This window comes from Mytilus californianus, unplaced genomic scaffold (assembly GCF_021869535.1).
Source record: "Mytilus californianus isolate M0D057914Y unplaced genomic scaffold, xbMytCali1.0.p SCAF_7, whole genome shotgun sequence".
Taxonomy (NCBI): Eukaryota; Metazoa; Mollusca; class Bivalvia; order Mytilida; family Mytilidae; genus Mytilus; species Mytilus californianus.
Window position 1 is genome coordinate 74,327,340 of NW_026262723.1, and position 61,431 is coordinate 74,388,770.

Here is a 61,431-nt window from a genome sequence, read left to right on the forward strand (position 1 = left end):
AAGGTAACAATTCTACTGCACCAGATGTGGATTTCAGCAAGTGATGTCTCTCGAACCCCCCGCAAAAAATATTTAAATCCAAAACCAAATATATTTACTACGTTGACGAGCTAATGTTACAGCAAATGAACGAAGTATAACCCGAATCCTTACACGGGATCAAAGCTATGCTTCAGGGAGATGCATTCTTTTTTATTTCAAATTAATTCCTAATTCTTTAACAGAAAATTTCTATAATATAATACCTGTAGCATTATTATAGTACTGAAGTACTGTGCTATTGACCTGGTGATAAAATGCTGAATCTGTATACTTTAATAAAGTATTGCAGTTTTTGTTAAAAATGTATCTTTTTGTCGGTTAGACAACAATAAAATGACAGTAAATTCAGTAAAATTGTCAAATAAACACAATCGTGAATATTTGACTCACAAAATCTTGAAAATGATAAATTGCACACCGCTGATCCAAAAAAATATTCATACAAGAAGTGTGTTAGGCACTCCATATGCATGTAAATTAAAACCCATTTGAAAGTCAAATACAAAACTTCCTAAGATCCGTAAAATATTATATAAGATAAGTTACATCTTCTAGACGATAAATTTAAGTTATTACTTCAGATTATTCATTAACATTAAATAGAGATTTTTTTGTCCAACTTGTTCACGTTATATTACAACGTGATTTATTAAATGCCAAACTTTGCAATGTGGTTTTGGTAATACGCAATCAATATGCAATTCCAAATAAAAACACAATTTGGTACAAATAGTACACAGCCATTATTAAACTGTTTGTCACTGAATTGTCAAAATTGATAATACTCTAACAAAAATCTTTTTACAGACTGAAGACATCACAGTATTACTAAACACTGAAACAACAATGATAATCACTTTAACTACCGGAAGTAATGTGCAGAGTGAGTGGAAAATAAAAAATGATAGTGTATTAAGCAAAATTTGTACAGGATCCGTTAGAGAAATCAACATAAGTACAATATTTGATGTTCCAAAAGTGTACAACATTACCGTCATGGTATGGAACTCCTTAAGTGGCCCTAAGCATATAACAGTATTTGTTGAGGTACTGCGTCCTGTCGAAGGATTTGACATTGTAACAAACGTCCAAAATGATACATCGTTTGGTACAGATCATGGTCCAGTTATGTATCAGATAACCCTAGATAGCTTGGACAGGTTGCCGATGGGAAAACTTAATTTTGAGCTATTCTATAATGATATTATTGTATTAACAATGGGCTTGGATAATGAAACCGATCTTGTAAGTACAGGTGTAAAGCTGTCTTATCAGTCTATGACAGAAAATGACTACATTGTGGAAGCTAAAATTTCATCTACGATAGACAGACAGTCCTTTTTATTCAATCTAACAATTTGGAATAATATAACGTTCCCGTCAATTAAAACAATTGCTGGAATCAATATGGAAATATTTATCACAAACTACAAATTGAACACGCAGAGGTATGAATATATGATAGATTACGGTAACGGCGATGTGAAACAAAATGATCCCGATATTTTGATAACCGGAAGACAATCATTCTGGTCCTACAATTACACTACCGATGGAACATACAACATCACGATATTTGTCACAAATCCACTTTATAGTTATTCATTTGTTAAAACTATTGACATTCAAAATCCAGTTCCAGAACTTAATATTGAGCCAAGCCTGACAACATATCCAAACTATTTCCCTTTACTAGAAGGTGGAGCAGTTTTTACCATCAAGATGACTAACAACGATCCTCCACCAACCAGTATGACGTGTACCTTTGCTTTTGAATCAGGTAGAGCGGTAGTAAATCGTAATGCCTCCATCAGTTTTACTATTCCCCTAACAACTTTACACACATATACAACGGGTGGTGATAAAGATGTCAACGTTACTTGTTCTAACTCTGTTAGCTCAAAATTGTTGACAACACGTGTGTTTATGCTCTCTAAATTAGAAGGTTTTAAAGTTACAGGTCACAACAAATTATATTTTGATAAATCAACTTCGATGGAACAAACTATTGCTTTCACATACACTGTTGGCGAACTAATCACCGCATCTGCAGCAATAATAACCGACACTGTAATTCCACTAAACACTTCATTAGATGACCCTACTAAATTAGGTTCTGTGGTAGTATCAGCCGAGACATTGAAATCATATCCGTATGGGACGTATAAAATAGCCATTGAACTAAGCAGCAAATCAGGCGAAACACAGCAAAGGGATGTTGCATTGTTCTATGAAGAGCATATTGCTGGATTTCAGGTAAGAATTAACTATTGACAATTGGTGTTTAAAAGCTAAAATATAAAACTTAGAGAGAAAGGTAAAGATATCTTCCATGAACATATAATTTGGTAGAAAATTTCAAGAATATTGCAATGGATGAATAAGAGGGTAAAGACAATAATGACAATTACATTATTAAAACAAAATTGAAAAAAAAAACATATATTTGTGGTAAAACTGAAACGATAGCGTTGATTTTGTGACATGGCGGTAAAAGCTACTTGATAAACAAATATCTGAAATTGCAATATCCATAAAAAACAAATAAATAATACTCCGGGAAAAAAGGATAATAAAACACTCCACAAAAAAATAAAAATGAGAAATAAGGAACATCCCTCCTTCAAAAAGTAGGGTGAAATAATAAGGTGCTACGGCTTCAATGGTAAGCAGTTCCTACGAACATGATTAGTGGTAACCACCGAGCTTTCTAAACATGACATTTGTACAATAGTCCATGTAATAAAATTCAAATGATTTTTAAGTCCAATTAAATATAAACTACTATTTTTAAGGTCTTCCAAAACGATTCTTTACACTTAGTACAGCATAATGTCGAATTTGATGTTGCGTTTTCATCCGGAAGTAGCCCAGAAATTGAACTATTATTTCTAGACACAAATTCAATGGTTGAGTCTTGGAAAGGAATTGTTAGACATATGACATTTGACTACAGTTTCATAGATCCTTATATGTACAACGTTACCTCAATATCACGGAATCCGTTAAATAATACAGTACAAACTAATCTCAAGGTAGAAGTAGTCCGTTCTGTGACAGGATACTCAGTGAAAATGCAGCCTAGTCTTATTGATTCGTATTCGACCATGACCTTCATTGTAAAATTGGATGACACAAATCGTCGTCCAATGGGAACTGTTCGTCTCTACGTTGACTTTGGAGATGGAAACTCAACTGATATGACAGTGAATGACAAATTTCCTCAAATGCTTGATGATGAGGGGTATCAATTCAACCATTTTTACTCAAATCAAGGTTACAAAAATGTAGCAATGAGATTCCAAGCGGAATTGACTAAACAGGAGATAAATATAACGGCTAGGATTTGGGACAATATAAACAATGTTATTCTCACCTCTGATTGGGCTGCTGAGGTTGATGAAGTTGTACCATTCAATTTTGAAAACGCCTTACGAAGTGGTTTTGAGTATAATATTACATTTGGAGATGGTACTCAGATACATAATGTTCCTAATGTTTTGTATGAAGATTATAATGAACCCACAAAATATCATAGTTTCAGTTCACCTGGGGTTTATAAAATCGTTTTTCAAGCCTCCAACCTAGAGTACCGAAGAATTATTCGATACAATATTACAATACAGTATCCTATTCCTCTACTTCAAATCAATCCTTTGCCGCCTTATATGATTCCTATACCAAACGGTGTGATATCTTTAAGGGTTGGCATGGTGTCAAACAATCCGTCGCCAACCGATGTGACATGTAACTTCAAATATGAAGATTCACATCCGGGTGTAAACGAAACAGTTCATTTTGAATATGGAACTACAATAATGAAAAAGTATGTGTATACAACAGGAGGTGTGAAAAATGTTAACATTACATGCGTCAACTATGTTACTACGAAATCATTATTTACAACAATCGATGCCGAACCTGTCACAATTTCAGATTACAAATTTGCGTATCCTGGTATAGTACCAATGAATATGACTCCGGACGCAGGTCAAATACCAGCTATAGCTGATTTTACTGTTCATCTTTTCCGATGCGTGCGATTCTCTCCCAATGTTACGTTCACTTGGAATTTCGATGACGGAACGCCAGTTGATGTTACAGATGGAAAATATCATAATCATTCATATGCCAAAAGAGGTCATTATAATATAACTGTTACGATAAAAGATAGTAATATAGATCTGATAAGAATATTACCCATAAAAATTGGAGCTGTTGATTTTTATTTACAAAAGTATATCGGAGATGTATCGAACACCGTATTTCAGTACATACTTAAATGGGTAGGAATGTATGGCACATACGATTTAGCTGTCAGCTCAAAAGAAACAATACACCATACCCAGCTTGATAGCAGTAATGTATTTGAACATAACCATACGTATGACTATTATATAAAACAATACCGACCAAATATTATTGCAAAGAACAACAATTTTACAGAAATTTTATATTATGATGATTTTGTCAAAGTTGACTTTAAATTGAATATTTTGATTATTAACGTGACAGAAAGAACAATTTTACCACCTGGAAACGTAGTTGTGAGGGTTGGTCTAGTAGACGCTAGAAATACACCTTTACCGTTCGTCATATGTCGGTATGACATGGGTGACTATATAGATTACAACATTTATGAAAAAACACAGAATATATCATTTGAAAATCCTCTGATATTTCATTATCAATATAAAGTATTAGGAAACCTCACTGCAAGAATAGATTGCCAAAATAACTACGACAAATATTCGAAAACAATTGTTGTTGAATCGTATAATGATTGTTACACTGTTAATGGAATTTTTGACAGACAATATGCGAATAAAAGTAACCCATTGAAGGTATATACATCGGTTGATTTTGACTTAGCTAGTCGTATGGCCGTATATTGCGTAAACCAGAAAGTCAACTTTGATTGGAAAATATACACCCTTGGAGAAAATAATACTAAACATCTGTTTGATTATACGCCTGTAGCGGAACCTAAAGGATCGTTCCGTTTCGCCAAGGGGTCTATTCCCGAAAATACATATGTGGTAGGGTTAAATGTTTCACTTCTTGGGAAAACCTGGATTTATGAACTCACATATATACAGTTTGTTAAACCTCCCCCGTATGCCTACATAGAAGGAGGAAATGAGAGATACGCCAAGATCAGGGGGAAAACTATCACACTAGATGCTCTGATGTCGTCATATGACGTGGGCATCGGATATGGAGGAAATAAAAACCTCGAGTTTGATTGGTCTTGCAAACTGTAAGTATAGACTGTTTAAAAATTTGACCAGCTGTAGTATAACTATTTGTATTACAAGTAAGCAGATTTTTTTGAATGAGAGAGTGAGTATGTATTAGTTTACATAAGATGATATTTCAAATATAAAAAGACCAATAATTATCTTCCTTAATTTTGAAAATTTCCATCGTAAAGTTTCATTTCCTTTCTATCTCAAAGTTGAGTTGAATAACCGACCTTATTTTTTAAGTGAAAGGACTTCGTCTGTTAAGTAAAACGTGACGTTTAAAAAAGGAGTGTCTAACTTTATTTACAGTTTTTGCAGATAGATGTTGTAACAATCTTCATAGAGTTTTAAGTTGGCAGATCTAGTTTGTGTCAACGACCTTAAAGATTTTTTCTCGTACTGAACGAGCACGAAACATTTGCCACTGGACTTTAAGCAACCAACAATCAATCAAAGCGTTAGAGATTGTCTATTAGGAAAGCGTAAACGCGCCCTCATTCTTGAGTTTTGTCCTTTGTCTGGAACCATGTTTGACATATTCTGATACTATTTCAAAATGATGAATGAACGGTCATGTTTTTCTTCTAGCTTCTAGCATTTTAGACAACACGTATTGTAGAAAATTTTAAGATTACGTTTTTGAGGGTGACTTGTTTGGTATAATATTCAAGGTGCATTTGTTATGTTTCATTCATCCTGCTGTTAATGGCGAGATCGTGTGACACTTGTTCATAGTTTTAAAAAAAATATTGTTAGAAAAAGTTATTGCAAGAAATATTGTATAAGTAAAAGTGATGATTAAAAAGCTATTCTAGTAAATAGAAAGACTGTACAAAATGACGTATTTATGACGACAAATATTGTCCTGATTAATTGTTTCAAGAAATGTGTTGTCCAAAGAGAAATTAACAACATAGCCTTTTTCTGTGTCACTTTCTTAAATGTCCGGATGCATGGAAAGTATGAGATGGATATCTGAATGTGAATAAATTAAATAGGTTATGAGCGATTTCAAACATAACTTGAACACACAATTCAGTTTAAGAAAATGTAATGAATGTTGTTTACTGTGAATCTTTTACCAAACGAATTTAGTTTAATTTATGTGTCATATATTGTTACCTATATTATTTTTTTTTAAAACAAAGATTTCTGATTTTTGAAACTGAAGTAACATATTGGAAGACAAAGGGAGTATTGATTAAAATATATCTACCGCCATAAATTAAACAGCCTTATATAGGATTATATACAATGAAAGAAAATTTATGTTTTTTGTCCATTTTTGATAACCGAACAAAATATTGCTTTTCGGGCTTAATATTTTACTAAATTGCCATGTTAGACCAAATAAGCTTTGCACAATAAGAGATGAGCTTTAATTCTAATGCCAAAACGCAAACCAAATATTGTCTTGTTAATTAGGACTTTTATTTTGGTTAAAAATGTGTTATCACAAAACATGTTTAACCGCTGCATTTGTTTGCACCTGTCCTAAGTCAGGAACCTGATGTTCAGTGGTTGTCCTTTGTTGATGTGGTTCATAAGTGTTTCTCGTTTCTCGTTTTTTATATAGATTAGACAGTTGGTTTTCCTGTTTGAATGGTTTTACACTAGTCAGTTTTGGGGACCTTTATAGCTTGCTGTTCAGTGTGAACCAAGGCTCCGTGTTGAAGGCCGTATTTTAACCTATTATGGTTTACTATTACAAATTGTGACTTGGATTGAGAGTTGTCTCATTGGCACTCATACCACATCTTCTTATATCTATTAACCCCACCGCATTTTTGCGCTTGTCCCTAGTCAGGAGTATCTGGCCTTTGTTAGTCTTGTATGTTTTTTTTTTAGTTTTTTTTATTTAATTTTGACGCATTTATATGTTTCGGAGTTTGGTGTGACGTCCATTTTCGCTGAACTAGTACACAATTTTATTTAGGGGCCAGCTGAAACCCGCCTCCGAGTGCGGAATTTTCTCGCTGTGTTGAAGACCCATTGATGGTATTGGGCGGGTTGTCTCTTTGACACATTCCCCGTTTCCATTCTCAATTTAATTTTATATATGACAATCATGACAAAAGGAGAATCATATAGATGTATGGTTTTCGTTTTATTCAATCAAATGTATGTACTTAAAGTCAAGTTTGGACAAAGATTTTATCGTTGCATCAGAACAACTTAAGAAAATATACAATCCAATGAACATTATTATATGAAAATATCACAATTTCGAACCTTTGACCTTTATAGATGCATTCTTTATATCATTTTTAGGATAAGTGCTAGAACTATAGAAGAGTTGTCAGACAACTACAAGAGGGGAACCAGTGTGAATGGTGATTGTTTAAATTTTCTTGTAAAGGAATCAGAAGGCGTTATGGTGTTGAACCTACTGAATGATGATACCCAAGGCTATGCAATAACTGTAGGAGTAACTGTTACAAATTCATTACACCAATCATCAAATAATTTCACACAGTTAATTATAGGGACATCGACAACAGCTCCTGATATATCGCTCATGTAAGTACACAGCTGGTCGTGGGGACATCGACAACAGCTCCTGATATATCGCTCATGTAAGTACACAGCTGGTTGTGGGGACATCGACAACAGCTCCGGATATATCGCTCATGTAAGTACAACGTTGGTTATATAATGATTTCAACAACAGCTCCTGTCAAATCTCTTATGTAATTACACGGTTAGTCAAGTGGACATCAACAGCAACTCCTGATATATTGCTCATGTAAGTATACAGTTGATTATGGGGATATCGACAACAGCTCCTGATATATCGCTCAAGTAAGTAAACAGCTGTTTGTGGGGACATCGACAACAGCTCCTGATATATCGCTCATGTAAGTACACAGCTGGTTGTGGGGACATCGACAACAGCTCCTGATATATCGCTCATGTAAGTATACAGCTGGTTGTAGGGACATCGACAACAGCTTCTGATATATCTCTCATGTAAGTACACAGCTGGTTGTAGGGACATCGACCAAAGCTCCTGACATATCGCTCATGTAAGTACACAGCTGGTTGTAGGGATATCGACAACAGCTCCTGATATATCGCTCATGTAAGTACACAGCTGGTCGTGGGGACATCGACAACAGCTCCTGATATATTGCTCATGTAAGTTCACAGCTGGTTGTGGGGACATCGACAACAGCTCCGAAAAAAATCACTCATTTAAGTAAAACGTTGGTTATATGGTGAATTCGACAACAGCTCCTGAAAAATCTCTTGTGTAATTACACGGTTAGTCAAGTGGACATCAACAGCTACTCCTGATATATCGCTCATGTAAGTATACAGTTGATTATGGGGACATCAACAAAAGCTTCTGACATACCGCTTATGTAATTGTACGGCTGGTGATTAGAAAATCTACAAGAACTCCTAATATATTGCTCATATAGGTAAACATAGTTATGCGGATATCGACAACAGCTTCCGGCAAATCGTTCACGTAATTACACAACTGGTTATGTGCAAGTATTATCCATATTAAAATAAGAAGATGTGGTATGATTGCCAATGAGAAAAAAGTGAAATTTTTATAAGCAATTATAGGTAACCGTACGGTCTTGAATAATGAAAAAAAAACCATACCGTATAGCTAGCTATAAAAAAAACTCCGACATGACAAAATGTGAAATAATTCAGAGAAAACCAACGGCTCAGTATTTAACAAAACAATCAACGGAAAACAAATACAGACATCGATTAAGGATAACAACTGAATAACAGGCTCTTGACATAGGACATGCATAAAAAGAATGACATTGTGAAGGGGTTGAAGATATTTGTGAGCGCTCAATCTTCCCTCTAACCTGGAGTAGTGGTATAACAGCACAAGAAAATAATCAATAGAAAATTTAAGTTCTTTAAATTACACGTTATTTCTCGAATTATCAAGCATTAGAAGAGCATTTCATTCGATTGGACCTCTGATAGCACTTACGTACATCCCATCCTCAAGATAGTTTTATTTTTTTTTATTTTGAAATGAAACAAAACTAAATAAACCCTTTTAACGTTTGTAATTCAATTGACGTTTTTGTTTTATTTAGATGCGATTTGAACTGTGATAAGAAGTATGCTACAATGTCAAAGTCCATCATGGTAGCTGTGTGTCTTGAGTGTGAAAATAATTTGACCAATCTGGAGTACCATTGGTCACTCAGTTGGTATGATACATCAATTCAACAGTATGTAACAGAAAAGGACTTTGAATCGATGACTGACACAGGTATCTTTAACTTCTTAAAATATACTGTAAAGACATATATAAAAGAGGACATGAAAAAGACTTAACACTTCACTTATTTAGTTTTCGATGCGCTAAGAGTCGAGAAAACGTTGAAAAAATATGGTGTCAAACTATATAATATGATATTAACTTTGTCATTCGCAATGGAGTAGATATTCCCAAAGGCACACTGATTTATCCCTTGTTCAATAAAGACATAGTGCAAGTCGTTTCTCCGACCTTATATGATTTGGACGTTACATTTTTGTTCAACAATATTTGTCTATATTGAAATGATTGCTTGTTGTTTTTAAACGTCCAGTGGCAAATAGTGCATGCATAACCGGGACAAAAACAAATTAAGACGTAACTTAATCGAATGCCCAATTGATTAATGGATTGATGTTTCATGTCCAGTGATAAATATTTCATGGATATTCACATATTCAGGACAATAATATGGTTATACATGTATACAAAAAGTCATATATTTAACACATGGTGTTGTTTGAACTCATTCAACATTTTTAATGAAGTTCTTTAATGTATTGTATTAGACTATTAATAAAGTTCAACTGCCATAGTACATAATCAACTGATTAGTTACATAGTAGTAATGTATAGTTTGACTTTTCTGTAATGTTCTGAGCTCTTATATGTATAACTTATACACATAAAATTGAAAATGGAAATGGGGAATATGTCAAAGAGACAACAACCCGACCAAAGAGCAGACAACAGCCGAAGGCCACCAATGGGTCTTCAATGCAGCGAGATGATCCCGCACCCGGAGGTGGTCCTCAGCTGGCCCCTAAATAAAATTGTGTATTAGTTCAGTGAGAATGGACGTCACACTAAACTCCAAAACATATATATGAACTAATATTAAAAAACATACAAGACTAACAAAGGCCAGAGGCTCCTGACTTGGGACAGGCGCAAAAATGCGGCGGGGTTAAACATGTTTTGTGAGATCTCAACCCTCCCCCTATACCTCTAGCCAATGTAGAAAAAAGAATCATATAGCAATACGCACAGTAAAACTCAGTTTAAAAGAAATCCGAGTCCGATGTCAAAATAGGTAACAAAAGAAACTAAGCAAAATGACAATGATACATAAATAAACAAAGGACTACTAGCAGTTACTGACATGCCGGCTCCAAACCTCAATTAAACTGATTGAAAGATTATGTCTTCATCATATGAAAATCAAGTACAATCCCTCCCTTTAGGGGTTTAGTATGTTGGAAATGAAATGTCTTACCCTTGTAAAATAAACTATCATCCTTTAGACTAGTAAAATACATTTTGACTACAATTGAAATTTTCAACTGAACCAATTGTAAAAGTCTGGACCATAAATTATAAACGAGTGTTCAAGTGAGTCATACTTTGTCTTTCAATCAATTTACAGATATAGCAATATGTGCATTAATTAAGCAATGGAAACCCTAACGATTGCGGTCAATTAAGACATATGCACCCTATTTTCACACTGTTCAGTAGCTGTAATTTGCTGTACACAATAAATACTCATTCATCTGAGCAATACTGGACTAACTGCAAACAGAATGTTTTTAAACGTAGCTGAATTTACCGAAAGGAAAATATTTGAAAAATAACTATGTGTCTTTACAGTACTCATATTTTTTTTTAAACTGCAGACATGTATAACGGAATGCTCTAATTGAATGTGCTTGTAAAAGACAAGTGAATTAGAAAGATTCATGTTTCAGTATATATACGATTACCTGTATGGTTATGTATGGCCCATACATCGAGTGATTTGGTAATCATGCAGAAATCAATCTAAACATACAAAACTAAAATTCCGCTTTATAAATGTGCAACTTCCTTTTCTTATATAGTTACAATGACGATATTAATCAGTGCTTATTTAGTACCTCTTTGATCATTATTGTATTGTATCATGTCTTTTTAAAAAGGTACTAACAGGAAAACTTTAGTTATCTTAGAAAATCAGGTGAAAAAGAATACCAAATATTTGTTGGTGGTAAAAGTGAACCGCATCGGAGAAAAAGAAGAAAATGGAGGAAGACTAATATTTTTCACTAACATGCCTCCCTACGGCGGATCCTGTAAAGCTTCAAATAGTTCAGGTGTGTATGAATAAGCTATATTTGATTAATGAATAAAATTGAGAATGGAAATGGGGAATGTGTCAAAGAGACAACAACCCGACCACAGAACAGACAACAGCAGAAGGCCACCAACAGGTCTTCAATGCAGCGAGAAATTCCCGCACCCGGAGGCGTCCTTCAGCTGGCCCCTAAACAAATATATATACTAGTTCAGTGATAATGAACGCCATACTAAACTCCAAATTGTACACAAGAAACTAAAATTAAATATAATACAAGACTAACAAAGGCTAGAGGCTCCTGACTTGGGAACATTAATTAATGTTTATAACTGATATTAGAACAATGTTGCTACATATTTTGTATAAACTTACAAAAAAATATAAAGTCGGGATATGTAGAAAATGGTGCTATAAATCAGTAAAAATTAAAGAGAGAAATTAATTTCAGTTTTGGATTTGAGACATTAATTAGATAAAGCAAGAAAATACTCGAAAGACAGGACAAAAAGCGATATTGGCTTGTTTTCGTAGCAAGTTAAAATAAATTTCATATTTTCCGACAATGATGTACATATTTTGTTTTAATCATGAAAGAGGTAGGGCCTATTTCCCCTGAAATTGTTTCACACCAGGACATCGAAAAAAGCAGGATAACAGGAGACAATATTTGTATATTGTACAGATTAAACAAAAACATATTCGTATACTTGTTATTTGTGAAATAGTTGGGTGATATGCTGGATACATAATAATAAATGAAACAAGTTCTCATGTAGTGTAAGGGTTTGTAAAGACTTCATTTGAAGCTTAAAAAATAAAAACATATTCGAATTCATTTGAACATGTTTTGATATTGTTTATAAATTCTTCTTTCATGAAAAGATTAAATTAGAGTTTAATCAATGTGTTTACCTTTAATTATTGGTCTTAATTTCTACATCAGGATTAGCCTGCGAACGAAGACGAACAATTTTGGGCAATGTTTGACCTTTGATCTAATTTAGTAACATTTGACCTATTGTCGGTTGAGCAGGATATTAACACAGGTTTTCGTTACAATGAGTGTCTTTGAAAGTTTGCTGTGATATATGTTATGTCTACATAAATTCCAGTCCTAAACGGTTCTTACAATATCTTAGGTATTGTATTTTTTTTTTGTAATGCTATTATCAGAGAATAAAGAAGAAGTGATTATCCACATAATTTAGCATATTATAATATATTGTTGTTTTTTTCAGCTACTGGAAGAGCTGCAGAAATTTTGAACACACCTGAAGACATGATTCCCACCGGCACAGCTTCGTCTACTTTGTTTGCTATTCTCTGTAAGGATTGGAAGGATGAAGGTTTGGAAACAGACCAAGATGAACAAAGGGACGCTGAACAAGAGAATCCTCTTCTCTATGAATATTTCTTGTATCTGAACCACACTGATTACCGTGGAAAACGTGTAACAGAAAAAATACCCATATACAGAGGAGGTAATAAGATAATTTCACTATGAGTACGCTTCAAAGTTTTTGACGCTCATTGAATTTTTATGTGTCTATATGTATGCTAGGTTTGATATGCAATTATTTATACAGTCTGTTGCGATCTCAAACAAACTTTTGAATGAGTTTCATGCATCAAGGGAAATTCTAAATGCGATAAAATTACATCTGCTTATAAATTATTTGTCAGAACTATGGTATTGTAACATTTCAAATATGATTTAAAAGCTGGAAACAATGCCTATAAAGCATGACAATTATGAAAGCGTGCGAAATGTTATTGTTTGATAAGACGACATTGACATTCTCTTGTTTACTATATATTCCAAAGGAACAATGAAACAATGATATGAAAGTTTATATGATTATATGCTTTCTTTTCGTCACGAAATTGTTTCTTTAATAGGAGAAAGTACGGCATCAGAATTACGTCTACCTGTAGGAGACCAACAGGACGATTATGTTATTCAAGTAGTTGTAACTGTATTCGACCGATTCGGAGATTATTCCAAAATGTATTTGAAAGTAACGGTGAGATGAAACTAATTAGCTGTGTTAACATTCAATATGAGAAAACAAAAGCTAGAATCATGAAATTCGAAATGATAAGACTATTCTACACTACCACTAAATGTTCTCAATATATTCCAAAAACTAGGAAAAAATATTATTCTAAACACAGTAACTTTAGTATTTACAATATCAAACAATATTAGTTTAAATTAAAGATATGTGCTACAAGTAATATCTAAGTATTGTCAAAACCCCAGAATCAGTATTGCATCTCTTTGTCAATAAATATTTTGTTTACGGGTGGTTTTTAGGGAACATGGACATTGGTATTGCCTAGATATTTTGATTCAATAACACCGAGTTATATGTGTTCTCGCATAATACATATACGTGACATCAATAACACCGAGTTATATGTGTTCTCGCATAATACATGTACGTGACATATTTGAGTTTCGTTCATTGTTGCAGTCAGGCCGTCGGTTCTCTCTTTTAAATTGTTTTTCATTTTTTTCACATCATGGTCGTATATATCTTACTACATGTAAGGGTTATACGAATTGTTAAAGGCTGTGAGGACACGTGTAATTATTCAGATCTTTGTCCTCTACAATTGATGAGATCAACCCCAGTTTTTGGTGGGGTTCGTTTTGCTCAGTCTTTAGTTTTCCATGTTGTGTTTTGTGTACTATTGTTTGTCTGTCGGTCTTTTTTTTTTTTAGCCATGGCGTTGTCAGTTTATTTTCGACTTATGAGTTTGAATGTTCCTCTGGTATCTTTCGCCTCTCTTTTGTCTCATTAGCAATCAAACCACATCTCCTTACAAATGCTTGGAAATATATTTTACAAAAATAAGAATAGAAAATACAAATAAATGTTCATTTCTTTTATAAAGTGTTTACCAAATGATGAATACACACCGACCAATGAAGGAGATACAAATAAAACAAGTAAGATGCTTAAGAATTTTGATGATAACTACGATATGACTGATGCTGGTGGCAATGATATAGCAGTGTTTCGCCTAATGAAATCTACGGCTGGGTTTTATAACAATTTGACATTTGTAAGTTTAAAATAGACATTATTTTGATCACAGTTTCTGAAGTCGAAAAAATGTCAGAAAAATAAAGATTGTTAATTGTACATTGCTCTTAACTGATTAAGAATGTTCTTCCGTTGCTATTCAAAAGATAAATTAGTTTTTCTTTCGAGTTTAAACTTTTGAATTTTACATCTTTACATGTACAATAAATGTACATGGAGTCCACACATTTTCCTTTCTGACCTCCTAAAAGAAAAATTAAGTGTATCTATTTGTCAAAAAGCATAATCTAAATGTTCATTAACATTGAGCAAAATGTAAATTGATTGATCAGTTTAGACACAAACTACTAATTCATGTTTATCGTTACTTTTATTTTATCAAAAAGGAAAACTCAACGACAAAGGCTGATACTTCATCATTGGAGAAACTTGTCTCATATGACGATGAGTTACAGGGGGAAGTTCAAAATACATTGCAACAGGTAAAATGTTGTTCCACAGTATTCTATAATCTCAATAAAATGGTAACATTTTGATTCTACTATTCTATTCAATTATTTACTAAAGATAGTTTAAGAAGATGGAATAAATAGAGGCCAGTTTCTCCGGCTCCTCAAATTCAAAAATCAAAATGTATTATAAATCTTTCAAATAACATCCTTCAACTAATGACAAGACATTGGTCTGTCTGAAATCATTTGTGTTTGTTGTTTTTCTATATATTTGGTAAAGGGCTACAAACATCTTGTATTTCAAGCAAGTCGTAGAAAAGCTAAAATGACCTCATTTTGAGATATTTTTTTGCTATTAGATATAATATAGCAAGGCTTAATTCATACAAGTCTTTTACTGTAAACATCTTTTCTTTTACCAGGAGCCATGTACATTGAACAGGATGTTTTAACATGAATAGTTGATGAATTCTGCTGATTCTAAAAATACGTTTTATTCTCAGTCGGTTGCTTTTTAGCTCTAAAACATGACAATTAGTATTAATATGTATTTAATCCATTCAAAATATGAAAAGCTTATTGGGTACGAGGAAAAACAATAGAAGGTGCAGGTATTGATCATAACCACAGGTTAATCGATTGGTAAATTGGAGTGCAATTAAAACAATATGAAAAGCATATTGGGAACATTTTGTACGAGAAATATAAAAAAAAGTGCAAGTATTCATCATGACCACAGGATAATCGAAGGCTAAATTGGAGTGTAACTAGAACAATATGAAAAACATATGGGGTGCGAGAAAAAAAAGGAAGGTACAGGTATTGGTCATAAACGCAGGCTTATCGATAGGTAAATTGGAGTGCAACTTAAAACAATATGAAAGGATATTAGGTACGAGAAATATAAAAAGGGTGCAAGTAATCATCATGACAACAGACTAATCTATTGGTAAATTGGAGTGCAACTAAAACAATATGAAAAGCATATTGGGTACGAGAAAAAAAAGAAGGTGCAGGTATTGATAAAAACCTTTTGTTTTATGATAGGTAGATTGGAATGCAACTTAAGACAATATATGAAAGCATGTTGGGTACGAAATAAAAATAAAAGAAGATACAGGTATTAATGATAACCGCCGGCTTATCGATGGGTAAATTGGAGTGCAACTAAAACAGGGAGTGGTCATTCTCAGCAACCAGTATTGCAAAAATTCGAAATATCACAACGAAATTATTTTTAATTTTAATGTTGTATATAATTTATTCTATTTTTATTTAAGCGAAGTCTAGATCTTATTACTAAAGTATCAGATAAAGTACCAGAAAATTCGTCGCTGATAATTTTGCCTGCAGATACCATATTGATTGCAAAAACCATACAATCTTGTATATCTAACATAGATGTCATGACAGAAAACTCATCAGTAAGTGCTCTTCTCTTTGGTGTGTTTTTTGTGTGCTGATGACAATTATTATTCCTATTTCTAACATTTTAAGAAGTTTAAACACTTAACCCAAGCATTTTATTACACATGTGTAAATTTGTTTGAATTTGCATGCTTGTATTCAAAAATAATATTTTTTTCTAAAGAGGTGACCGACAGCAACATATTTGGTTCACTTAATTAGGATACAATGCAGCAATTATTGAAAGAGGAGATGGTAGTTAAATGTGTAATGGGAGGGGTCTAATCTTATTTTTTATCTGATTTTAAAACAATATGAAACTAGCCTGTGTTGCTCACATAGGTCTACGTGCATCTTTAACAATGGACACGCTACAAATTGTGGACTAGAATAGAATTCATGAAAAGAAGATCTTTTTTGTTGATCTTGAATTGCTGATATTTTTTTTCTGTTTACAGTTTCTCTCTATTTTCTGAGTTTTTGCACAACAAATAAGGTCAATCACTGCAATAAGGAGTGACGATTTCCGCTATGGTTGACCATTTTGTAGAACATGTTTAATCCCGCCACATTCTGTATGTATGTGCCTGTCCCAAGTCAGGAGCCTGTAATTCAGTGGTTGTCGTTTGTTGATGTGTTACATATTTGTTTTTCGTTCATTTTTTTTTGTACATAAATTAGGCCGTTAGTTTTCTCGTTTGAATTGTTTTACATTTGTCATTTCGGGGCCTTTTATAGCTGACTATGCGGTATGGGCTTTGCTCATTGTTGAAGGCCGTATGGTGACCTATAGTTGTTAATTTCTGTGTCATTTGGTCTCTTGTGAAGAGTTATCTCATTGGCAATCATACCACATCTTCTTTTTTATATTGCTAATCACTTTGCTATTCAAAGTGTCTATCTGTCTATAAAAATTTTCAAGATAAGAGGCAGTATACAAAAAATGGGTTAAATCGTCGTTAAAGAGAAATAACTCCAACAAGGAGTGAACTGACTATTTCGACCAGTAAACTTATTTGTAGATCTTGTCTTACTGGTCATTTTGGCTTATTGAAGTTTCTATCTGTCTTTCATAGTTTTTCAGATATTAGGCATTTAAACTCCAATATGGGGTCGTCAGACGATTTCAACAATGAAACTTATATGTAGATCTTGTCTTGTTGATCAGTTTTGCTTCAGATCTATCTCTCTATTATACTTTTTTCATATATTAGACAAAAAAAGCAAAAACAAAAATTTTTAAATCTTGACAATACCACTAATAAGAAGTCGTCTGACGATTTCGTAATTTTGACAAATTTGTAGATCTTATCTTGCTGATAATTTTTTCCATTTGAATTATCTCTATATCTCTGAAAATTTTCATGAAAATAGGCAAAAATGAAAATAAACTCCTAGTTTTGATGTAAAGTGACAATAGGTAGATCTCAACATTCTGAACATTTTTGCCCCTGTAAGATTTTTTCTATTTATAGCGGTTTTCAAATCGATAGCATTTTACCCCTATGTTCTATTTTTGGCTTTTTGGCCATGTCAGCCATGTTGGTTGGCAGGCGGGGTTATCGGACACATTTTTTTAAATTAGATACCCTAAGATTGTGGTCAAGTGTGGTTAAATTTGGCCCAGTAGTTTCAGATTAGAAGATTTTTGTAACAGTTAACGGCAGACGATGGACGCCAAGTGATGATAAAAGCTCACCAGGCCTTATGGGCCAGATGAGATAAAAAAAAGAGATTTCTAAACCAAGGAAAACCCATCAAATCATCTGTAACTTTGTCAAACGTATGTAAAAAGATTACAAATTTTATAATAGAAATGCAAATAATGTTATCACTTAAACCAACGTTCATTTTCAATTTGTTAATCAAAGTCAAGCTATGACTATCTGTACTGATGGTATCATTTATTTCCAGTTCAGATAAGATCAATGCATTCAACGTTGTCATCAAAAGTTGAATTATTTAGTGAAAGTATATTATCTACAATATGAATTTCAGAACCATAAATTGATTTATAGTCCCGATGGTTTCATCAAATCATAAACCTGTTCCTTTTTTAACATTCATAAATTATCCATTGAATGATTAAGAAATGATAAAGAAACTAAGGTTCCAACTCACTCTGGCAAAGTTTATATTAGGTTCTTTTATTATCCGTTTTGGTCATATAGCTTATCATAGTGTTCATGTATTTATACATCCTTGGCTCTTAAATGTTAGGGTTTGAGCATTTTTGCGAAGGTTAATTAAAAAATGAGCATCAAATTTATAAAGTGTTATTTGCATTTTATGAATGTATTTCTTAAAAAAAAAACAAAGTTGGACTCATTACGGGAATATGTCTTTAAGTTAAAGGTTACTTGTTTAAGGCTGTAGAAGTCAAGTAATTGTATATCGTTGCAGGAGGACGGAGACTTAGATTGAATGTTTACTCTTACTCACCTCTTCCCCCTTTTGTTTGTTGGTTTTCGCATGCTGCAGTAACTCTAAAGCAATGTGTAGTTTTGCTGATAGAATATGTGCTGGTAATTTGGAAAGAACTTTTGTTGATCATTGTTTCATTTTAAATGTTGAATCGCCAAACATTTGAATAAAAATACAAATGAGACAATTATGGCCTCAAACACAAAACGAGATTCTTCAATAGTATGTCATATTGTTTGAAAAGTATGTTTAATGAACATTTTCTATCTAGGCAGAAGTTTCTACAGTTGCATATAATTTGATACAAAATATACAGAAAGTGTCTAACAAAATTCCACTACCGATGACAGAGAGAGAAAACATCCAGGAAGCAACAGCGGGTAATTATGAGGCGTTTGAATTGTAATTGTTGAATAAAAAATTTTACTCTATAACTGCAGTCCTCCATCTGTGACATATATATTTGGTATGCAATTTTAATAGCATTGACACATTTCATTTCTATTGAGATTGTTGTGCCCTGTCCCTTTCCTATTGTGAACTTTAATAGTAATATATTTTCTGTCTATCAGTACAAACGATAAATGAACGAGCATGTCCTCATTAATGCAATTTCAGTAAGAGTGGTAATCTTGTAAATATAGCATACAGTGATAGAACTGTATTTTTCTTTAGATGTTCTTGGGATATTATCTGAAAATGTTGAATTCCTGTCGACTGCTAGCCAAGAAAATTTGAATAAGACCCTGACGAAAGAGTTAGTTGAAGAGGAATTAATAGAATACTACAGATATCATCCTGAGGGAATAGAAGGTTTCCCTACAATTACAGATGTACTGATTAATTTAATGCATGAAAAGAAGAGAAAAATACGCGAAAGACAAACAAATATGGCTAATAGTGTAAGTTAACATATTTTGGGTAACAATTGCATTGAATCAAAGTAAATGGCTTCGTCTTTTTCTTGATTTTTTATCCATGTATGGTAAATTGGTACCACATACTGCAACTATCAAAAGTTGCAATTTGATGGTGAATTTAAATTTTCTGAAATGGATGAAAGTATTATAAATCCACTATTTGTATGTCGTAGTATGTCTTAAACATACACATATTAAAATTTGAATTGCATTTAAAAAATATTATTTGAATTGCATTTAAAAAATATTATTTGAATTGCATTTAAAAAATATTATTTGAATTGCATTTAAAACATCTGTTTCTGACATGAACATATTTGCGCATTGTGGCACCATCGAACACAACAAAAAAGTTTACGCTTTACTATGATTCATTGACAAATCAAATAAACTATGCCATAGATATAAAGATTTAGTTTGGAAGTTTGGTTGTACCTGTAGAAAACTTATTTTTAACGGGATAGCACATCTTATTTTTTACGGAGATGTTGTTTACCGAGCCCGGAAATTTAGATACGATCCGGATAAACTCGATCCTTTGAAATAAACTTATTCTAAAAGGTTACCAATTCAACACTATAATTAGATCTTTGAATATTGTTTTTATTGGTATTAATATTGATTTTGTTTTCAGTAAATTAAAATCAGAATCAAACTAATTATTATTTTTATATATGTATGCACATTCATGGCTCTACAATCTGTCGATACCTGTATCTTGGCATTACACAAGGTCATGTTTTTCTCTGACTGTTAGTGACGTCTTCTACTAAAACCATTGGATGTTGGATGTGTTCTGATTGATATTCTAGTCTTATTTTTTTATTAGTTGTTATTGGCTTTGAACTACCTGTCATTAACTGCGAGTACTCTCAGGTCTGTACTTAGAGTCTTTTTGTTGTGGGGATGTATAAGTACCCTGCCATGTCCATTCTTCGTTTTTGTTAGATGTATTTCTGTTTTGTATCGATCTGATGAGTTAAGCCTTTTCAACTGATTTTTGTAGTTTGTTCTTATTTTGTACTGTTACACCACTGTCCCAGGTTAGGGGGAGTGTTGGCGCACCTTCAAAATAGTTTAATCCCGCCACATTCTGTATGTGCCTGTCCCAAGTCAGGGGCCTGTAATTCAGTGGTTGTCGTTTGTTGCTGTATATCATATTTGTTTTTCGTTCATTATTATGTACATAAATAAAGCCGTTAGTTTTCTCGTTTGAATTGTTTTACAATTGTCATTTCGGGGCCTTTTATAGCTGACTATACGGTATGGGTTTTACTCATTGTTGAAGGCCGTACGATGACCTATAGTTGTTAATTTCTGTGTCATTTGGTTTCTTGTGGAGAGTTGTCTCCTTGGCAATCATACGGTTACCACATCTTCTTATTTTTATATTGATTGAAGACGTTATCGAATTGTACGTTTAACACTTAAACGACTGTAGAAGGTTAAATAAAAAAATCCAGACTGGATAATAACGTATTTTAGAACAAGGGATTATTATCTTTATCTTCGAAACAACCTTATGACTTTAACCGAGCGTTGAATTCGTGGCCCAAGTTTTTGCATTTAATAATAAAGGGATCTCAATTTAACCTATACATGTAGATGTAATGTTGTTATTCAGTATCGATTATAATACTTTCGAATTTTGTGATTCGCTTCCGCTTGCCATTTTATTTATTAGATAACGGAATACAATAATAATAAACAGATAAAATCACAAAAACTAACGGATTTTTTCGTTTTAAAATTATTATACGGAACTACAAAAATATGATAATTGCAAAGGCTATTTTGGACTTCGAATGATGGGTATAGCGAGGTTTATCAATCTCATGTAAAGAAAATAAACTATTGCTTGGTTTTTCTAATGATTAAATTTTTTTTACTTTATCTAATGACGATATTTTTTTACTAATGCAGAGCATATTAATTGGTACAGTTATTGAAAAACAAATTATGATTTATCAAGGGAGATAACCGAGATAATTTATTTCTATGAGAGGTAGTTATTGGATTTATATAATGTGTTATTCTAGCTAGGAAACGAGAACGGGATCCAATTTTATTTATTTTTATTTTTCAAATAAGCTTATAATAGAAATTTCAGAGCGCACCACTCATATTACTAGAATTGCGTTCGTCGCGTTTCTTCTCATATTTTATTTCACGACTGTATATCATCTAGTTTTCTGTATGTTTCACGTCACATTATTATGATTTCCTTGTACAATTCTGACAAAATAGGATAATTTGCACAATTTAGCTTACGAAAAAAAGTTGGTCGGCTTTATTCTTGTGTTTCTCCTATCAATAAACGTTAGAACTTAAAGATATGTAAAACCCCGTTAAAAGGGGAGTTTCAAATAAACGATTTTCCCTTTCCTGAATAGCAACATACATGCATCGTTGTATGGCGCATATCACAGATGATTTTTAAAACATTAATTAACATGAGTCAACTACAAAAAAAAACTTTGAAGAAAACATAATCGCTTTAAGTACACAGTTTATTAGTTATCTTTATTTTCAGTCAAATCTATAATCATTACTTCAAAGTTTTACAAATTGGCGGATCATTATGTGAATATACACGTGCAATAGTTGATCTTGGACATATTTCTTTAAGGGATTCATGTTCCTTGATTAATTTTTTCCTTAACACATTTGACTTATTCCCGATCGAAGCGAAACTGTTGTCGTATATGAGGGGTTTTTTTTCGTCATGATAGTTGTCTAATTGCTATAAATTTTCTCAAGTTCAATATACTACATTAAACTGTATTATGTGTTGTTTTTGTTGTGTATGCGTCATTTGTATGTCACCAAATCAACGAAGACAGCGGCTTTTGAAACTTGTTTGAAATTACGCAGGTGTTAAAAATGATGCACTTTGTTTAACTCTTCTATCAAAGTTTTTTTTCATTTCTGATGTCCGTGGTGAGAATTTTTAAGTGTTGATTGATCTATGTTGCTCCGATAATTAACTGAACTTGTTATATCTCTGAAAGTTTAACGAATGTCACTAGACTGATTGTTGAAACAACAATAGGAGTAGATGATTGTAGAATAAAATTCGATTCTGATATGTTCTTTTCCCTATCTTTCAAGTTTTCTTTACTTTATTAGATATTTAGATATTTCCGAATTAGCAAGGAATTTTTTTTCATGTATTTCAGAACAAAGATAACATCCCAATTTTTGCATACAATTTTTCTCTTGTATATTTCGCAATTATTAATCTCGTATCATTGTATTTTGTCGAAAATTCAACATAGTATGAAATTGTTTCTTTTGGAATTTATAGTTGGAATGTAAAGGTAACGATATAATTTCTCCTGACTATGCCAGATGGTTTTTAACGTTTTAATAATATCAAAGCATATTTACATATTTCCTTGATAGAAAACATTTATTGCATAAATAAAATATTTTTGCAGACAAGCGTCACAGTGGATAAGCTTATTGGAACACTCGATTCAGCTATCAACATTACATCTTCAACAATAGCTTTTGGGGAAGGGGAGAAAGTTGTGCAACAAAATAACTTAAACGTCAGTATTGAAAAAGATTCCACAGAAATGTTCCTAAATCGGTCTGAAATTAAACGGGACGGATTTTCATTGGATTTACAGAATGACACTCTTGAAAATATCACCGCAACAGAACTGGAACTCCAGGTTAGTGAATTAAAGCAACATTTTAATTTTGAATATATTTTAGATATAAAAAAGTTTTCGATGAACAGGTTACTTATATTTTCAGTCAGGCTCAAGCTCGATATTTTATGCCAAGCCAACTAAAAGAAGCCGGAGTCTCTAGATAGAACCACCAACCTAGGATATCTTTGTTGAAAAAGACCGGAGTTGAACACATCTTCAATGAGAGGAGTTCAAACTCACAATCTCACTGTCGACAGGTTAGCGACCACTGTAGATTAAGTATATGTAAGAGAATGATAATCCCTTTCTTCATGAATAAGTACGAGCGTTAGCGAGTACTTATCATGAAGTAAGGGATTATCATTCTCTTACAAACTTAGAATATTGTAAAGTGCTCAAGGCTCAAATGATCTATTCAAGAATTAGTTTCATTGTCAGTGCAATGTTTATAATTGATGCATGACTTCCTTTTTCGGCATGTCATTTATGGATAAGTTTAAGTGATGTGAGGACTTTCTTATCATTTGGGAAATATTAAAAAAAAATGCGTTATAGGTATTAGGTGACACAACAGTAGAAAGAAAAGGTATGAATTGTATGTTTCCTGATTGTGAGTATGAATGCAAATCATGTAATATTTTAGTGAGGAATTATCCTGTTTTATTTACAGTTTAAATCAATTAATACATTAGAGTTACAACTAAATTTTATTTCACAGCCAATAATTTGGTCCGGCTTTTTACATCAAATACTGTTTCAATATTTCAGGGAAATGCTAAAAAATAATGCCCTTAAAAGTTTTTAATATGTTTAAAATTTAATTCCTGTTTTTTATCGGAATAATTGTATTGGAAATAACTATTCTCCCCAACCGCTTATCAAGTAATCAAAGTTTTGGAAAGCTAAAGATTTAGGTTATTTTTTATCTGAAAGATTTTTTTTCTTTTTTTTTGCATTGCTTTGGTAATGTTTAATTTTATAGTAATTTGAAGTTATTAATATTTTCATAAATAAAATTCACGGTACCAATTTTACTGCACCAGTAAACTTCAACTTATTTTGAGATTTTTGTTTGTTTCACAATTCAACTTTTAGTCAGTTTCAATCACTGTGTGATAAAACCTTTCAATCTGATAAATGTGCTTCGGGGCAGTTGTAACTCATTTATAGAAACTCTTTGTTTTGAACTGTAAATAGACCCAAATAATAGGATAATCCCTTACTAAGAACATGATTTACATTCATTCTTCACAATTAAGAGGCATCCAATTCTACAATTTCATTGGTCGAGAGTACTTTGCTATATTCTAAGTTTTTTAACTACTCTACCACCGAGCCATTGCCCTCCGGATATATTAGGAAGAATTAATTAAATTTGTTCTTAACGTTTTATCCAGCTGATCAATATAAATTTGTATGGTTTAAGTACCCGCCAAACTCGTTTAGTCCATCCGCTTGGTTTCTTGCCTAGCCAGTAAGTTTTTTATGCCCCACCTACGATAGCAGAGGGGCATTATGTTTTTCGGTCTGTGCGTCCGTTCGTTCGTCCGTCCGTTCGTCCGTCTGTCCCGCTTCAGGTGAAAGTTTTTGGTCAAGGTAGTTTTTGATGAAGTTGAAGTCCAATCAACTTGAAACTTAGTACACATGTTCCCTATGATATGATCTTTCTAATTTTAATACCAAATTAGAGTTTTAACCCCAATTTCACGGTCCACTGAACATAGAAAATGATAGTGCGAGTGGGGCATCCATGTACTATTAACACATTCTTGTTTTTTTGATAATTTAACGTGTGTGTGTGTGTGTGTATCTATTAAGTGATACGGTGCAGCTTGATATATGCTAAGGATATGTGCTTTTCATCAAAAACCGTGAATAAGCATTTTCTGCTTGCCTAGAACACACTGTGTATATGGCCTATTGCCATCATTTATCGTCGCTTTTCCGTGGTCGACAAAAAAGTTTTTGTTCTTAAACCACTTCAAAATGCAAGCATTGTCTAATTTTTTTAGAACTGTTTTCGATAGAGAGCAGGAGTAAAATGTTCAGATGTCATGATCTACCTGGTGTATTTTTTGACAAAAAATTCAGAGGACTCCTTATGAGAGTTATTGTCCTTAATCGACCGTTTTTACCACTGTTTTGTGAGTTTGGCTCTATATTGAAAGCTATAAAAGAGAGAGAAATTTTGAACGGCATATAAGGTCTAAAAATTAGTCAAATGGCGGCCGACATTTTCCGTTGACTCGTAATGGGAGTAATATTAATTACTCTTAAAATACAAAATAAGTTGGTATGGTATGCTTGCCAATGCGACAACTATCTACCCGAGACAAAATGACGCAGATGTTAGCAACTATAGGACAACGTTCGGCCTATAACAATAAGCAAAACCCATACGGCATATCCTAAAACTTGACAAAATGTAAAGCGAGAAAACCAAAGGCCTAATAAAAAGTTATATACAAAACAAGAAACGAAAAATAAATATAATATACAACAACAAGCATCAACCACTAAATAACAGGCTCCTGAATTTGGACATGCACATAAACAACATGGCGGAGTTAAACATGATTTGCCGGCGACAACCCTCCCTGTAACCTTTGACAGTGGTGTAACAGCACAAACAAACTACAAAAATCAGCAGAAAAGGGCTTAACTCATTAAATCGAAACAAAGCACAAAAACATCTGACAAAAAGACTCAAGACCAAAGTACCGATCTAAGAAAACTCGCAGTTACTGAAAGCTATTTCAAAGCTAATCACAACTAATATAAAATCAGGTATTGAAAACAAAAATATTAATCGGTACACATCCAATTTAATTTAGTGTAAAGACGTCACAAACATGTTTAACCTCGCCACATTCTGTATGTGCCTGTCAGTGGTTGTCGTTGGTTCATGTCGGTCATATTTGTTCTTCGTAAACTGTTTTGTTATAAGTTTGGCCGTTAGTTTTCTCAATTGAATTGTTTCATATTTTTTTATGTCGATAGCCAACTATACAGTATGTTTTTTTTTCTCATTGTTGAAGGCCGTACGGTTTCCTATAATTGCTTACATCCACTTCATTTGAACTTTGGTGGATAGTTGTCTCATTGGCAATCATACCTCAAATCCTTATTTTTAAATAGACAATTTTTCCAATTATTGCGTTTTAGTGGAACCTAAAAGTAGATCACTGTATAAAAAAGAATAAAAAATATATATATAACGATGCCGAAATCATCAATCGAATCCTTATAGCATTTTTTGCGATTGAATGACGTTTTTTACCCATTTTTGAGTTTCAGGTGGTAACAATATCAGTAGAGGGAAACTGTAAACATAAACAAAATCATATACAAGACAAGATCTACACATGTTCAAATAAGTCTACATGGCATAAATCGTCAGTCGACCATTTATAGAAGTTTTTGCCCTTAGAGATGATTTTCTACCAATCTTTGAGGTTTAGGAGGAAATTTCAGTATATAGAGGGAATTGTGAATTGTGATCAGCCAAAATTGAATCTAGAACATAAAGAGGCTACAAATAAGTCAACTTAACTAAAACTGTTATTCCGGTCTTTATACGAGTCATTGCCTTTGAAAAAACGATTTTTACTTAGTGGGGGGAGGGGGTGTGGCTTGCGAAAAAAATATTGTTCATTAATTAAAAACTGTAAATAGCAAAAATGATCAGCACAAATGGATCTACAGTTAAGTCAAAAGGCCGAAATTACAGTTCTTTTTGCACTTGAATGACGATTTCTACTCATTTTGCATGGACACAATAACACAAAGGGAGAAACTGTATATTCAAAAAATGATCAGTGAAATAAGATATTTAAATAAGTCATGATTGAAATTGTCATGCGACTCATTTGAGGAGTTTTTGTTAATGTTGATCTTTTTTCTCTTGCGTTTTTTTTTGGCGAAATTTAAAGAAGAAAGGGAGAAACTTCGGCAAAGGTGACCTGCAAGACAAGATAAACAATTAAGTCATCAGAGCCAAAATCCTCAGTCGCATCATATGAGTAATCATGACACATTTTACAAATGTGTGTTATGGCTAAAAACATGAAGATATAAAAGATAGAGAGAAAATTTAAACTGCAAAAATGATCAAAAAGACAAGATCTTCAAATAAGTCGAACACGTCTTAAATCATCAACCTCATCCCTATAGGAGTTATTTTCCTTCAAAGAAGATTCTGATTATTTCTTGTGTTTTGGGTGAAAAATATAGAAGATAAAGAGTAACTTTTGCCTTTTTTGTCTTTTACAGTAAAACTATAATGAATAGACAAAACATAAGTTCAACAAAAAACTATAAGAAAGACGCAGTGTCCTCATAAAATAGATATTCTGGTTGAATTGTATCAATCGTGTGTTATAATGCCTAGTGTACTACACATTCTCCTTGGAGCTTCTAGTTGTCAAATTTATCAGTTTTTGGTGTTATATTGAAAACTATATAAAAGTTAGAGGAAAACTTGAAACGGCGAAAATCATCTGTCGTCTCCTTATTGGAATGATTGCCTCACCCGAATAATTTTTATTTTGGTTGGTGTCCTCTGAATTATAGAGCCAGTCAGCTGAGTAATCAATGAAGTTTTAAACTGTATCAATACATGATTTAGAAACTGCTTACCTTCCTAATTCGCATGAGTTCACACCGATGTTCGGAATCTTTGATTTTTCTTTGAAGTATTTTTGAACTGTTGAATTTTTGTTTGCTTTTGTTTTTGGCAGTTTCGACTTATGCTTTTTAATTTCTCCATTGATGTTTTCTTATATTTTAATATCTTTTTTGTTTATAATCTATAGGTTAGCGTTTTCAAGAAATCACCGCTTTTGCATGCTGGTGGACATTCTCAAATCAGAGAGAGAATTATCGGAATATCTGTGCGAGATGGCAAGCGGGAAAATGTTGACATTCCATTAACCATGAGAATTCAGAACGAGGGCATAGCGTTCGCAACTGAACACAGTGCTTCTGTAGGAGATAATATGGAATTCGTTAGTCCCCTTCAAGATAAAAATGATGCTGTTCTCATTTATTTAAAACCTGAAGGTTTCGATGATACCAATATTGACGATTACAATTTCACGGTGTTGATAAAATCAAAAATATCTCCTTCCCTCAACGATTACGATTTTTCCGAAAAGATTTCTACAAGAAGTTGGACAGTTTTTGGTTTCAAGGTTTTCGTTCCTAGTATGACACTGGAAGAAGGAAATATTGTTATAGCCATAAATGCTATCGAGGGTAAGAAATCGTAGTTTTTTTCAAACATTATTGTCGTTTTTCTTTTAAAAAAAATACATTTCACGAAAGGAATTTATTTTATCTGTATTACTAGTATTCGGTGATGTCTAAGTACACTTGCAATCAGAAATAAAACTTCATTGGTTCGTTCATTATGACATCGGTGATATGTCCGAGTCAAAGTTATATGGGCCGGGTTAACGCATTGCACGTCACAAATATATGTGTCTGTATGAAATATTTCTGATCAATGGGGAGCTGTGAATCATTCATGATGAAGTTAACTATTATAAACCAAATGATATTGGTCAAAACTTACTTTGCTAGTCTTATTAAGATCTGAAGACAAAAATAGCATAAATATATAGTATTAACTCAATGTCAAAAAAGTATTAATCTAATTTTGTTTTTGTATTGCAGCTAAAAGGGCTTCAATAATAGCCATCATAATGGTAACACCAAAAAAAAATTTGTTTCGCTCTTAAATATCCCCTAATTGTTAGGAAAAGTGATTTAACATAAACGTGTACATAATATAATCGTTTCTTTATTTAGGAAATAAAGAGAACTGTACGTGTAGCTGCATTATAAGCACTTATAAATTACTCGATACGGTTGAGAGTGTCTCACATCTTTCTTTCCTTTCCAAATAATCTCATACAATAGATATAATAAGCAACTTGAATATATTATCAAATATGAATCTCCCTACACTGACAAGTATTACTTATCAAGAAATAAACAATCTGACTCCTTCATTTTGAGTCAAAGATACATTTTTATTGGGTAACTTCCATTGAACAAAATAATTAATTTCAAATATTTTGTGTTTTTATGCACTTTAAAAAAAAATATTTTCATTTTACATTTCTAAACAGGAACTACAGAAGAAAATACAATAATAACCAATCGGAAACGTAGAAGTATTGATGACGTTGAGATTAGCACAAACGAAACTTTGTTAACAAATATGAGCATTGCCATAGTAACTACTGGTTGTAGATCGTTTAATCCCCAATCACAATCTTGGAATCCGAATGGCTGTTCGGTATGTATGAAGTTTTCATTAGAAAACGTTGATAAAACATTTGACTTATTGTAAAATATAGGATTTACACTATTGGTCACAAAGATCCCAGCCTTTGTTCCTTTTTCATATACATATGGTGTTGCGTGTAATGTAAAGGAATGAATATTTGAAGTTTTCTTCTTTGATACAAAAGGTAAATGATGATGTGGAAAGGTTAAAAGGTTATCGAATGAATAAACAAAATGCCAGCAATCTAGAAGACAATGCATTACAAAGGCGATAGAAACTATAACAAACATACACTACTATACAAGGATAAATGCACATGAAGATAGATTGGTTAATTAGTGTTTTAACGCCACTTTCAACACTATTGTGCTATTTCGTGGCTGTCAGTTTTTATTGGTTGAGGAAGCCGGAGTGCCAGAAGAGAACCACCGACCTTCGGTAGGAAAACTGACAATCCTAGTCAATTAAGATTGGAGTCGAATGCAACTGCCTTGTGCGGGATTCGAACTCACAACCTCAGTGTTGACTGGCTAGTGATACAGTAGTTGGACTACTTAGACCAATCGGCCACCGAGGCCCCATATGAAGATAGAAGACAATAACGAAAACAATTTAACAAAATTAATATACACTCCGCAAATGTTAACTTATATAGAGTTACAAACGTTGAAAGTAAGAAAAACTACGTTGGTATTTTATGAAAAGATTCAACACAAAACAAGCAAAACGCAAAGGCCCGATTTTGTAGAATTCATTGATATTTAATTATCTTAATTTTTTTAGGTTCTGCCATTTTCATCTCTAAACGAAACTGTATGTAGATGTCCTCCAGCAGCAGGAAAATTTTTTGCCACTAGCTTTTTGACTCCAAACCTTATTGACTTTACTAATGTGTTTGCTCAGTTTGATGCTTCAAATGCTGCTGTCTATGGAACCATGATAGGCTTATTTTTAATATATGTGGGTTTATTTATATACTTCAGACGAAAGGATAAAGCCGATGTTTTTAAAGTAAGTAAAATGTGAAATTAAAAGAAAAAAATCATTATCCTTTTAAGTAGTACACTGTTTCGAAATTTATACGACTTTTTTTTATTGAAGAAAAAATAATCTTACAAATAAATACAAGGAAATTTTAAATTATGTCATTGAGACTACAACCCTTGACTAAAGAATCCACAATACATATCAATGACGAGCAATTGCACGCACGTATGGAAAGCAAATACCGAAAATGTTAGTACCAAGGTCAAAGGTCACAGATGACAATAACTTTTGAGCTTGAATCTTTTGTCTCGAAAACCGTTATAGATAGAGAAAGACAATAATGCAAAAAAATCGCATGGCAATATCTACATTTCACTCATATGGTATAAAATTTTCTGATGACTCATTAGTTATTGCCCTTCAATACCTCTTTCGTTTTTTTTTTTTCTTTTGTTTTTTTTTCTTTTTGTAGTTTTGGGGTAATATTTCGCAAATTGTAACAGAGAAATACAGAATATAAAATTCACCACTACACAATTTTAAAGTGAGACTCTGTTCAAAAGCTATTTGAAATTGTCATTTTGCTATCTTGCTATGCTTGCATCATTAACAGACATATTGCGGTAAACTTTTACCGTACATGATGCGCATCTGACCGAAGGTTGAAATTCACGAAAAGTCTTCTTGAACATTTGAGATGCTATGAGAGATTTTTTTGTTTAAAGTTCAAAGGTTTTCATAACATGATCAGAATATTTGAGCAAAAAATAATAAAAAAAAAAACCCAAATACAATAATATCTTTGCACATAGCCACTCTGATATCGTCAGTTTTTTTATATTATGGTTTGTGAAATATGTTGATTTTCAAAATACAAATACAGGACGTTACCATTATAATATTCTGTAAGACCTCGTTTCCTTCTTAATGATACGATAGTCCCCAAATCAATGAATAGCACGCACATATAAGACTTTAACAATTTTGACTTTAGCTAAATTCCGATGTTTATACTTATATAAGCAACACGGCGGGTGGCACACGTGGAGCAGAATTTGCTTACCGTTCAGGAGCACCTGAAATCACCCACGGTTTTTGTGGTGTTCGTGTTGCTCAATCTTTAGTTTTCTATTGTGTATTTGTGTACTGTTGTTTGTCATTTCGTCGTTTTTCGTTTTTTAATTTTTTCCCATGGCATTGTCAGCTTGTATTCGACTTATGAGTTTGAATATTCCTATGGTATCTTTCGACTCTCTTTTACATTATGTAGGATTTTCAGAAAACAAACACAATAATGAACTTATAATACTTTGAAAGAATGAACCAAAAGAAAAAAAATAATTTGATAGCTTTTAAACAATTGACACCACACATGCCAGAGATATAGGGGTTGGTCTGTCATCCTTCATTTGATAACAAAAAACTGACCTCTGTATAGCTATTGACGAACAGAACATTATTTAAGAGATTATACATAATACTTATGAATGTACTGAAATTCAATTGTAGTGGGTGCCATATATCATGTGTGATAACAAAGGCTGTGATGAATATTTTTACATGGTAACAATTCATACTGGTCTTCGTCCGGTATCCGGCACCAAGTCAAATGTTTGTTTTATAGTAGCTGGGGAAAATCAAGACACCGGAGTTCGAATGCTGTCTGATGGAAACTTGAAGGCAAGGTTTAATGCTATGAAGTGTTACTGTTTTATTATTTAATAACATAGGAATATCATAAATGTAATAACAGTTGTTATAAAATCGCTAACAGGTGTTTGTCTTAAAATGAAGATAGGCATCTGTTTTTAACATACGTACATTACAAAATAGAAATAAACCTGTTCATCAAACTTAAAAGAAATTATCTAATAATTTTATTCAGAATTGTTGGTCTCTAGTAGACAGAAAATCAACAGTGTGTTGCTTCACATATAGGTGTTTCCATTCACAGGGTTTCCCTAAGGGAAGTGTATGTTCCTATATCATGAGTACAAACCAGTTCCTTGGAGATCTTTGTTATCTAAGGATTTGGCATGATAATACGGGCGAAGGCAATGACTCTAGTTGGTACCTGCATAAAATTGTCATTCACGACCTACAAAAAGAAAACAGGTATTCTGCTGTATAGCATTTATAACTCATCGAATTTGTAATAAATATTTCGTCAAATGTTAATAATATGAGAAATTCATGTATTCTTGAAGTTTTATGTTATAATGATGCCTATTAACATCTTCGTACTTAACAGATAATGCTTGCTTAATTGAATGTCTTAAGGATGTAGTTGGGTGAAATTTAAAAAAATATCTAGAATTTCAAATTGACACTACAAGCCAAAAGAGCATTATTTAAGGAACAAAATAAGCTAAAAATATTTATAGGTTATGGAACTCCTTTTTGAGATATTCGAATTTTTAAAAATGACGGGAAAAGGCTGACTCGGACTTTTACCTTATATTTAGCATTGGCATTATTTGGGTCTCAAATCGTTAAAAAAAAATCTAGAATCAGCTTAAATTTTGGAAATGACCTTTTTATGAGCCATTGAAGTCTTCTATGAAAAGGAACATGGGTGATATGGGGAAAGATATTTTACCCTGTATCGTAGCAAAAAACCCAAGGAGTCCGAACATCTAACAAAAAAATCCTAAACCTGACCTGACTACATCTTTAATATTTCTTTAAATAGAAAAGATTTTTTTTGATAACTGAATGTAGTAATAATAAAAATGAATTCAAATACAATGTAATCTTATAATATTAGAAATGATGGTTCAACAAAACTTAATAACACCATGATATATTTGTTTCTAGTTTCATCTTTCTATGTGATGATTGGTTGGCCCTTGATATCGGAGATGGTATGATAGACCGTGTAATACCGTCGTTGTCAAAGAACAACTTGGAATTTGAAACGTTATTATCACAACACGCAAGAATGAATATGACAGAGAATCATCTATGGTTATCTGTAATTCTACGCCAGCAGAGGAGTAACTTTACACGTGTACATCGATTGTCCTGCATTCTGGCGTTACTGTTTCTGGCAATGATAAGCAATGCTATGTTTTTCCAGCCGGAGGACGAGAAACAGATAATTGCTGATTCCGTGCAAATTGGCACATTCCGTTTGTCTCTAAGAACTCTGTATGTTTCTATTGTTGGTGCCGTTGTAACGATCATTCCTATTTTCATCGTCACATATTTGTTTAGAAATGCAAGATCAAAAACATCATTGCAATCACGCAAAGAAACGTCACCATTGAACAAAGACAGTGAAACAGAAAGTAGAAAAGAAAAGAAAGAAAGTGGTATAATTTCCGAAATGGATACCAGTGACAAAGAAGTTATACCTGACATTAAAATCCTGGAAAAAGAAAAGCTTCCACACTGGGTTATTTATATTGCTTGGACAATAGTTATTCTTGCAGTCCTCAGTTCAGCGTTTTTCTTGTTACTGTATAGTATGCAGTGGGGAAAAGAAGTTTCCAATGAATGGCTTACCAGCTTTGTCTTATCCTTTTTTGAATCTATTCTCATTGTGGATCCTATAAAGGTACATATTATCAAATATAATCACATTCATGATAAATAAGATACCAATGAGACAATTACAAACCACAGCAACAATTAATCGAATAAAAACAAGATTAAAAAAGATGAAAAAACAAACATCTGTCTATAAAACAATAGATTAAGTAACACGAACCTCGCCATAAACAAAGTTAGAACTCAAATGTTCAGAAAAGGTAATCAGTTCCTACTCCACTTATGGCAGCTGTCGTATTATTCATTGTAAGTACTTATTCGGTCACAAGTCCCATTCGGTGATGTCACAATAGAGAAAAGGAGGCTAATACAAGTAAAATGAGTTATACTTTATTCAATATGAGAAATTTTGAGGGTTTTATACATCTGTGAGTTTATTTTTCTATTTGTTACTACACCATAATACGTTTTATGTCTTGACGTTTTCAATATTGCAATGAATGCAAAATACACTTTTATACTTTTTATGCATGACTACGATAGTATCTGTCTGTTCGTTTGTCCGTCAGTATGTCCGTTTTGTTTAATGTCGGATTAACATTTTGCTTTAAGGTAGTAAACTATGAAAATTTGGTCAAATCAGTTTGAATCCTAGTACACGTGTTTATCACCGAATTTGTACTTACATAACTTACGCCGAGTGCGACATGTGGAGCAGTATTTGATTATCATTCTGGAGCACCTGAGACCACCCCCGGTTTTTGAAGAGTATCGTATTGTGAACTTGCCATAAACCTCTATGAACTAGCATCTAATCAGTACCTACATATTCAGTTTATAACTTCAAGTTAAAACGGTTTTCCAGGCATTGCGTTTTATATCCTTATTACAATGATTGATGGTTACTGCTTACACGAAAGCTTTTGAACTAAGGGTTCTTACTCGTAAAGTTGAAGTAATCTCTTGACAAATTTTATGTTTGCCATCATTGTTAGGTCAACTATCTTTGAATATAGATAACTACGAATATATTTAACTACAATCTCGTTCTCCTTCCCTCATTTGTAGCATCACCAAAATCGACTTACAAACAGAAATTTTTATCTAAGTTTTTTGTTGGAGTTCAATTTTCGCCGACACGGGGGTCATAGTGATATTTTTTGTCCGTCCGTCTATCGTTCTATCCATCAATCAGGAACACAGTAATAATCAAAGTATGTTTGTCTAAATGCATTCGTCCTACTTAATTATACTGTACGGTCATTTTTGTAGGAATACAATGACTATTTGTTTCACTAAAACACAATGTCACCTTGTAATCACAAAACCCACCAGACAGAAAACTTTCATACTGGGGAGGAGTGTATATTATTATGTGTAGATAACCACACTTTACCGTCATTTTGAGTTGACAATTCTGGCAAGAGAAATATGACTCGTACCATAATGACACTTCTGATCAAAACTTCCCCGAGACCGTCTGGCTTTCATGCTTTGTAAGAGTTTTGTCATCATATTTTCCTGATCATATACTACTATATTTTGAAGGGACAATTCATTTTTGAGTTATTGAACTTTGATCATCTTTAGCGGCGAGAATCAAAGTAATCTATTGGTAGTGTTTTGTAGACTGTTTGTCTGTATGTCCTTACTTTTGTAGACTGTTTGTCTGTATGTCCTTACTTTTGTAGACTGTTTGTCTTTATGTCCTTACTTTTGTAGACTGTTTGTCTGTATGTCCTTACTTTTGTAGACTGTTTATCTTTATGTCCTTACTTTTGTAGACTGTTTGTCTTTGTGTCCTTACTTTTGTAAACTGTTTGTCTGTATGTCCTTACTTTTGTAGACTGTTTGTCTTTATGTCCTTACTTTTGTAGACTGTTTGTCTTTGTGTCCTTACTTTTGTAGACTGTTTGTCTGTATGTCCTTACTTTTGTAGACTGTTTGTCTTTATGTCCTTTCTTTTGTAGACTGTTTGTCTTTGTGTCCTTACTTTTGTAGACTGTTTGTCTGTATGTCCTTACCTTTGTAGACTGTTTGTCTGTATGTCCTTACTTTTGTAGACTGTTTGTCTTTGTGTCCTTACTTTTGTAGACTGTTTGTCTGTATGTCCTTACTTTTGTAGACTGTTTGTCTTTGTGTCCTTACTTTTGTAGACTGTTTGTTTGTATGTCCTTACTTTTGTAGACTGTTTGTCTTTATGTCCTTACTTTTGTAGACTGTTTGTCTTTGTGTCCCTACTTTTGTAGACTGTTTGTCTGTATGTCCTTACTTTTGTAGACTGTTTGTCTGTATGTCCTTACTTTTGTAGACTGTTTGTCTTTATGTCCTTTCTTTTGTAGACTGTTTGTCTTTGTGTCCTTACTTTTGTAGACTGTTTGTCTGTATGTCCTTACTTTTGTAGACTGTTTGTCTGTATGTCCTTACTTTTGTAGACTGTTTGTTTGTATGTCCTTACTTTTGTAGACTGTTTGTCTTTGTGTCCTTACTTTTGTAGACTGTTTGATTGTATGTCCTTACTTTTGTAGACTGTTTGTCTTTATGTCCTTACTTTTGTAGACTGTTTGTCTTTATGTCCTTACTTTTGTAGACTGTTTGTCTTTATGTCCTTACTTTTGTAGACTGTTTGTCTTTGTGTCTTTACTTTTGTAGACTGTTTATCTTTATGTCCTTACTTTTGTAGACTGCTTATCTTTATGTCATTACTTTTGTAGACTGTTTGTCTTTGTGTCCTTACTTTTGTAGACTGTTTGTTTGTATGTCCTTACTTTTGTAGACTGTTTGTCTTTGTGTCCTTACTTTTGTAGACTGTTTGTCTTTATGTCCTTACTTTTGTAGACTGTTTGTCTTTATGTCCTTACTTTTGTAGACTGTTTGTTTGTATGTCCTTACTTTTGTAGACTGTTTGTCTTTGTGTCCTTACTTTTGTAGACTGTTTGTTTGTATGTCCTTACTTTTGTAGACTGTTTGTCTTTATGTCCTTACTTTTGTAGACTGTTTGTCTTTATGTCCTTACTTTTGTAGACTGTTTGTCTTTGTGTCTTTACTTTTGTAGACTGTTTGACTTTGTGTCCTTACTTTTGTAGACTGTTTGTTTGTATGTCCTTACTTTTGTAGACTGTTTGTTTGTATGTCCTTACTTTTGTAGACTGTTTGTCTTTGTGTCCTTACTTTTGTAGACTGTTTGTCTTTATGTCCTTACTTTTGTAGACTGTTTGTTTGTATGTCCTCACTTTTGTAGACTGTTTGTCTGTATGTCCTTACCTTTGTAGACTGTTTGTCTGTATGTCCTTACTTTTGTAGACTGTTTGTCTTTGTGTCCTTACTTTTGTAGACTGTTTGTCTGTATGTCCTTACTTTTGTAGACTGTTTGTCTTTGTGTCCTTACTTTTGTAGACTGTTTGTTTGTATGTCCTTACTTTTGTAGACTGTTTGTCTTTATGTCCTTACTTTTGTAGACTGTTTGTCTTTGTGTCCCTACTTTTGTAGACTGTTTGTCTGTATGTCCTTACTTTTGTAGACTGTTTGTCTGTATGTCCTTACTTTTGTAGACTGTTTGTCTTTATGTCCTTTCTTTTGTAGACTGTTTGTCTTTGTGTCCTTACTTTTGTAGACTGTTTGTCTGTATGTCCTTACTTTTGTAGACTGTTTGTCTGTATGTCCTTACTTTTGTAGACTGTTTGTTTGTATGTCCTTACTTTTGTAGACTGTTTGTCTTTGTGTCCTTACTTTTGTAGACTGTTTGTTTGTATGTCCTTACTTTTGTAGACTGTTTGTCTTTATGTCCTTACTTTTGTAGACTGTTTGTCTTTATGTCCTTACTTTTGTAGACTGTTTGTCTTTATGTCCTTACTTTTGTAGACTGTTTGTCTTTGTGTCTTTACTTTTGTAGACTGTTTATCTTTATGTCCTTACTTTTGTAGACTGCTTATCTTTATGTCATTACTTTTGTAGACTGTTTGTCTTTGTGTCCTTACTTTTGTAGACTGTTTGTTTGTATGTCCTTACTTTTGTAGACTGTTTGTCTTTGTGTCCTTACTTTTGTAGACTGTTTGTCTTTATGTCCTTATTTTTGTAGACTGTTTGTCTTTATGTCCTTACTTTTGTAGACTGTTTGTTTGTATGTCCTTACTTTTGTAGACTGTTTGTCTTTGTGTCCTTACTTTTGTAGACTGTTTGTTTGTATGTCCTTACTTTTGTAGACTGTTTGTCTTTATGTCCTTACTTTTGTAGACTGTTTGTCTTTATGTCCTTACTTTTGTAGACTGTTTGTCTTTGTGTCTTTACTTTTGTAGACTGTTTGACTTTGTGTCCTTACTTTTGTAGACTGTTTGTTTGTATGTCCTTACTTTTGTAGACTGTTTGTTTGTATGTCCTTACTTTTGTAGACTGTTTGTCTTTGTGTCCTTACTTTTGTAGACTGTTTGTCTTTATGTCCTTACTTTTGTAGACTGTTTGTTTGTATGTCCTCACTTTTGTAGACTGTTTGTCTTTGTGTCCTTACTTTTGTAGACTTTGTTTGTATGTCCTTACTTTTGTAGACTGTTTGTTTGTATGTCCTTACTTTTGTAGACTGTTTGTCTTTATGTCCTTACTTTTGTAGACTGTTTGTTTGTATGTCCTTACTTTTGTAGACTGTTTGTCTGTGTGTCCTTACTTTTGTAGACTGTTTGTCTTTATGTCCTTATTTTTGTAGACTGTTTGTCTTTATGTCCTTACTTTTGTAGACTGTTTGTTTGTATGTCCTTACTTTTGTAGACTGTTTGTCTTTGTGTCCTTACTTTTGTAGACTGTTTGTTTGTATGTCCTTACTTTTGTAGACTGTTTGTCTTTATGTCCTTACTTTTGTAGACTGTTTGTCTTTATGTCCTTACTTTTGTAGACTGTTTGTCTTTGTGTCTTTACTTTTGTAGACTGTTTGACTTTGTGTCCTTACTTTTGTAGACTGTTTGTTTGTATGTCCTTACTTTTGTAGACTGTTTGTTTGTATGTCCTTACTTTTGTAGACTGTTTGTCTTTGTGTCCTTACTTTTGTAGACTGTTTGTCTTTATGTCCTTACTTTTGTAGACTGTTTGTTTGTATGTCCTCACTTTTGTAGACTGTTTGTCTTTGTGTCCTTACTTTTGTAGACTTTGTTTGTATGTCCTTACTTTTGTAGACTGTTTGTTTGTATGTCCTTACTTTTGTAGACTGTTTGTCTTTATGTCCTTACTTTTGTAGACTGTTTGTTTGTATGTCCTTACTTTTGTAGACCGTTTGTCTTTGTGTCCTTACTTTTGTAGACTGTTTGTTTGTATGTCCTTACTTTTGTAGACTGTTTGTTTGTATGTCCTCACTTTTGTAGACTGTTTGTCTTTGTGTCCTTACTTTTGTAGACTTTGTTTGTATGTCCTTACTTTTGTAGACTGTTTGTTTGTATGTCCTTACTTTTGTAGACTGTTTGTTTGTATGTCCTTACTTTTGTAGACCGTTTGTCTTTGTGTCCTTACTTTTGTAGACTGTTTGTTTGTATGTCCTTACTTTTGTAGACTGTTTGTCTTTATGTCCTTAATTTTGTAGACTGTTTGTCTTTGTATCCCTTCTTTTGTAGACTGTTTGTCTCTATGTCCTTACTTTTGTAGACTGTTTGTCTGTATGTCCTTACTTTTGTAGACTGTTTGTCTTTATGTCCTTACTTTTGTAGACTGTTTGTTTGTATGTCCTCACTTTTGTAGACTGTTTGTCTTTGTGTCCTTACTTTTGTAGACTTTGTTTGTATGTCCTTACTTTTGTAGACTGTTTGTTTGTATGTCCTTACTTTTGTAGACTGTTTGTCTTTATGTCCTTACTTTTGTAGACTGTTTGTTTGTATGTCCTTACTTTTGTAGACCGTTTGTCTTTGTGTCCTTACTTTTGTAGACTGTTTGTTTGTATGTCCTTACTTTTGTAGACTGTTTGTTTGTATGTCCTCACTTTTGTAGACTGTTTGTCTTTGTGTCCTTACTTTTGTAGACTTTGTTTGTATGTCCTTACTTTTGTAGACTGTTTGTCTTTATGTCCTTACTTTTGTAGACTGTTTGTTTGTATGTCCTTACTTTTGTAGACCGTTTGTCTTTGTGTCCTTACTTTTGTAGACTGTTTGTTTGTATGTCCTTACTTTTGTAGACTGTTTGTCTTTATGTCCTTAATTTTGTAGACTGTTTGTCTTTGTATCCCTTCTTTTGTAGACTGTTTGTCTCTATGTCCTTACTTTTGTAGACTGTTTGTCTGTATGTCCTTTCTTTTGTAGACTGTTTGTCTTTATGTCCTTACTTTTGTAGACTGTTTGTCTTTATGTCCTTACTTTTGTAGACTGTTTGTCTTTATGTCCTTACTTTTGTAGACTGTTTGTCTTTATGTCCTTACTTTTGAAGACTGTTTGTCTTTGTGTCCTTACTTTTGAAGACTGTTTGTCTTTGTGTCCTTACTTTTGTAGACTGTTTATCTTTATGTCCTTACTTTTGTAGACTGTTTATCTTTATGTCCTTACTTTTGTAGACTGTTTGTCTTTATGTCCTTACTTGTGTAGACTGTTTATCTTTGTGTCCTTACTTTTGTAGACTGTTTGTCTTTATGTCCTTACTTTTAGAGATGGTTTTGTCTCTTTGGCTATAAATCCAAAAGAAAACCAGACAAAACCATGGACAAACAGAAATATTGCAACATGACAAACAACACACAATAAAACACCTCTCATAAAAATTTTAACAGTTGAGTTTTCAGGACCCTTAGCAAACAGGGGTAAATGAAGGCGACAGTAGTTATCCGATGTTCAAATCTCCTATTAAGAAAAGACAAATCAAGGTAAAAAACTGAGGGAAAAGCATAAACTTCGAAAGAAGCGAGACCGGTGCGTCAACAGGGTAAACGTGCATGCGTCGACCGTTATTCGACTCTACACTCAATAATAATAGTACTCATGCGCTTGAGAAGGAAGTTCGCTGATACACACGACAGGTGCTAACTGTCTTTTTGTGGCGGGTAATTTTCAAATTGATCTTTTGTTTGGTGTTCGATTATAAATCTTTATTACAATTTGTTTTAAAATATTAATAGATAATGTCGTGAATTGTACATTGATGTGTAAACAACAATCCACGATTGGTTGTTTTCGCAATGTTAAATTGCTCTTGTAATTGTAATTGATATATGATGCTTCTCTGCAAATCGTTAATCATTTTAATTAGGAAGCGAATCACACATGACACTGCTTTTTTGACGAACAATCAACAACTATGCACAATTCATATGTTGACGTTTGTCGTTTCACACAAGTAGATACATAGGTTGTTTCGGTAAACTGTATCACAAACAATTTATTATTCAAAAATGAATTGAGATTCAATATTCAATATTTCAGGTACTCCTGTTTGCAATGTTGGTGGTAATTATAACCAAGCGACCAGTAGAAGGAGATGAAGTAGAAGTCGATCTAGAGTCTGTCAGACATGCATCCAAATTTAAAAACGAAATGAATATTGATTTCAAAGAATTTCAAGGTATCGTGTACTTTTCGCTCTAGGTTTTCATAATAAATTTCTTTTAATAATAAAAAGAAAAGAAATAAAAGTTGAACCATCTTTAAGGATAAAAGCTATATCGTTTGCTTTTAACCCACAATTTTCTTTAGAAAATGCCTGTACCATGTCATGAATATGACAGTTGTTATTTATTCGTTCTGTTTGTTGATATAGTCGAGCTTTTGGTTTTGTCAGGTTTTATGAGATCCCTCCTTTTTTAGCTCACCGGGGCCCAAAGGGCCCCATGTGAGCTTATTCCATCACTTGGCAATTTTACACAATTTGTTCATCAAGTTTGCTAACATTTAAAAATCTTCTCCTCTGAAACTACTGGGCCAAATACCTTAAAAGTTTAACTAAATGTTCCGTAAGGTATTTAGTTTATAAATTGTATCCAAAGTTTTGATCCATTGACAAACATGGCCGCCTTGGCTAAAAATAGAACATAGGGGTCAAATGCAGTTTTTGGCTTATATCTCAAAAACTAAAGCTTTTAGAGCAAATCTGACATGGGGAAAATTTGTTCAATTGGTCTAGATCTATCAGCCCTGAAATTTTCAGACGAATCAAACAACCTATTGTTGGGTTGCTGCCACTAAATTGGTAGTTTTAAGGAAATTTTGCAGTTTTTTGTTATTATCTTGAATATTATTATAGATACATTGTAGATATAAACTGTAAAAGCAATAATGTTCAGCAAAGTAAGATCTACAAAGAAGTTAATATGACCAAAATTGTCAATTGACCGCTTAAGGAGTTATTGCCCTTTAAAGACAATTTTACACAATTTGTTCATCAAGTTTACTAACATTTAAAAATCTTCTCGTCTGAAACTATTGTGCCTAATACTTCTTAACTTTAAATGAATGTTCCTTTAGGAATCTAGTTTATGAATTGTATCCGAATTTTTGATCCATCAACAAACATGGCCGCCATGGCTAAAAATAGAACATAGGGGTCAAATGCAGTTTTTGGCTTATATCTCAGAAACTTAAGCATTTAGAGCAAATCTGACATAGGATAAAATGTTTTAAAAGGTCAAGATCTATCAGCCCTGAAATTTTCAGACTAACCGAACAACCCATTGTTGGGTTGCTGCCACTAAATTTGTTATTTTAAGGAAATTTTGCAGTTTTTGGTTATTATCTTGAATATTATTGGAGATAAAGATAAACTGTAAACAGCAAAAATGTTCAGCAAAGTAAGATCTACAAAAAAGTTTTATATGACCAAAATTGTCAATTGACCCCTTAAGGAGTTATTGCCCTTTAAGGACAATTTTACACACGTTGTTTATGTTTTTTAACTTTAAAAATCTTCTCAAATGAATCTAGTATAAATTAAAAATCTTCTCAAATGAATGTAGTATAAATTTTGTATTTTATTTCCTTGTACGTCAAGAAACAAAGACACTATGGCTCAAAAGGAACATATAAATGGGTAAAATGCATTTATTTGCTTTTGAAGAAAATATGACGGATACAATGAACATTTAAATGGCATTTTTAAGCCACTCATTAATATATATTGAAAAGCAAAAATAATCATTGATGAAAGATGAGCGATTCAGGCTCTTGAGAGCCTCTTGTTAGCTCACCTGGCCCGCAGGTCCAAGTGAGCTTTTCACATCACTTGGCGTCCGTCGTCCGTCTTCGTCCGTTAACTTTTACAAATATCTTCTCCTCTGAAACTACTGTACTAAATTTAACCAAACTTTGCCACAATCATCATTGGGGTTTCTAGTCATGGATTTTTCTAGCATTCCACAGGGTCCGGTATGCGGACCCATTCCCAACGGCAAAAACCCTACATATTTCCCAATTTTGGGAGCAAAATTCCCAAATGATCACAAAATTCATTTTCATCTTTATTAATCATGACAGAAATGTTTATTTTATTCAACCGCTTTATGCCAAAAATCGCCAATAAGTACTGTGTAAATCCAAGTTGAAACATAATTTGACAAAACAACATTTACAAACAATGGCTGCCATAAATAAACAGGAAGTGTGGGAAAATACTCAAACCAGATCAATTCACCAACAAAAAAAAAATTGGAATGAACTAAACACACTATAAAACTAACATCTGGTATGTTGGTTGTATTTCCCAATATCATTGAAAACCGCGTTAAAAAATTCCCAAAACTGGCCAGGGTCCTTTTTCCCAAATTACCCAGATAAACCCCTGCTAGTTTTGAAAATGATGTCCCTACCTACCTAACAAGATGGCCGACATTTCTAAAAATAGAACATAGGGGTAAAATGCAAGTTTTGTTTATTATTTTGAAAACCGTTATAAAAAGAGAAAATCTGACAGGGGCAAAATTGTTCGGAATGTTGAGATCTACCAATTGGCAATTTACGTCAAAACTGTAAGGGGACTTCTTATAGGAGTTATTGCCCTAAAATGACAAATTGTACCGTTTTTTAAAGAACCACTGAATGGAATGGAACCAAACATGATATGAGTGTTCCTAATGAGGTGCTGACCAAGTGTTGTTACTTTGAAGCCGATCTATCATCCAAGAGGGCCGTCAGCGGGGGACTTAGCTTAACATAGGACCCTATGGAAATACATACTAATGTCTTCTTTTAGAGAACCACTAAATGGAATGAAACTTAACATGGCATGAATGTTTCTTATGAGGTGCTGACCAAGTTTTGTTACTTTGAAGCCGATCCATCATCCAAGATGGCCGCCGGCGGGGGACTTAGTTTAACATAGGATCCTATTCGAAAGATATACACATGTCTTCTTTTAGAGAACCACTGAATGGAATAGAACTAAACATGGCATGTATGTTCCTTATGAGGTGTTGACCAAGTGTTGTTACTTTGAAGCCGATCCATCATCCAAGATGGCCGCCAGTAGGGGAATTAGTTTAACATAGGACCCTAAGGGAAATACATACAAATGTCTTCTTTTAGAGAAACACTGAATGGAATGAGACTAAACATGGCATGAATGTTTCTTATGAGGTGTTGACCAAGTTTTGTTACTTTGAAGCCGATCTATCATCCAAGATGGCCACCAGCGGTGAACTTAGTTTAACATAGGACCCTATGGGAAATACATACAAATGTCTTCTTTTAGAGAACCACTAAATGGAATGAAACCAAACATGGCATGAATGTTCCTTATGAGGTGCTGACCAAGTGTTGTTACTTTGAAGCCGATCCATCATCGAAGATGGCCGCCAGCGGGGGACTTAGTTTAAAATAGGACCCTAAGGGAAATACATACAAATGTCTTCTTTTAGAGAACCACTGATTGGAATGCAACCAAACATGGCATGAATGTTCCTTATGAGGTGTTGAACCAAGTGTTGTTACTTTGAAGCCGATCCATCATCCAAGATGGCCGCCAGCGGGGAACTTAATTTAACATAGGACTCTATGGGAAATACATACAAATGTCTTCTTTTAGAGAACCAATGATTGAAATGGAACCAAACATGGCATGAATTGTCGTTATGAGGTGCTGACCAAGTGTTGTTACTTTGAGGAAGTACACACCTAATTCATGGCCCCATTGCTTTCTATGTTAAATTCCCCAATTTCAAGCAGGCACAGCTCTTTTGTTTCAAGTTCAAATAAAGTGACAATCATTGCATGTCAAAGCAACACTTTATGGTGCCTTGTACTGAAAAAAACAACATACCTTTAATGGCATATAAAAAAGAACTGGTTCCCGGAACTTCAGATATACCAAAACAGGTACTTCATATGTGACAAACAGGCAAAATGTACCCTCTTTTTTAAATTTCATGCAATATTTTTATTTTTCAAAATTATAAGTCAAAAAGTGTTCAACAATGATCACCAGTTTTTCAGCTTTCATTTGATACCAAAATTACCTATATATTTACATATTTTGAAAGTTATACCCATGCGTAGGAACTTTTTTGAGTTAAATATGTACTACTTTCTGGTATGTGCTTTCTTGCAGGGCCCGAATTAGTGGTGTTACACACCTATAACAGAACCAAACTTGCTGTATTGACTTCAGCATTACTTTATTTCATTCTATGATCTATTTCAAGCAATAAAAAACATATAAAGCTTTAGTCCAAACACTATTTTATTGATTTTAAGCTCAAATTGGACTACTAGTAACATATGGGTTATGCAAAGAAAACTGCATATGGATATTACCAATGGCCAATATGATTTTTTTATTCTCAATATCATGGTTCTAATTGTTAATTTCTACTAGGAAAGCAATGTGCTTACCAATAGTCATATTTTTATCAGAGGTTGTTCATTTAATAAAAATATATTAGTCCAGACCTAAGACATAATTAAGAATATTGTCCCCCCTTTTTTCTTCAAATTGGAAAAGGGACATTTTTGGTATAAACCATCCTTCTGTGGTACAACATAGATTATTAAGAGCAATTTATTCATCCCTCAGCTGGATAACTTGCTAAACTGGTTCAAAATTGCATGTACAGTGAGATTTTTGTTCTTATATGAGTATATACCAATTGCCTAGATTGTAAAAGGCTATCATAAGAAAACCAATAAAACTTGAAAAATCATAGGATTATTTGACCAAGAGCTATTTTTTTTTACCATAAACAAGTCATAATATACATGTTTTATTGATTTCAATCCCAAATAATGCAAAAATAAGAATTTGGAGTCAAATCTTAACTGCATGCATGTTGTATGACCATAAAAGGCTAAAGTACCTTATTGTGTCAATTTAAGAGCTGAAATTTCCCATAAACAGAATTGTTCATCCCAAAAAGTTGATTGAACATGATTACTGACATCAAATATGACCAATTTTCATTGGAATAGGTACAACTTATAAAAAATAAATTTCTGATGATTCTCTGTAATAGGAAGTACACCACTCATTCATGGCCCCATTGCTTTCTATGTTAAGTTCCCCAATTTCAAGCAGGCACAGCTCTTTTGTTTCAAGTTCAAATAAAGTGACAATCATTGCATGTCAAAGCAACACTTTATGGTGCCTTGTACTGAAAAAATAAACATACCTTTAATGGCATATAAGAAAAAACTGGTTCCCGGAACTTCAGATATACCAAAACAGGTGCTTCAGATGTGACAAACAGGCAAAATGTACCCTCTTTATTAAAATTTCATGCAATATTTTTATTTTTCAAAATTTAAAGTCAAAAAGTGTTCTACAATGATCACCAGTGATTCAGCTTTCATTTGATACCAAAATTATCTATATATTCTACATATTTTGAAAGTTACACCCATGCGTAGGAACTATTTTGTGTTTAATATGTACTACTTTCTAGTATCTGCTTTCTGGCCGGGCCCGAATTAGTGGTGTAATACCTTGAAGACGATCCATTATCCAAGATGGCGGCCAGCGAAGAACTTAGTGTCACATAGGACCCTAATACATACAAATGTCTTCTTTTAGACAACCACTGATTGAAATGGAACCAAACATGGCATGAATGTTCGTTATGAGATGCTGACAAAGTGTTGTTACTTTGACGCCGATCCATTATCCAAGATGGCCGTCAGCGGGGGACTTCGTTTAACATAGCACCCTATTGACAATACATTTAAATGTCTTCTTATAGAGAACCACTGAATGGAATGGAACCAACCATGGCATGAATGTTCCTTATGAGGTGCTGACCAAGTGTTGTTACTTTGAAGCTGCTCCATCATCCAAGATGGCCGCCAGCAGGGGACTTAGTTTAACATAGGACTCTAAGGGAAATACATACAAATGTCTTCTTTTAGAGAACCACTGAATGGAATGAAACCAAACATGACATAAATGTTCCTAATGAGGTGCTGATGAAGTGTTGCTACTTTTTTTGCCGATTTACTGTTCAAAATGGCGACTAGGATTTTTTTATTAAATCACGGTGCCAATATTAAACCAAATTTGGCCTCAATCATTATTTGGGTATCTGTTGTGATTTTTATCTGTTTGTACATGATTTCCAAACCCAAAGTAGAGTCAGGTGAGCGACACAGGCTCTTGAGAGCCTCTAGTTTGAGTTTTTGCCTTATATCTTAAAAATCATAATAGATAGATAGAAACTTAAATTAGCGAAAATGATCATGAAGACAAGATCTACAATTAAGATTATATGGAGGATATCGTCCGACGACTCCTGATTGGAGTTATTGCCCTTTTTTGACGATTTTACCAATTATTTTGCGTTTTGCCTCTATGATAAAAATTATAATATACAAATAGAAGCTTTCAAAACAAAAATGATCAGCAAGGCAAGATCTACAAACAAGTCAAATTTTGCCGATATAGTTAGTAGACTGTTACTCTTTATAGGAGTGACTGACCTTAAATGAGGATTTTTTAATCCTCTTTTGTGTTTTGAGCAAAACTAAAGTAGATAGAGAGAAACAAAATAGAAAAAAACATTCAGCAATACAAGATCAACAAAAAAGAGATTTTTGTTATGAATTCTATTCTCGTCTACAATGTTGGAGAGTGTCCTTTGTTGAATATGCACATAGACCTAGGTGAGCGACACAGGCTCTTTAGAGCCTCTAGTTATTTACCTTGTCGTTCGGTATGTTTGTTAATACTTGTTTGCGGTTTGTTCTGCAACCCCAAAATGGATAGAAATATGTACAGTAATTATGGCCAGAGAAAAGATAAATTAGTGAATTTGAAATCTGTCAAAATCTCACAGATAATAATAGAAAAAAGTCCTGAAAAAAAGCTTACTTCAAAATAATGAAATAGACTAAATATCAAAATAAGGCCGTTAGTTTTCTCGTTTGAATTGTTTTACATTTGTCATTTCGGGGCCTTAAGCTTTCATACACATTCTGTATGTGCCTGTTCCAAGTCAGTAGCCTGTGGTTCATTAGTTGTCGTTTGTTGCTGTATATCATTTTTTTTTTTCGTTCATTATTTTGTACATAAATCAGGCCGTTAGTTTTCATGTTTGAATTGTTTTACATTTGTCATTTCGGGGTCTTTTGTAGCTGACTATGCGGTATGGCTTTTGCTCATTGTTGAAGACCGCACGGTGGCCTATAGCTGTTAACTTCTATGTCATGTCGTCTCTGGTGGAGTCTTGTATCATTGGCAATTATACCACATCTTCTTATTTTTAAAATTAAGGCTATTTTATATGATTGCCAATTAGGAACATATCATAAAAATGACCACATATGGCCTTCACCAATAAGCAAAAAGAAATAGTAAATAAGAGGCAACAGTGGTTTTTAGCGATGTTCAAATCTCATAAATCAAGTAGATACGAAGATACGAATCAAGGTAAAATCTAAAAACTGCACGAACTCCAAAAGGAGAGAGTCCGGTTGCATTTTCATGATAAAAACTCATTAACGATAAACGTCGACTGTTATTACCAATGCATGGTCACTCACCATGCGCGTTTACACTCAGTCAAATTGTCACAATCGTGAATAAGACAATCTGCAAATTTAAAAATTATACGACAATTCTTGTATATAAATATCTAAGACTGCCAAAGCATTTCTCTAGTGAGATAAAACACAGATACATCGTATGGGTCAAGCAACTCGTGATGATGACCGTAAAACTTTAGAAGTGTCGATTTCAGTCGAAGTTAAGGCAGAAAGCAACTTTTAGTCCCAAATTAAAGGCAACAGTACTTTTCTCATGTTCGAATCTCATTATCCCATTAAGAAGATACAAATCAAAGTTTGACAAAAACTGAGGGAATGATTTCAGGAGCCCATAATTCAGTTGTTGTCATTGGTTGCTGTCTGCCATATTTGTTAATCATTTATTTGTTTTTAGCATAAGTCAGGCTTTTGGTTCTCACTTTTGAATTGTTTTACATATTGTGATGTCTGGGGTATGGTAAATCTTTTGCTCATTGTTGAAGGTCTTACTGTGGCCTATAGTTGTTAACATTGTCTTCACTTCGTCTCTGTTGGACATTTGTCTTATTGGCAATCACAATAAATCTTCTTCTTTTTTATGGACTACATGTATATTATTTAGGTTTGGGACAGAAATATTAGGAATGTGGAGGGCTGAACATGTTTGTGAGCGCTCAACCCTCCTTTCACTTGACACAGTGCTGTAATAGAACAGTATTATATCAAACAGTAACAATCAGTTAAGAAATGGTGATTCATAAATTGGTACTAGGTACATAAGAAAATACGAGCAGATAAAGACACAGTGTAAACGTTTAAGAGTATTCGCAGTAACTGAAAGCTAGTTACTAGCAATTAAAAACCGAACTCAAACTGATAATAGCTCATTTCCACCAGATATAACAATCACTACTCTGCCAAAGGCAGTACTAGTTTAGTGCAAAAACAAGCACTCTACGATATTGGTTACTGATAAATTTCAAATGTTCCAAATCTATACCATAGGAAAACAACCACAGATCCAAACGCACTCCATCAACAGATTCAATTTGCGTAATTCATGATAATGTGTGAAAATTTTCAGAGCTGCAGATGGCAGTAATTTCCGCTGGAAAAACAGTGGCTACTGATGCTCTTAAAAAGAAACGACTGCAACTTCAAAAAGAAAAGAAGGCAAAACGGGCTTTCATAAATCTGGTACTACAAATTGTTTTTGCTGCTTTGATGTACACTATCAGCTATTTGAGCAGGGATCAAAGGGCCTATCTTCTTAAAGCAAATATTGAAAACCAGCTGTATCAATCAAGCAAATATCAGTCTGGTTTTGCAAAGGTAAGTGTAGTTATGGGTAATTGTCTGAGACAATTTTCAAAATAAGCTAATAATCACAAGATTATTTATTGAGAAAACTGCTGTTTTAAGGAATTGAGCATTTTAATGATAAATGGCAAAAGGGAACTCAATCTAAATCAATTGATACTTAAGAAATTAAATAAAAGTAAATTCATATTCCAATTCTTCTCAAATGCAAAAAGAAAGAGGGAAAAGATGCCTGTATTGCATTTCGTGCTATTCTTCATGAATAAAATAAAAAGGACACACACATTGTTTTATCGAGGTTTTTGATTTAGGTCTATGTGTATTCCTTTTGTTTTGCATCTGCTTTATAGTTTTAATGGGAGTTCGTATTGCTGAAAGCTTTATTTTTAATTCTGTTCGCATTGTATTGCCTAACTTGTCTTTTTGCTTTGTTTATCTCGTTCATAAATATACATTAAAGTGCGATGAACTATAGGCTCCTGACACGGGACTAGCAAATATAGCAAATATAGAATGCGGCGGGATTATTCAGAAAACTTCATCAAAACCTGAATAGGCCTTTGACGACAATAAGGGACACCAAATTGTACTTCAGTGTGCAAATGATATGCAGAAGGAAACTGATTTTGATGAAAAAACGGAGTTGCACAATCGCACTATATGGTTAAGATTGTGAGAAAGTTTGAAAAAATTGTGATAAGAGGTTTAGAAGCATTGAATACTAAATGGTCACCCTTCAAATGTGTACTATTGTGTGCAGCAGATATGAATAGGTCCGTGTCATCCAGCAGTTTATCCAAACAAATCATTAAGATAAAGAAATGAAATTTGAGGCACAAAAGTACATAAGTTGATTAAGATTCTGTGAATGTTTCAAATAATTCTGAGCAGTTGTGGATACATTAGTGGGAAATATAGGCACGAACGGAGAGAAATCCGTAAAAATGATTTAGATTAATGATAATAAAAATAGGAGATAAACAACAGCATTATTTGGTCAAAATTGTGAGAAAGTTTCAATAAATTGTGAAAAGGGTCTTAGGGAGAGTTGCGGATACAAAATGGGTACTCCTAAAAAGCAATGTCAAAGTCCATGATTTGGTAAGGGAAACACCATGAATGCTTTATATTAAAAAACCAAATAGTATCATTATATGGCAAAATTGTAAGAAGGCTTCAATAATATGTAATAGGAGTTAAGGAGGAGTTTGCAACTACAAAATGGATACCCCTCAAATGTGTACTATAGCGTGCAGATATCATAGTGTCATCCATAAGTTGACCGCAAAAAACTCGACAGGGTAACATTGACAGACATAGTAAATAAAAAAAATATATATGTTATAAACTACATGTAATTACAATTTTACAAAATATTAAAAACCGATAAAATAAAGATAGAAAAATGAGAAACAGACAAGCAAGAAATCTAGTAATATTGAATAGTATAGTAGAACTGACGATTAAAATTTAAGGTTTAGCAAGGTGTCCGTTCTGAATATTGCTTCATAATAAAATTAAGACTTATTTCACATTCAAGAATATACATTATCTAGAGGGCATTTACTGGTATGACATCAAAGAAATCAAGAACTATTGCTGCATTTCGTTTCTTTATTTACTATTTTAGGTCAGTTCGAAGGAGTCTTTTATCACATGGATAAATGACACATTATTACCGGTGTATTTTCCAACGTCATCATACAACGGAGGAAGCATCAGTGTTCTTGACAAATTCTTCATTGGAGATTTGACAAATTTACGAGTAGGGTTAATACGAATGAGGCAACTTCGGGTAAAGAAAGGTAAAATAAATATTTCCTTTTCAACGTGGTACTGATTTCTTTAAATGCAAATTCCACAAAATGGAAGTCTCGGATCGTTGTTTTTCTTACGTTTAGTGACTATTTGTGACAACAACCATGTAAAACTAGAGAGAAAGAAGAAAAAAACAGTTCACGGCGTAGATAAGTGTTTGTACCTGATATCGAGATCCCAAGATCTAAATCGGAGACCACAAAAGATCAGTCAACAAATTAAAGTTATTTAAATAAAACAGAAAACACTAAGATATTAATTATGACGACCAATGACGAGGTGGTGGTATATGATATGTCCACGATGGTATCACAAGCCAAGAAGTCAGGGATCTTCTGCAGAAATGAAATATTATTGATGAGGCATTTACTGTTAATAAAACACTTGGTGTTTTTACGCCCAGGAATGTATTTCCAAAGCCAGATTTGACACCACTTTTGGTTTCAATATCATAATTTATTTGACCATTGGAAGCACTGTTGTAATTCAAGCGCCAATAATGAGTCTTTAAATATACAGACTAAATACGAGAATGTTGTATTTCTGGTATCTTTGAAAAGTTTTTTTATTGATTCCGGTTATGCCCAATAATCCATAGCGGGTTTAAAATAGCTTTCTAAGTACTCATTCATCCGAGCTTTATCAGTCAGTTGGACATAAAAAAAAGTACAGAGAGAAACGTGAAATATATATTGACTCCAGTAAAAAGCACTTAATGTAAACCTTTAACAAGTTTCCATTTTACTTAAATATAACATATATGTTCAATTGACTTCTTTTTTTCATTTTTTCTTTGAAACAGAAAGTTGCTTTGGGCCTTCGGTTTTGCACGGACACTTCTGTGCAAGAAAATATGATTCAGACAGTGAAAATAAAAATACATTTTGTGATGACTGTTCAAAAGTATGGAGTTCTGAGGCTTGGCATTACGTATCAGCAAAAGAAATATGGGGTACAGACTTGTTCGGAACATATAATTCCTATGGCGGTGGAGGTTTTATCAACAAACTTGAAAACGACAAACTGATAACAGAAAAAATAATCGGAGAATCGGTGATCAACCGATGGATTGATAGACTTACTAGAGCTGTTCTTGTTGAATTCACTTTGTATAATGCAAATATTAACATGCTTGCATATTCTATATTTATGGCTGAATTTCCAGAAACTGGAGGAGCATTTACCTGGTTTGATACCCAATGCTTTCGACCAACAGTTTTAACAGACTCAACAGGCTTATTTTCAATTATCTGTTATATTATCTTAGTGTTGATAATTATAGTAATCACCATCAAACTTATTAAAACAATTAAGAAAGAGAATTTGAAAGCAATCAAAAACTTGTGGAACATAGTTGATATTATCCTTTGTGTATTCACTTACGTTGCTATAGTTGTGTGGATTTTAAAATTTATTAATACAAAACGTGCTCTCAGTATATACTATAACGACAAAAGCAAATTTGTAAACTTTCAACATATAATTATCTGGGAATATATGTTCAACTGTATTCTTGGTATTCTTTGTTTTGCATGCACCATACGTCTACTGAGAGCTCTTGGATATAACCAACGTCTAACAGAAATTGCTACAGTTTTAAGGATTGGAGGAAATGAAATATTTAAATTTTTCGTCCTTTTCTTTTTTGCCTTTTCTGGATTTACAGTACTTGGATATCTTTTATTTGGACCAAATGTTTTCGAATGGCGCAATTTATTTGTCTCTTTTGGAAGTCTTACAAACACTTTGATTGGTAGGAACAGTTTAGATAAGCTGATAAGAGCATCTCCGAACTTCGCAGAGTGTTATTTCTTTATATATGTTTTCTTTATGCTCTTCACGATGATGACAATTTTCCTGGCGATTCTCAACCAAGCGATTGAAAAAGCAAGGGCTCATCCAGATTATAATGCACAAACAATAGGAATCTCTAATATAATAAAAGGCACATTAAATGATGTACTACAGATGTTCGGTATACATATTGGAAGAAAGAAAAGGAAAGTCAAAGGTGAGTAATATATGCATTTGTCATTCGCTTTAATTAGTGTCTGTAAATTAAAAACAAATGTATATATTCCCGTTTTTTGAGAAGTAAAGGCAGGATGTAAACTTACGATTGTTTGAATTTATTCAAGCTATACATGTAGGGTTTATATCACGGAGATGTATAAATACACAAATGTAGCATTAACCATTCTATAGAAAAACAAAGAATATGGGATATCCATCCATGACACAAAATTAGTATATGCACAGCAAAAAACACATAAAAAGCAAAGAATACTTTGCAGCTTATTTTTGTTGGGTATTATTTTCAAGAGGTATTCATTTTGAATCGAGTTTGGAATATCTTAATACACTTTAACACATTTATATTTTTTCTCACACCACTTCTGAGTCATTGGTCATTTATCTATATTTCATTTAAAGAAACCTACATGCAATCCAAAAGGAAGCCAGCAGTGAACACAACAAATGTTATGCATCTCGTAAGAGAAACATTCACGGAAATGATACAAGACCATCACGTAAGTTTATTCATTTACTTTTTGTTTGTCTATTAAACATTGAATCATCTTTTATGAAAATACGCTTGAAAAGACCTGAAGACCGAAATGTTGTTAACTTTTTTTTCTTTGTTCACAATTAAAATTGAATTCATATAATTATATTACTCTTCAAATACAGACTAAATTTTTGAAATGAAAAAAAAATATTATTATAAATCATAATTTCATGGAAAATAGAACCATACCAGTGAGTAATCCTGTTGGCGCTTTCTTTGTATCAGTAGCAACAAGTAAAGTAAACGAATCTAAAAAAAATACCAATATTAAAGCAACACATATAATATCAAATGTATAAAGACATATGATACTAAATCCATAATGATGTTTTCAATTCTACCAAGAAGCGATTTATGTATTTTTGCATATTTCATTTTTTTTCTTTTAAAGGACGAAGCACAAATACCTACACCTAGGAAAGACAAATCCATTCGTCATGTCACTTTCAAAACAAATGAGCAGCCATGGGCAATGTTTAAGATAAAGAAGCCTACTGGACACAATGGGAAGGATACATTTGATAATAAATCCAAAGCATCCGCTGACTTTTCTGCAATGTCTGCCTTTAACGGTAATGATGACAAGCACACCGATCGCATAACACCTAGTAACATTAGCCTCGAAGTGGCGAATATGACAGATCCTCGGAAACAAGATGACTATTATGAGGTGTATAAGCCATATCTATAATCAATTCAAATTTACCATTTTATTTTAAACTTTTTAATGTTGTATCATTGACACACTATTTGGTTTTATAGAATTAGTGAACAATTTTAGACACGTGCTTTATTAAGCATACGAACAAATAATTTGATTTACGTCAATGTTAGTTCGGTAATCAAATGTAACTGTTCAAATTCACCATTTATCTATCATATTTTACCGGTATTGTGGATAATATGATTCAGCCTTAAGTGACCAAAATATCGTCCCTGTCTACTATCAACCGGTAGGTTTAAGCTTGTCTGAATATTTTTTTTTTAGTATTTTTTTCAAATATCGTTCTAAGTGGTTCAAAAATAAAGATGATGATAAGCACGTTTTCGAAAATTCAAAAATAAAGTAATTAACACAGTTGACAATCGCAAGATCTGTACTTTGTGTCTTTTGTGCTTTTGTTAGTTGTTTTTGAGCTTTGTACCGATCTGAATGTACCATTCTGTAAGTACCCGTCCCAAGTCAGGACCTGTATTATTCATTGGTTGTCATTTGATGATGTTTATCATACCGGTATTTGTTTTTCTTTTATTATTTTTTTTTTACATATATCATGCCGTTTGTTTTCTCGTTTGAATTGTCATTTCGGGGCCTTTTATAGGCCATGATGTAACATATAGTTGCTAACCTGTACGTTATTTGGTCTATCGCAGAGAGTTGTCTCATTGCCAATCATACCACATCTTCTTATTTTTATATTGGTTAACTAAATAAACGAGATTTTTTATAAATCAGATCTTAAAATCATCTGCTTTTCTTGGTCATAAGGAATATGAAAAATCATAGTTCCTGGACATGTGCATGCACCTTTAAGGGATCCAATTTCCAAAGTTGATCTTTTTTTTACCCAGAACAAAAACATGACTAATCACAAACACATTTTATTTTCAGCATTTATTAAAAACATTTGTTTCACACTTTTATATTTTTATGTTGTTTTAAAATATAATATTAACTTGAATTTATACGTGTTTATTTTATTTGATACATGTATATACCAAACCAAGTCAGTTTATATCTTGTTTCTCGCCTAACTATTGTAAATGTCAGGAAAGCTTCGGCCATCATTTGGTCGTCGTCTTTGATAAATCAGGTTGACAAAGCTGTCTATATAAAGTAATGATGAGGATACATATTAATTGGATATATGAAAAAGAACAGAGTTGGGGCAATAGCACGAAGACATCATCAAATCGCCCAAATACAATGCACAAAAAGACATCTAGAGCTTACCGCATGGTTTTCAATGAACAGGAACTATCCACCAACAGGCAGTCAGCCCTGGATGGCCCCAAACACAATAAGAGCAATCAAATCTAAGGGCACAGCAAAATGTCAAAATATTTAACAAAACAAAAAGGTACAACAACACACATCAATAACAAACGCATAATTTACTCTAATATAAAAATGATCTAAAGGACTGGTTATTTTCTTTCACTGGGGGACCTGGGAGGATACATTTGAATTTCACATATTTTTTTTAAATCCCCAGCTTGAGGAAGAAACATAAATTATAGATACACCTTCAAAAGACATGAAAATTGCACCTTTCCTGGACGAACATGTTCAAACGTAGGATTTGAATCTTAACAATTGAGCCAAGCAATAAATTGACGTCTTTTGTGCCAAAAATTATATTTTTATTGTAGGGGAAAGAGGTGGGTGTGGGTCGCCTGAGTTCGCATCTCCAGGTCATGAAGGAAAATTATTCACGTAAAGACATGTTAAAAATGCCACGCTTGATTCCGAGATAATATCTTTAATCATTGAATTATTTATACTCAATCATCAGTTTAACGATAAATCAAGTAAGGTAACAGCTATTTTTATTATCTATTTTATATGGAAAGGGATATAATCAGAAAAGATGCTAAAACTAATACATCAAACCATCAGTCCCTGATAGTGTTATTCTTCGTGTCCAACAAACAAACAGAATACGGTCATGACTCACATGAAACAAACATTGAAATAAAGATTTAAGCCAAAAATTATGACACAAGAGATATAGATCTAAATCCGGTGTTAGATACTTCTGCAGATAATACTATACTGATATAGTGTATTGTATGTTGTTTTTTTTTTCAATTTCGGTTCATTTATATGTTTCAGAGTTTAGTGTGACGTCCATTTTCTATGAACTAGTACACATTTTTGTGTAGGGTCCAACTGAAGCCCGCCTCCAGGTGCGGGATTTCTCGCTGTGTTGAAGACCCATTTGTGGCCTTGGATTGTTTTCTGCTCTTTGGTCGGGTTGTTGTCTCTTTGACACATTCCCAGTTTCGATTCTCAATTTTATTCATCAAATTGGCTTTAATTTTTGCATGTTTGAAATACAGAAATGCTCAAATCTTGTAAACAAAAATCGATGCCCCCCCCCCTAACCCCATTCTGAAGTATTGACAAATTGGACATCCACCCTTTCAATTCCCCAAAACGTTCAAGGCCACCTTTATTTTCCTCTCACCCCTTTCAGGTTACAAATGACCAGTCTCTAATATTTACAATTACAAAATTTGATGACTACCATCCTTTTGATTTTTTCTTCGTTTTCCCCGAAAAGTATACCCAAATATCTGGCACATCCTTTTATTGCAGTGTTTAGGATGTTTATACCTCCTCCCCACACTTTTCCCCGGGGGATTTCAATAGTCTGTCTCCATTTAGATTGATGTGGCTTTACTGTTTCTGACTTTTGGTTTTTTATCTGCTCTAAAAAAAATTGACTTCTTTGGATTTCCAACCATTTGGTAAAAAGCAGTATGATACTGATGAGACACGAATCGTCGAAATGTGCAGGTGATCAATGGTATCTTTCATTCTATAGATCCATATGGTCACCTGTATATATTCACATCCTTGTCCTTTGGTATGTATGGATATGTGTCTTGTAAGCAATTTTACCACTTCTACTCATTTGTCTAACTATATTTGTTTCGGAAACGGAAATCAAATTTGCAAAATTGTACGAACGCTATTTATCAAAAGAAAGTTCACCTTAGTCAAGTTTTACGAGGTCGTTTATTTATAGATTGTAAAATACTCTAAGAATGATGAATAATATTCACCAAAGGTTGGCGGGAGAAATATGATTAACCATAAACGAAAGACAAAGTATCATTGGTTAACGTTGAACATTATTAAATGTTTATTGGTTTCTAAATTGTTTGTTTATAAAACTCCAATGATTTGATAAACTGTTCAGGTACGACCAATTACCCAAAATGGCCATTGAGGTCTATTGATGTATGTCGTCGCATCAGAAACTAAAAACGGCAAGTACCATGCAATTACTAAATGTTGTAAAAAATAGAATGAAGAGTTGGTGAGTATGGTATGTATTTTGACAACTCTAAAGCAATATCTAGGCAGAAAATAATAAGTGAAAATAGGTCATATCAAGTCTTTTCCGTAAAAACAAAAGGGGGGGGGTTAAATTTTGCCAAAAACTGCGTTGGACAAACGGCGTTAAAAAGTAGTTGTGGTTAGCATTTTAACTGATGGAGGATAGTTTGTATTGTACAGGCAATGTCTTTTTAGAAATTTCGTAAGGATTTCTTTTTAGAAACGATCCACTGAAACTTGTCAATGTTGTCTCTGAAACGATTGAACCATTCGTCAGCTATAGAATGTGCCCGTTTGAACATTGAACAATTATGTGCTTTCTGAAGTTGGATGGCTTGGGTCAGCGACAAATTGTAGTATCAGAATTAATCAATCATTTGATTTCGGGTAGTGGGGTTGCTTGGATGATTTTGATAATAAATATATATTGGCCTGGTTATTTCCCCCAAGACAAAACCATTCATTATGTAAAATAATTTGCAGGAACGAAAGTATTGTGTATAAAATATAAAAGTAACTGTCCCCCTTTTTAATAGAAATATAGTCTCTAAGACAGGATGAAAATTAATATCTCTCCAAAATGTAGATTTATATAAAAATATGGAGATGTGGTATAATTGCCAATGAGACCACTATTCACAAATTTTCAAATGAGGTGGATAAATATTTATGTACTAGTATGTTTCAGAAAGCTTAACATAGATAACCTTCACTTCAACAAAATGACTGAATCCCCACAATATGTATGTACATGACTGTTTTGTGCGAAATAATCATTATAATTGTATGCAAAATCAAAAATAAATTTTTGTGCAGTTAAGCCTCAAAAAGTTAAAAAGCTGACCAAGCAAACAGTGAAGATGAATATAAAAAATGTCAGTTTAAATTCCTCCTCAAATGTGGTATAGAATATCAAAACAACCAGTGTTAGATATTTGAGCTGACAAAGACGTCATGCAGTCCAAGAAATCATGTTAAGGGCTTGATTATGCCCCAATATCCAGTTTATAATTTCAAGATGAAAAGTGTTTCAAGTTGCATTGAAAGAGAACAACTGAATACATATAATATACCAGTAGGTAGTATAAAAGAGATCTTGGTAAAAAATTGACAAATCAAATTTATGTTCATCCAGTCTTTATTAAACAAAGTCAAATATAACAGACATAATGATTAGTGTTTTTTTTTTTTTTTTTTGTTAAGTAAATTTTTGCTTTATACATGTATGTTACCGGTCTTGAATACCAATTGAAATTAGACTGTATTCAATTAATCTGGTGAAAAATAAAATTTACACTAATTGCTAAATCAAATGACGTGGATGTAAGCAATTGGTCACCGTAAAGCCTTCAACAATGAGAAGAAAAACTACCATACAGTCCGCTATAAAAATCCCAGACTAGAAAAATTGGGAAACAATTCAAACGAGAAAAAGAATGTGACAGACATGAACCGAAGTAAACCACTGAGTTCGAGCTCATGGCTTGAGACAGGCACATAAAATATGGATTGAATAAAACATTTCTGTCAGCACTCATCCCTCGTCCTGACCTGGGACATGCAGTGGTGTACATATGTAACAGCACTACATAAGTAAAACTGTAAAAATCAGTTGCAAATGGCTTAACTCAATAGGAACGCAGAACTAAAAACCAACTATCGTAAAACCAATAGACACAAAGCAATTCATTTTCATATGCTTAGTTTTAACAAAAACAGTAACATGCAGTTAGTGAAAATAAAACATTTTAATTTTAATATGAATATATATATGAAAAAAGGAGTAGGTTTGATAAGACCCTAAAATGGCCTTTATCTCTAGCTGCAATTTAAGATTATGATTTATTGACCAATGTCACAATGAATTATAGCCAATACAATGAAAAGATAGGAAATATTTCTTTTTGTTGAACATTTACGTACGTGCGTTCTTTTCATGACATCACAAAGAGTACTCTTTTTAATTTTTCACGACAGTTCAAAGAAAAGAAGTAAATTTCTATTCATTTTTGAACAGCTACTAGTAACATAGAACGCATGCATCGACAAAAAAAGATATATTGAATGATCATGGTTCATTGACTTTGATACTTTGTCGTAGTTTAGAAGTTAAAGTCTGTGTTTTGGTTATTTAAAGGGAACCAATTATGATAAGTCAATGATATTTGATATGCAGTTTTATAAGTTTTGGCATTTCTCAATTCTACGAAGGTTATTTGCCCCTGTACCTTCAGTTATGTAATAGTTATCCCATGAGAACGCGATGTGTCGGTGTAAGATCATCCCGATGGCCGGAGGCCAGAGGGTGATCTTACACTGACTACCAAGTCCGAATGAGATAACTATTTTATATCCCAGCTCTTCTAGACTATATCATCATGAAAAAACATTTACGCTTCATAAAATCTAGTTCAGAATGCCA

At 33.2% G+C, this 61,431-nt stretch overlaps 2 protein-coding genes across 2 annotated transcripts; both read left to right on the top strand.

The window, feature by feature from the left end:
• The first annotated feature begins 8,173 nt into the window (after positions 1-8,173).
• Positions 8,174-32,572, top strand: LOC127709521 (uncharacterized). Its single transcript, XM_052215126.1, has 15 exons — positions 8,174-8,202; positions 9,368-9,546; positions 11,493-11,666; positions 12,889-13,131; positions 13,550-13,674; positions 14,552-14,722; positions 15,090-15,185; positions 16,436-16,579; positions 19,258-19,366; positions 19,662-19,888; positions 23,347-23,586; positions 28,383-28,824; positions 29,703-29,872; positions 30,647-30,874; positions 32,360-32,572. The coding sequence occupies exons 2-15, from the start codon at positions 9,402-9,404 to the stop codon at positions 32,570-32,572; spliced, it is 2,727 nt and encodes a 908-aa protein (XP_052071086.1). The 5' UTR covers positions 8,174-8,202; positions 9,368-9,401.
• Positions 32,573-32,805: 233 nt separating this feature from the next.
• LOC127707690 (polycystic kidney disease protein 1-like 2) lies at positions 32,806-56,622 on the top strand. The gene is made up of 8 exons (XM_052212354.1): positions 32,806-32,965; positions 33,668-34,409; positions 41,722-41,860; positions 50,318-50,565; positions 52,184-52,358; positions 53,174-54,382; positions 54,805-54,902; positions 55,332-56,622. The coding sequence occupies exons 1-8, from the start codon at positions 32,838-32,840 to the stop codon at positions 55,629-55,631; spliced, it is 3,039 nt and encodes a 1,012-aa protein (XP_052068314.1). The 5' UTR covers positions 32,806-32,837; the 3' UTR covers positions 55,632-56,622.
• The last annotated feature ends 4,809 nt before the right edge of the window (positions 56,623-61,431 follow it).

Coding starts and splice junctions, on each gene's coding strand:
- LOC127707690 (XM_052212354.1), top strand. CDS start 32,838: ATGAGTACAAACCAGTTCCTTGGAGATCTTTGTTATCTAAGGATTTGG. Junction 34,410..41,721: donor TCATTGTGGATCCTATAAAG/GTACATATTATC, acceptor TCAATATTTCAG/GTACTCCTGTTTGCAATGTT. Junction 50,566..52,183: donor ATCAGTCTGGTTTTGCAAAG/GTAAGTGTAGTT, acceptor TTACTATTTTAG/GTCAGTTCGAAGGAGTCTTT.
- LOC127709521 (XM_052215126.1), top strand. CDS start 9,402: ATGTCAAAGTCCATCATGGTAGCTGTGTGTCTTGAGTGTGAAAATAAT. Junction 11,667..12,888: donor TAAAGCTTCAAATAGTTCAG/GTGTGTATGAAT, acceptor TGTTTTTTTCAG/CTACTGGAAGAGCTGCAGAA. Junction 28,825..29,702: donor AGCCATAAATGCTATCGAGG/GTAAGAAATCGT, acceptor ATTTCTAAACAG/GAACTACAGAAGAAAATACA.